Raw genomic sequence first — 72089 nt, 5'->3', positions numbered from 1 at the left:
TGACTAAGAGGTAGTTTGCAATAGGACCATGCTTTGGGCTAAGCATGTAGATGGATCAATGATTTTGGGGTAGTTTTCACTAAGGTTTCAAATGAAGTACCAAAATGTCTCCATGACGAGAGTGTGGTAGAAGAGTTGTAGCTGTTAACTTGAGGGTTTTTGATCCCTAAAGAACCAAATGAAAGCATTGCAAGAAAAAATGCATAGAGGAATGAATCTTGCCATAGGAGATGATGAAAATGAGGATGAAAAAGAAGAAGAAGTAAATGTTGACCAAGAAGTAGTAGCTAAAGTTCTTAACCCAAAGGAGGAAAGGTTTTTTAAAGCCATTTTCAAGATTGACAAAATACCTAAGTTTGATGGTTTTCCTCTTTGATCTTGAAAATGACCTTATAAAGTCTTTGAATATGAATATGAAGGTGAACATATTGAAGATACAGATAGGGTCAAGTATGCAAAGGCCAAACTAAAGGGTCACACAAAGATTTGGTGGCATGAGATCCAATTGGAGTGAAATACAAGAGGGAAGGAAAAATCCACCAAATGGGATCAAATCATAGCTAAAATGAAGTGATAGTTCATTCACATAGATTACGAGGTTGATCTATTGAAGAAAATCTAAGGGTCGAAGGAGGCAAGAAGACCTTTTTAGGAGTATACCAAAGAGTTCTACCGAGTTCTCATTAGAACCAAACATGTAGAAGTTGATAAGGAGAAAGTAGCTTATCATCTTAATTAGTTAAGGCCAAGAATTTAGGAGAAACTGAGTATGGTTCAAATGACCATTATTGAGGAGGCATACCAATTTTCCCTAAGATTTGAGGAGAAGCTGAAAAAAAATATGATAACAAGAATAATGGAAAAGGTTGGGGTAGAAGATCTAGTAGACAATCTTATAGATGTAAGGAAACTTGCAACAAATAATATAAGCATTTCCACATAACCCATAATATATCTAAAATAAACATGAAATTAAAATCCACATGCAAGAGAATAGACAACATACCCACAAAAATGTGACATAAGATATACCCTAGGAAACCCTTATTGAGGGAAAAACCTAGCCTCCAAAAGCATCAATCAACATGTATTATTTAGCAAAAATACCATTACAATACAACCATGGAATCCTTCAAAGCCATATCCACTACTGAGCAAACTATGTTAACAAGCATGAATCCACACATCCCATGGCATGCTTCCAACCTTCACAAATGCTCCCTTGGCTAACCTGTCAAGTCTTGTCCTGCTTGACTCTTTCCTTTTGCCCTTCTCCTTGTCACACCAACTACCCTTTTGGTTGCTTATATAGTAGCAAGTCTCACAAAACCACCAAGTGGTATTACATAAACCATGTGCTATCTAATCCATTAACCCCAAATTTAATATTGAGAATTTAATTCTTTTCCCCAATATTAAATAATTACATGAAATATTATCACAATGTTACAATACAACTCATCAAAAATATTTCATGAGAATCTTTACATGTATCATGTCCACCTAGGTGGAACATTACATAATAAAATAAAATAATAAAATATAAGAAATATTATGCAATGTGTGCAACACCCATTATCTCAACAATCTCCCACTTCTTGTATACATTGCATAGGGTCAATCTATAGCCACATAAATGAATAAGGGGATAACCCTCCTAGTACATCCACCATCATGGATCAAATTACATGAAGTGCTCCATCCTAATTCTCGCAAAAAAATCAGAGTATCTAGTATCTCAAACATGAATGATCTCACCTCCTAGTATGCCACTACTACTAAACATACATAGAAGCCACCCAACCTATCACATTAGAAGATCATAAAATCTTGTACCAACTGAAATGCCAAGCACAAAAAACTTGATCCAAAGGTAATCACATGTATACGTAGTTGCCAAAATATCCACAGTTGAAATACCACCCACATCAAGTACCAAACTCATCCAACTATCCATACCTCCAAAGGTATACCAAGTGAATCTCATATCACTAACGTATCCAACCTGTAACCTGAAATCACAAACCTCAAAAGAAATACTTGACACATATATAATAAGAAGCTCACACTACAAAAGATAATGTCACATCTCTAACCAATCCACTCTCAACATCTAAAAGAAGTAAATCCATGTAGTATCAAGGACATCCACAACACATACACCAATAGGGTATGTGCAAGATCATGGTGTACCAAACTATGGCCTTAAGTGGCAGTGAAAAATCAGCAAATTAGGTTTATGTCAACTTTACACATAATTTTGAAGTGGTTATGGACTTTATATCAAAAAGTTGTAAGAAAATAATTTGTAGAAAACTCAATGTAGTTTCTAAACTACTAGGACTTATCAGGAGAAAAAAATAATTGATTGGTGAAAAGTTTGAATTTTAATGCAGTACTAAGAAAATTTCAGGGCGAAAATAAAAAGTAGGTGTATGTCTGACCACCTTAATCAAAATCAAATCATAATATTTTTTTAATATAATTATAGATATGAAAACTAGACTCATGCCCGTATGTGACGCATATTTTTTGATATTTTTATTCCAAATAAATAATTAAATATGAATTTTCTACCAAAACTTTTTCGGATTAAAAAAAGTCTCGTGTCTGACCACCCTAACTAATAGAAAATTTGATCAAATTTTTGTTTTTTTGTTTTTTTCTTATACTAGGCGAAGTATAGAATGTGACGTAACTTTTAGATTTAAAAAATGTTATACCGTTTGAAAGTTATAGCTATTTTTCATTCAGTATGTCAATCAACACTTTACAATAATCTTCATTGATAATTAACTAATAAATACTTATCGAACTCAGAATTTGACAGAAATTATATTGATGGAATCTAGAGAGCGATATTAAAAAACCCATTTCGTTTCATTCAATTTCGATCAAAATAACATTGTCAGATGGCTACCCGAAGTCTGAGTATCACTAAAACTCTCTATAAACACGTCTTTGGGGTTGACCGGGCAGGCTTGGTAAATACCAAGCCTGATCGGATATCTGATTCAAAATCGGATATCCGATTTGACATCGGATATCCGATATGGCTCGGTAGCCAAATTTCAAAAATCTTCAAATTTTGGAGGGAAATTCGATTTAAACATTCTAGTTTTTTATTTTAAAATTATTTCACTTATATTAATATGTAAAGGCATATTTTAATATATTATATATATATATATAATAACGTAATGTAAACATACAAGATATAATCTAGTAATATATAATAATATCTTATGTTAATCTTATTACAATCTAGAAATATAATATATATTATTATTATTTTTACTAAATATAATAACGTAATTTATATATATATAAAATACATATTATATATTATTATATTAAAATGTATAATAATATAATATTTATATAACAACGTAATATTTTTATTAAATATAATATATATTATAAATATTATTATATTAATATGTATTTTATTAATATATTTATATAATAACGTAATATTTTCATTAAATATAATAATGTAATATGTATATATATATATATATATATATATAATTATATTATTATATTGATATGTATATTATTAATATGTATATTATTAATATATAAAAGTCAAAGGGGGTCATAGGGTGACCTATAACCCTCTTTGACCCATTAAACGACAATATATGTCTCTAGGGGTCCTAGGACCCCTAGGGACATATGTCGTCCTTTAATGGGTGAAAGGGGGTCCCTTTGACCCATTAAATGACGACATATGTCCCTAAGACCTCCGGGGACATAGCCGAATCGTTCATATCGGTCACCTATGACCCCCTTTGACCCATTAAACGATGACATATGTCTCTAGGGGTCCTAGCACCCCTACAGACATATTCGAATGGGTATTATGGGTCAAAGGGGGTGATAGGGTGACCTATGACCCTCTTTGACCCATTAAACGATGACATATATCCCTAGGGGTCCTAGGACCCCTAGGGACATAGTCGAATCGTTCATATGGGTCAAAGGGGGTCATAGGGTGACCTATGACCCCCTTTGACCCATTAAATGATGACATATGTCCCTAGGGGTCCTAGGACCCCCAGGGACATAGTCGAATCATTATTATGGGTCAAAGGGGGTCATAGGGTGACCTATGACCCCCTTTGACCCATTAAACGACGACATATGTCCCTAGGGGTCCTAGGACCTCTAGGGACATATTTGAATGGGTAATATAGGTCAAAGGGGGTCATAGGGTGACCTATGACCCTCTTTGACCCATTAAACGATGACATATGTCCCTAGGGGTCCTAAGACCCCTAGGGACATATTCCAATCGTTCATATGGGTCAAAGGGGGTCATAGGGTAACCTATGACCCTCTTTGACCCATTAAATGATGATATATGTGTCTAGGGGTCCTAGGATCCCTAGGGACATATTCAAATGGGCAATATGGGTCAAAGGGGGTCATAGGGTGACCTATGACCCTCTCTGACTCATTAAATGATGACATATTTCTCTAGGGGTCCTTGGACCCCTAGGGACATATTCGAATTATTCATATGGGTCAAAGGGGGTCACAAGGACCCATTAAATGACGACATATGTCCCTAGGGGTCCTAGGACTCCTAGGGATATATTCGAATGGCTAATATGGGTCAAATGGGGTCATAGGGTAACTTATGACCCTCTTTGACCCATTAAACGACGACATATGTCCCTAGGGGTCCTCAGACCCCTAGGGACATATTTGAATCATTCATATGGGTCAAAGAGGGTCATAGGGTGACCATTGACCCTCTTTGACTCATTAAACGACGACATATGTCCCTGGGGGTCTTCGGACCCCTAGGGAAATATTCGAATCGTTCATATGGGTCAAAGGGGGTCATAGGGTGACCTATGACCCTCTTTGACCCATTAAACAACGACATATGTCCCTAGGGGTCCTCGGACATCTAGGGACATATTCGAATTGTACATATGGGTCAAAGGGGGTCATAGGGTGACCTATGACCCTTTTTGACCCATTAAATGACGAGATATGTCTCTAGGGGTCCTAGGACCCCTAGGGACATATTCGAATGGGTATTATGGGTCAAAGGGGGTCATAGGGTGACCTATGACCCTCTTTCACCCATTAAACGATCACATATGTCCCTAGGGGTCCTTGAACCCCAAGAGACATATTCGAATGGGTAATATGGGTCAAAGGGGGTCATAGGGTGACCTATGACCCTCTTTGACCCATTAAATGTCTACATATGTCCCTAGGGGTCCTAGGACCCTAGGGACATATTCGAATTGTTCATATGGGTCAAAGGGGGTCATAGGGTAACCTATGACCCCCTTTGACCTATTAAACGATGACATATGTCCCTAGGTGTCCTAGGACCCCTAGGGACATTCTAATGGTTAATATGGGTCAAATGGGGTCATAGGGTAACCTATGTCCCTCTTTGACCCATTAAACGATGACATATGTCTCTAAATGTCCTAAGACCCCTAGGGACATATTCGAATCGTTCATATGGGTCAAAGGGGGTCATAGGGTGACCTATGACCCTCTTGACCCATTAAATGACGATATATGTCTCTAAGGGTCGTAGGACCCCTAAAGACATATTCGAATGGGTAATATGGGTCAAAGGGGGTCATAGGGTGACCTATGACCCTCTTTGACCCATTAAATGACGACATATGTCCCTAGAGGTCCTCGGACCCCAAGGGACATATTCGAATGGGTAATATGGGTCAAAGGGGGTGACAGGGTGACTTATGACCCTCTTTGACCCATTAATCGACGACATATGTCCTTAGGGGTCATAGGACCCTAGGGACATATTTGAATCGTTCATATGGGTCAAAGGGGGTCATAGGGTGACCTATGACTCCCTTTGACTCATTAAATGATGACATATGTCCCTAGGGTTCCTAGGACCCCTAGGGACATATTTGAATCGTTCTTATGAGTCAAAGGGGGTCGTAGGGTGACCTATGACCCCCTTTGACCCATTAAACAATGACATATGTTCTTAGGGGTCCTAGGACCCCTAGGGACATATTCGAATGGGTAATATGGGTCAAATGGGGTCATAGGGTAACCTATGACCCTCTTTGACCCATTAAATAATGACATATGTCTCTAGGGGTCCTAGGACCCCTTGGGACATATTCAAATCATCCATATGGTCACCCTATGATCCTCTTGACCCATTCAACGACGATATATGTCTCTAGGGGTCCTAGGACCCCTAGCGACATATTTGAATGGGTAATATGGGTCAAAGGGGGTCATAGGGTGACCTATGATCGTCTTTGACCCAATAAACGATGACATATGTCCCTAGGGGTCCTAGGACTCCTAGGGACATATTCGAATGGGTAATATGGTTCAAAGGGGGTCATAGCTTGACCTATGACCCTTTTTGACCCATTAAATGAAGACATATGTCCCTAGGGGTCCTAGGACCCTAGGGAGATATTCGAATGGTTCATATGGGTCAAAGGGGGTCATAGGGTGACCTATGACCCCCTTTGACCCATTAAACGATGACATATGTCCCTAGGGGTCTTAGGACCCCTAGGGAAATATTTGAATCATTCATATGAGTTAAAGGGGGTCATATGGTGACCTATGACCCCCTTTGACCCATTAAACGACGACATATGTCCCTAGGGGTCCTAGGACCCTAGGGACATATTCGAATGGTTTATATGGATGAAAGGGGGTCATAAGGTGACCTATGACCCCCTTTGACCCAATAAACGACAACATATGTCCCTAGGGGTCCTAGGACCCCTAGGGACATATTTGAATCGTTCATATGAGTCAAAGGGGGTCATAGGGTGACCTATGACCCCCTTTGACCCATTAAACGACGACATATGTCCCTAGGGGTCCTAGGACCCCTAGGGACATATTCGAATGGGTAATATGGGTCAAATGGGGTCATAGGGTAACTTATGACCCTCTTTGACCGATTAAATGATGACATATGTCTCTAGGGGTCCTAGGAGCCCTAGGGACATATTCGAATCATTCATATGGGTCAAAGTGGGTCATAGGGTGACCTATGACCCTCTTGACCCATTAAACGATGATATATGTCTCTATGGGTCCTCGGACCCCTAGGGACATATTCGAATGGGTAATATTGGTCAAAGGGGGTCATAGGGTGACGTATGACCCTCTTTGACCCATTAAACGACGACATATGTCCCTGAGGGTCCTAGGACCTCTATGGACATATTCGAATGGGTAATATGGGTCAAATGGGGTCATAGGGTAACCTATGACCCTCTTTGACCCATTAAATGATGACATATGTCTCTAGGGGTCCTAGGACCCCTAGGGACATATTCGAATCATTCATATGGGTTAAAGGGGGTCATAGGGTGACCTATGACCATCTTGACGCATTAAACGACAATATATGTCTCTAGGGCTCTTAAGATCCCTAGGGACATATTCGAATGGGTAATATGGGTCAAAGGGGGTCATAGGGTGACCTATGACCCTCTTTGACCCATTAAATGACGACATATGTCCCTAGGGTTCCTCGGACCCCAAGGGACATATTCGAATGGGTAATATGGGTCAAATGGGGTCATACTGTGACCTATGACCCTCTTTGACCCATTAAATGACGACATATGTCCCTAGGGGTCCTAGGACCCTAGGGACATTTTCCAATCGTTCATATGGGTCAAAGGGGGTCATAGGGTGTCCTATGACCCCTTTTGACCCATTAAACGACAACATATGTCCCTAGGGGTCCTAGGATCCCTAAGGACATATTTGAATCGTTCATATGAGTCAAAGGGGGTCATAGGGTGACCTATGACTCCCTTTGATGCATTAAACGATGACATATGTCCCTAGGGGTCCTAGGACCCCTAGGGACATACTCGAATGGGTAATATGGGTCAAATGGGGTCATAGGGTAACCTATGACCCTCTTTGACCCTTTAAATGATAACATATGTCTCTAGGGGTCCTAGGACCCCTAGAGACATATTTGAATAGTACATATGGGTCAAAGGGGGTCATAGGGTGACCTGTGACCCTCTTTGACCCATTAAACGATGATATATGTCTCTAGGGGTCTTAGGACCCCTAGGGACATATTCGAATGGGTAATATGGGTCAAAGGGGGTCATAGGGTGACCTATGACCCTCTCTGACCCATTAAACGACGAGATATGCCGCTAGGGGTCCTAAGACCCCTAGGGACATATTCGAATGGGCAATATGGGTCAAAGGGGGTCATAGGGTGACCTCTGACCCCGTTTGACCCATTAAATGACGACATATGTCTCTAGGGGTCCTAGGACCCCTTGGGACATATTCGAATGGGTATTATGGGTCAAAGGGGTCCATAGGGTGACCTATGACCCTCTTTGACCCATTAAACGATGACATATGTTCCTAGCGGTCCTCGAATCCCAAAGGACATATTCGAATGGGTAATATGGGTCAAATGGGGTCATATGGTGACCTATGTCCCTCTTTGATCCATTAAACGACGACATATGTCCCTAGGGGTCCTAGGATCTCTAGGGACATATTCGAATGGGTAATATGGGTCAAAGGGGGTCATAGGGTGACATATATATTACAGTTTATATATTTTTATATTATATTTTATATTTATTATATTAATTTACTATATATTATAATATAAAATATTATTATTATACTATATTATTATAATTTATAATATATTATACTTTTTTATTATATATTATATTATAAGATATTACTTTTTATTATTATATTATATTATATATATATATTATATTACATTACTATATATTATAATATATGAAATATTATATTATATTATTATAATATAATATGTTATCATAATATTATTATTATAGTATAATATTATACGATTATAATATAATAATAATATTATTATTATATTATAGTATAATAATTATAATAATAATAATATTAAATAATAATATTATTATTATAATATAATAGCATGATATATTATTTAATATTATTATTATTATTTTATATCAATAATAATAATATTAAATAATATATCATACTATTATATGATTTTAATTATTAGTCGGATATTGGATTTAAAATCGAATATCCGATATGATATCAGATATCTGATAAGCCTCGGCTTAACCTTCTAGGTTTGGCTTTTAGATAGGTAAAAAAAAGTCAGAGCGGATTTTGAAGCGCTTTTAGGCGTCTTCAAACTCTTTTTTTTTCACATTGCCACTTTTTGGCACACCATGATCCTGCACATACCCAATAACCCAATAGTATAGACCAAGTGATAAATGGAACCTGTAAGTATAGACCGCTTACAATACTGCACAACTTGTAGACCCAACAAGTCATTATACATATATCTAAAATAAAACATTGATAACCATACCATCATGAGACCAATCTATAATATGAACTGAGTATACAATGACATCAAATCTTAAATCTCCAAAATATACAATGTCATAAATTCACAATGTTACCATAGTCAATATGTATCATAAACTATTTATATCAATATATCATCAAATAAACCATGCCAAACCTATACCAAATTTGAACAAATGTGTAGAGCTCTTTAAGAGCTTTTCATTGACTACTCGAAGTCCAAAATTTGACTCTGTATGCCCAAGTTATGCCCTAATCTGTGCTCTAGATAAACAACATCTAACTTTTAGGATCTTAAAACCTAACAAAATGTCAAAACCATAGAACCAAACCTACACCAAGTTGTACTGCTCGAAATTAGCTTTCCAACATCTATAAGAAGTCTAAAATCTAATAACCTAAGAGAAAGTTATGGACATTTTACTAAGATAGTCTTTTTTTACCATTTTGACTATGATTATTTTTTTGTGATGAAAATTTTGACGGCCATCATGGGCTAAAACTAAAAAACTCTTTCATTTCCTCTAAACATGGCCAAACTAGAGTAAATTATATATCAACATTTATGGAAACATCAACCAAGATCTAATGGAGAGATCTGATTTTACCTAGGAGGTCATTTCTACATGCTACCCTCTAAAACCCTCATTTAAATGAAACATCCAAAAATTCCTTTTTTCCAACAATTTCACATGCCCAAACTCTACTAACACCCTATCATAACAACAAATCCAAAAACTCTAAGATCTACAATAAATCACTCATATGTCTTGCCCTTTCTTTTATCCTCTCATGCATTCCCATGGATTCAATCTAAGGTTACAATAATAAAACCATAGCTTTGATACCACTTGTAAGGAAACTTGCAACAAATAATATAACCGTTTCCACATAACTCATAATAGATTTGAAATAAACATAAAATTAAAATCCACATGCAAGAGAATAGAAAAAATACCCACAAAAAATGTGACACAAGATATACCCTGGGAAACCCTCATTGAGGAAAAAACCCAGCCTCAGAAAGCATCCATCAACATGTATTATTTAGCAAAAATACCATGGCAATACAACCATGGAAGCCTTCAAAGCCATAGCCACCATCGAGAAAACTATGTGAACAAGCATGAATCCACACATCCCATGGCATGCTTTCAACCTTCACAAATGCTCCCTTGGCTAACCTGTCAAGCCTTGTCCCACTTGGCTCTTTCCTCTTGCCCTTCTCCTTGTCACACCAACAACCACCCTTGTAGCTACTTATATAGTAGCAAGTCTCACAAAACCGCCAAGTGGTATTACATAAACCATGTGCTACCTAACCCACTGACCCCACATTTAATATTGGGCATTTAAATATTTTCCCCAATATTAAATAATTACATGAAATATTATCACAATGTTACAATGCAACTCATCAAGAATATTCTATGGAATCCTTACATGCTACACATCCACCTAGGTGGAACATTACATAATAAAATAAAATAATAAAATATAAGCAATATTATGCAATGTGTGCAATGCCCATTATCTCAAAAATAGAGGTAGAAATGATTATCAAAAGAACAAGGATGATGCCAATAGTAGCATTCAAAACCAAAGGGGAAACAATTCCAATAATTTACATGAATAGAACAATAGTGATCAAAGAGGGAGAGGAAGAGGGAAAGGATTTGGAAGAGGATATTTTTGTGAAAAATGTTTGCACTATTGAAAAAAAGGGAAGAGAGATTTTGAATACTCCTAATTATAGGGAAGGACTAATAGAAAACTTAAGGCTAGGACAGAGATGTTCATGTTGATGATGATTGTAGATCATCACATTTTAAAGATGTTGAAAGATGAGAATTCACAGTTAAAAGAAGAGTCCTTTTTAATGGTGACAATGAACCTAATCAAAGAAGGAGTTTGATTCACACAAGGCACAAATGTCAATATAAGTATTGTGATGTGATCATTAATGATGGAAGTACTAAAAATATGGTGTCAAAATATATGGGACCACAAAGTTGAAGCTGAAGAGGTAGAAACACTCACATCCATAAGATATTGCCTAGGTGCAAGATGACCACAAAGTCATGGTAAGTGAGCAATGCTCAACACAAAGTTCAAGATTTGAAGCTACCAAGATGAGGTACTATATGATATCATCCCTATGGACATATGTTATATGTTTTTGGGTGGGTCATGGATGTTTCACATGATGGGTGTACAAATAAATACACTTTAACAAAGGATGGAATGAAACATAAGTTGAAGCCATTGAAGAATAAAAATGATAGGGTGTGTAGTGTCACTAGAATTTGATTTGTTAATGGAAAGGAGTTTGTAGAGGGTATGAAGTGTGATCACATGTGTTTTGTGATAATACCAAAAGATGACAAAGAAGAAGTAGAAGAGGCACTTGCAAAAGTTTCTAATTTTGTTGGAAGAATTTGTAGACATTGTATCTGATAATGTGCCTGATGGATTACCACTAGTAAGGAAGATCAATCACTAGATGAATTTCATTCTAGGAGCCAGTTTGCAAATAAGGAAGCACACAAAATGACACCAGTAGAAAGTGAGGAGTTGAACATACAAGTTCATGAGTTGTTTCAAAAGGGGTTGATTTGAGAGAAGTCTATGTGTTGTACCAACAATATTATCATCTAAGAAGAATGGAGAATGAAGAATGTGCAAAAAATATTGTGCTATCAAAAATACCACAATCATGTACAAATTTCAAATTTCCAAGGATGGGTGATATTATGGACTATTTCTGTGGAGCTATTATTTGTATTTCACAAAGATAGATATGAGGAGTGGATACCATCATATTCACATTAGAGAAGGTGATGTGTCAAAAACTTCTTTCAAGACAAGGGAAGGATTGTACAAGTGGTTAGTCATTCCTTTTTGGGCTAACCAGTGCACTAAGCAATTTCATTTGGATCATTAATAAGGTACTAAAAGAGTTTTTGGGTAAGTTTTTCATTGTTTACCTAGATGATATTTTGACCTTTAGTAAAATTTTGGAGGAGCATTTGATGCATATTTGAAAGGTGCTTGATAAGTTTAGGAAAGAATAGTTGATAAACTTGAAGAAGTACAATTTTGTAAAGGAGGAGTTGGTGTAGTTAGAATTGTAGTTTTAGAAGAATTTCTTAAAATGGAACTAGATAAAGTGAAGTTTGTCCTTAAATAGCCTACTCCAAAGAGTGCTCCAGAGGTAAGATCTTTTCATGGACTAACTAGTTTTTATAGAAAGTTCATCAGAGGTTTTAGCAGTATTTGTGGACCCTTCACTGAAACAATGAGAGGGGATAGGAAATAATTTAAGTAGTCTATAGGAGAAGATAAGAGTTTTAATCTATTGAAACAAAAAGTTACAGAGAATCTTGTCCTAGCACTTCCATATTTTAACAAGGTGTTTCAAGTAGATTGTGATGGTAGAGTGGTACTATAATAGGAGTTGTTTTAAGTGAAGAAGGTAGATCTGATGCTTATTTTAGTGAGAATTTGAATGATGCCAAAAGAAAATATTTTTTTTATGATAAAGAATTTTATGCTATAGTTCAAGAATTGAGGAAGTGGAGATACTATATTTTTCTTAAGGATTTTTTTTTGTATACTAATTTTTAAGCTTTGCAATATTTGAATAGTCAAGGAAAATTAAACAAAAGGAATTTGAAGTTGGTTGAGTTTTTATAGTGTTATACATTATTTTGAAATAGAGGAGTGGGAAGTCTAAAAGAGTTGAAGATGCTCTTAGTAGAAGACAATGTTTACAGATATAATTATAGATTGAGGTGGTTGGGTTCAAGGAACTTAGTAATTTGTATCTAGAGGATCTTGATTTTGAAGCATGGAAGGCTTGTACAAAACATATTACTCTTGATAGGACAAAGTGGTTGGATTTCATAATCTGAGATGATATCTTGTTCAAAGGAAGCAAATTGTGCACCCCTAGAAGTTCAATGTGACAAAATATCATCAAGAAGAAGCATAGTGGAGAACTAGATGGACACTTTGGAAAAGATAAAACTGTTCCTTTGGTTGCTGAGAATTATTATTGGCCATAGTTGTAGCAATATGTGAAGAACTTTGTACAGGTTTGTAGAGTATGTCAGATGACAAAAGGAGTGAAGTAGAATATGGGATTGTATCAACCATTACTTGTACTAGAGAAGTTGTAATAGGATCTCAGCATGGATTTTGTTATTTGATTACCAAGGACTTAGTGAGGGTATGATTCTATTTTGCAGTAGTTGATGGGCTTTCAAAGATTGCACATTTCATCCCTTGCATGAAGAATAGTGATATTGTTCATGTGATAGAGTTGTTTTTTAGACAAGTGATGAGACTACATGGTCTACCAAAGAGTATAGTTTTAGATCAAGATACCAAGCTCATTAGGTATTTCTAGCATACATTGTGGAATAAATTGAAGATAGATTTGAAGTTCAATTCATGATATCATCCATAGTCTGATGGGCCAACAAAAGTGGTGAATAGGTGTTTGGGCAATTCACTAAGATGCTTGGTTGGTGATAAGTGAAAAGGCTAGCATTTTATTTTACCATAGGTGTAATTTGCATATAACAATCATGTCAACAAGAGTACTAGTAAATCACCATTCCAGATAGTGTATGGGAGTAGTCCCATAAATGCTTCTAAATTAAGGCAATTGGATAAAGGAGAAATCAGTAGTACTGAAGCAGAAGAATTTGTTGAACACTTGAAGAATATCCACAAGGAGGTGAGGAAGCACATTATTAAGATGAATACATAGTATAAAGCTAAGGAAGTTGCGAGAAAGAGGTATAAGGAATTTTAGATTGGAGATGAAGTAATGGTTCGTTTGAGAAAGGATCATTTTCCATTGGGTACATATAATAAGTTGAAAATGAAGAAGTTTTGACTATGCAAGATAGTGAAAAGGTATGATTATAGAAATGCCTATGAAGTGGATTTTGCTACTAAAGTGAATATTTCACCAATATTTAAAAATTTAGATTTGATAGAGTATTATGAAGGAGGTGATGGAGATGAACTTGTAGAAGCACAACGGAGTATTCCAGCAGCTAGTTCAACTAGAAAGGAGATTGAGGAGATAATGGATAGTTACATTGGTAAAAGTATAGGGAAAATCCTTATGAAGAGTACTTGATCAAATGGAAAGGGAGGCCAATAGAAGATCCATCATGTTTAGCAAGGGAGGAGGTTAACCATCTTGATTTTCCTTTGAACACTTGAGATGAGATGTGGTCACTTCTCAAATTAGCCTGGGTGTTTGATGCTAGAAAATCTTGGATGCAAGAGAAATCTTGTATCACCCAAAAATATTTCATTTTAGTTGTGTGAATAAGAGTTGTCTTAATGTACATTTTCTATCTTTAGAGGCTTGCTACTTAGTAAGCCAGTCATACAATCTTAAAATGTCCTAATTTCAGAGATGGAGGTTCATCTTAGTCATATCAGCTTGCAAATTTAGGATTAGTGCCATATCATAAGTATTGGTGGATTTATTGTGTATTTTTGGTATAAATATTTTGGTACAAAAACTCTAGGTGCTTGCGCAGATCCAAGCCTATAGATCAGAAGCTAGGGATTGTGAAAAGTGGTTATAATAGGCAATCAAAGAAACAATTAGAAATTTATAGCCTTTCAAAGTTGGGCCAACCAAAACTTTCAAAATAAATGTAGGGTCTATTGGCCCTAGGTATTAAGTTTGAGTGTCTAGAACTTTCCTGAGTGGCATAAAATTGCCTATTTAATAAATGCCCATACAATTTCTAATACAAATCTAGATGATCATTTATAGCTTTGTCTTGTATATAAGTGTAATGCAGGCACCCATATGGGTTAGCATATTGTTCCTATGTTGTTTGCTAGTTGTAGAATTTTGTGATGGTTTTGTCTATGGGTGTGCTATATTTTTGAGGTATTGTTATTTTTTGGTATTTAAATGTTTAAATTAGAATGTAAAACTTTTAGGGTTTCAAATCGCTCGTAAAAAATTGTTTTAAGCCTTAATAAAGCATGGGGACTTCTTCTCTACTACAATCTTAATTGATATCATGTGATGGGTTCTCCTTTCACTTGGTCCAATAGGAGGCATGAAAAGGACCTTATAAAAGGTAGGTTAATTTAATTCCTTCTATCCTCAAATTGGAGTAATTTATCTAACTTAATTCTAATTGCTCAATCCAATTTTGGCTTTGATCATAATGTTCTTGTTTGGAATTGTAAGAAATTGGCTTAGTTCAGAATTCACCCAAGAACTAAAGAACTCAACACAAGCACACAACAGACCAATAGAGAGAGAGAGAGTATGCTTAGAATGATGATATTCATTCAATATGCCAACTTGAGAGTGCACTAGGAGTGCCTATATATATAAAGGACTTAGGAGAGCTTCTAAAATGCATAGAAGTCAGCATTATGATAAGTCATACAACTAGGCACATGTCCATCAGATATGGGTTACCCTCCATTAAGCACAAAATTAAGTGTGATGATGTAAGGATAAGCCTACGATGGTGTATCACACAAATTAGTGGTTTAGAGAACATGTGCTAAATGAGGAGTGCAGATAACTATGTTGTCAACATGACAACTCAGTGAATGATGTAAACTCATGTGTTGTAGACACCATGTGCATAATTAGAGTTTCATACATCAATGAGAGTACACAAACTCCTAAGTATCTCACCTAAATAAATAATTAAATAATGCATTAACCTAAGTAAACTTAAGTAAAGTGTAAATAGCAAAATACTTATTTACACCAACACCCCCCTTAAGTGCAACTTAGGGAAATGTCCTTAAGCTTATGAAATCTAGGATGAAATGCATGATGGGTCCCAGCTACTAGGCCATGTTAGGTACCCATGTACATAATGATAAGCAATCTCTCATAAAGTGGAGAAAGAGGGAAAACCTCATGGGAAAAACCCTCTCCCAAAAAGAGAGATGAATAGGGATGCATGGATGGATGGAGTAATCAAGACCCCACCATTATGACATACATCTAGTATATACATAAGAGAATGATTAGAAGAAGAAGAGAGACAAGATAGACTCCTTCCCACCCGAAAGAAGAATGTCATATAGTGACTACTCTGATGAAGAAGCTAATCCAAGACTACAGAATGGTGTTCCTCCCCTTAGGAAGAAACAATGCCAATGGTACAAATGAGATGCTTTCATTGTGTGTGGAAAGAATCCTATTGATAGGTGATGTATCTAAAACCTGCTCAACTGACTGAAGAACCTATCTCAAAGAATTGTTTGTCTACTCAACTGATGAAGAACCCTTTTGTAACTATTGATCATAAGTATCCACAATCACTTCAACTTGTGAGGATCAATCATGTAGAGAATGAACAAGAGAGTCGGATGGAGCACTTGTGAGAACTGAAGAAGGCAATTTTGCATCAAGAAGAAGAGGTAGATCATCAATACTGTCCTCCAAATCTATCACTAAACCTATATCTAGAAGACTAGATGTACCTCATTGTGTTGGACCTATCACTATGGCTATATATGCATTCAGACTAAACTGATAAAGTGACCTCTCGCTGCAACTATTGATAGAACCCCATGTGTATAAATCTATTGAAGCACTATCACTGGTGTCACTATCAGTTTCCATACTATATGATTTGCAAAGAGGATTAGAGGAAAAGTTGCGTGAACTTTTCTCAAAGTATACATCCTTCTCCACAAATATCTTATGTGTCTTAGGATCTAGAAGTCTATATTCCTTCACACCATCTTCATAACCAATGAAAGTACAAGGCCAAGATTATTGTGCCTTGCATCCCTTGAAAGATATATTTTTCCATGTAGGAAAACTGAGAACTCTAAAGTGTGTCACAATAGGTTTTCTGCCACACCATGCCTCAAAAGGAGTTTTGCCATCTAAGGTTGGATGAGGATAATGATTAAGAATGTGAGTGGCACTACTAATTGCTTTGACTTCTAATGATGGATCTAGAGAGTTGGCTTTAATCATGCAACTTTCCATAGACTTAAGAATTTGGATCCTCAAAGTTGCAACATTTGTCTTATGTGGATTGAATAGTGTTCAAGTTTGAAGATCAATGCCCTTGATTCTACAAAAGTCCATAAGTCTTCTATTCACATACATGCTTCCATTATCCATTCGGAGTACTTTGATGACCTTTTTGGATTTCCATTCTACATGAGTCTTGAAGGTTAGAAATGTGTCCAACACTTCATTCTTACAATGAAAAAAGTAGACCCAAGTGTACCTTGAAAAGTCATCAACAAAGGTAAGTATGTATCGACCCTGACTGAATGCAAAGGGACCTATTAATACCATATGAACCATTTGTAGAACACTTGGTGCTCTTGAAGACTTCCCTCTCTATAACTTTCCCTCTGGATGCATATCCACTAAATTTATTGAACATTCACCCTTAGAAAAGTTGATTCAAGGTAGAACTTTGACCATTCTATTTGTGCAAAGTTTCTGAAGGTAGTGGTAGTCAAGATGCCTATACCACTCATGCCATAATTGCATGATGGAATTGGATTGAGATAACAAGGCCTTTCAAGGAGACTTGGGCACAAAATGGGAGAAAGAGTACAACCTCTTGTTATGATTCAATTTCCCCACTGCAACCAATGAGTTCTCTTTTAGATTGTGCACCTTTACTAAGTCTAGAAGGAACTCAACTCTATGTCCATCTCCAAGATGAGTGATTTGGTAGATTGAGAGGAGATTTGAATTTAGGTTTGGAACATAGAGAAAATTTTGAAACTCTTCGTTTTCCATCTCCATGTTTCTTTTTCCTTCAACTTCCATTTTGCTATCATTTCTAATGAAGATGTGCAGTACCTTGGACTACTTCATTGAAGAAAAATCCTCCTTTGAAGAACCCATGTGATAAGAGGCCCTTGAGTCAAATATCCATTCCTTTGAAGAGTTTGAATTAGCCATGAGTGCTTGCCCTTTGCCCTTTGAATATAAAGAAGACCCTTTCCCCTTGTAAGCATTAGGCAATCGAACATTATGGTTCTTCATGATATTGGTCAATTCATCAATCTTTTTGAGATAAAACTCATGCTCTTCATGACCCAATTTCTTGCAATAAGCGTACTTCTTCTTCTCCTTATTGTTTTCCTCCTTCTTGCTGGAATTTGAGGAGTTGCCTTGTTGATTGGATTGTGGTGTTGTCTTTTCTACATCCTCTGATTTATTTTTCCATTTTTTCTTACCCTTTCCTTTATTTGAAGATTATGCAGTTGAATTTTGAGAACCCTCATTATTGGCCACCAATGCTTTTGACTAAGGTGATTTGAGAATCCCCATTGATTTCAACTTCTTTTCTTCATCATCCAATAGTTTAGCATATTCATAAAAAGTGTCTTTCTTGTAGGAAGACCCTAAGGTAATCTTTGAGGTATTAAAAGAAGATACAAATGTGGAATACTTTGATGGAAGCTTGTTATGTATAAGATAGATCAGTCTATCATCTTTGATAGAACTCCCACAATCAGTAAGCATTGTCCTTAGTTCATTCACCTTAATGATGAAATCTTGTATTGAGTCATATGACTTATGATCTAAGGAGACAAGCTCATCTTCAATTTTGAACACATCCTCATTAGACACTTTACAATAAATTTTTTCAAGGGTATCCCAAGCTTCCTTGGATGTGGAGCACTTCTTGATTTGATACATGATCTATCATCTACCCCCAAACATATATCACCTAGTACTTTCCTATCCATTGCTACCCAAGCTGAAATATCACTTGCTGATACATTATCACCTACTGGTTTAGGAAGAGTACCATCTACATATTTTGAAACTCCATTATGCATTAAGTGATACCACATTTTGATGGACCATGAAGCATATTTATAAGGAGTCAATTTAAGAAACTTAAAGTTTCCCATAATGTAGAAAATGAAAGAAAAGTGCAGAAAAGAGAGAACACAACATCAAGAACACCCCCCCTTTTCACTAAATCAAGAAAACCCCCTTGAAATAGATGCTTTGGGAACTTTATCAGTAGTGTGATTACAATGGGCCACTTACCAATTTTGACCTTCATGGACTTATGATTTTGCTTGTTACAACCTCTTAATGGAGTACAAATCTAGAACTTTACAATGTGCGGCAATTCTGAAGCATGACAAAGCAAAGAAAGGTCCTATTGTTGAAAGTGAAACTTTTTTCGACACAACCAAACAATCTGATATCAGATCTGGAAGTAGTAGATGAAAAATAATACACTTTAAAAAAAAATAGAACTTGTTTTTTACTATAGATGTTCTTGTACGAAGCATTTGAAGTTGCAAAATGTAGGATTATGCAGTTATAGTCACCAAAAAATGCAAATTCTGACAAATCCTTGCACTAAAACTAGAAAATAGCTACACCACTAGAAACTTTAGGAAATTCTACCCAATTTTCAAAAAAATTGCACCTGATTTGGAGTCTACATGTCCGAGTTATGGCCTCCCGAATTTAGACTACAAAAACCAAAATAAATCTGGAGAGGGGTTGCACTAGCAAATGATGGGGTTAAATTTGATGGTCATACGATCATCGAAGCAATTAGAATTTGACCTAAAATGATGTCCAAAAGGTCATCAAATTTAGGCTCCTAAAAGTAATGACATTAGCAAAAACTTAGCTAGTGGTGATGTCAGCATGACATTTCGATGATGTTAGCAGCTTGGGTGGTAGTACAAAACTGTACAGATCATATAGAAATGTTGATGTGTCTACCTGCATGTCCTTTGATAGTGGATGACTATGCTAGGTATGGGTCTAATGTCAAATTGTTGACTAGGATCTACCATGTTTGAATACTGTACTACTGACGTGGGCTTACGTGGAATGTTGCATAGGCTAATGATGTGTTTCCACCATGGCGCGAAGAGACTATGTTTGCATGTCCCTTTGTACTGAGGGTGTCTAATGCAACTTGATAGTCTATATGGTAGGATTAAAGGAGGCCACTTGGCCTGTAGATCATTTGCATGGAGCCAAAATTTAATCTGTAGTATTTTTGTATTACTGATTTCCAATGCCAGAATGTGCTGTTGCCGTGCTAAGTTTTAGAACTATGTTTGCCAAAGTTCTTTTGCCACCAGGTGACAAAAACATTTTATGTGCACTAAAGTTTATTTTTCAGCAGTTGGAATGTAGGGATTTATCCCACATTTGGTGGGTGTTGGGACTTGGGAGTATTTATAAGCACTAATCCACAATGCCAAAAGGAAATGGCTGTGGATCTGGTTGGATGAACTTTCCACCATGAGAAATGGTGGCTATGCCTTTGTGTTATCTGGTTGTCGAGGCTATGCCAAATTTTTAATTCGGTTGATGGATTAGATTAGCATAGATTTGCAGAGGTAAGGCTTGAATTTTTTTTTGTATGTTGTGCGCTCAGTTTGATGATTTAGACCACAGAAAAATATTCCATACAAAAATAATAATTCTAAAATTCCACCACACCAAAATTGTAGAGTTGAGCCGAGGTGTCACTACCTGGCTCTGCTTGGCCAATCGAATAGCAAATTGGGTCCTCTGGGTTTCGATTTGCAAATTTTTTTTTCCTCCCAATCAACTTTCACCCAACATAGGAAAATTTATAATCGATCTTCAAAGAATCAACACTCTGGATGCAATGGAGAGGTTAGATTTGGCTCTAAACACTCCCAATTTTTGTGGATCCTCTAGATTCATATCGAGGTGCAGAAGCATGAATGGCCTCAAATAGCTATGTGTAGAGAATCTCCCTCAAAGCTCTGATACCATGTACAAATTTGGCTTAGGCTAGTATTCACCCAAGAACTAAGGAACTCAACAGAAGTACATAGTAGATTAATAGACATAATTGTAGACATAATGTGCATAATTAGAGTTGCTTACATCAATGAGAGTACAAAAACTCCTAAGTGTCTCACCTAAATAAATAATAAAATAATGCAAAATAATTAAATAATGAATTAACCTAAGTAAACTTAAGTAAAGTGTAAATAGTAAAATACTTATTTACACCAATAGGGATGAAGGGGAAATAAAGGGGATCTTTCGTTTAAAATATAGGATTATGTGGAGTATACATCCTAATTTTTATGGCCTTGTGGACCAGTGCTAGAGGCTACATTGTATTGGGTCTTTGTGTTTTAAAAATTAAGAAGTTGAATGTTATTGGAGACAAGGTGAAAGAGGAACAAAGTTTCTTTTGAAAATATTATTTTGATAGTAAAACAAGTATAGTGACTTGAATAATATACAAGATAAAGTAGAGGGGGTACAATTCAAGATGTTAAAATTTAATGGGGAAATGAATGTGAATTAATAAACTTAGGAGGAGATATTTTAGAAAAAGTAATTTCAAGTCCAACGACGTAATGAAGAAGACAAAAATACAATTATTTTTCACCTACTTTAAAAAATTTAAGGAAGAAAAAAATAAGAAAAACTAAATAGCCTAATGGAACCTATATTCTCTTAAATTGGAAGCACTTCAATTTATAATATTTCAGCTCCTCTTTAGTGTGTTTTCATTTCATGATTGCACTTTCAACACACACATTCTCTCTTTCTTGTTCTTTCTCCTCAGTGAAATTGAGGTAGGATCTAATAAGCCCTTTATTTCTCTTCCTCTCACATATTGGCTTAGGTGGGATATAATTTCTATGATACTCCTTTTTATAGGCATCACATCCCAAATATAGTCTCAGATATTCATTATTTGAGATAAATTACACCTGAAACCTTCGTAATCCTTGAAGCTAGAAGACTAGGACCCAAGAATATGATCTCTTTGGGAAGTGGTCAACCTATTCTAGTGCATTTTGACCTAGGTCAACCTATTTTAGGAGGGTCCTATGATTTTGAACTTGAACCTATTTTACTCTCCTCTTAAAATCTTGCTCATTGCAGTCATCTCCTATAAGATAATTTTGGGAAATATTAGAAATTTATTATAGAAAGACATCAAAGTCCTCATTTTCACATGAAAGAAGCAAGAGGAACCCCAATTTGGCATTGGGTAATTGGAAACTAAAATCAAAGGCCTATTTTCTTTCCTTTATTAAAAAGTGAGGTTATCATTTGACATCAAGTATTCAAACACTATATATCATCATGGAGATTCAAGGGGCTCATGGATATAGTTAGATTAAATTATCCTTGGTGGCTTGGTATAATTTCTATAACATATTACAATCTTATTCTTTTTACCTTTATACATTTTACATACAATTATACACATGCATATGTACAAGATAGGGTTTCACTCATAGAGTATATTCTTAGCACTTTTACATTTTGGATCTACAAATTAGGATTCACTATTGATCACATCACAAGATATATTGTTAGTTAGTTTCGAAATACTTAGTCATATTAAAATGATAGTTATAACTGAGTTACTAGTATGTAGTGGAAATTGAGCTCACAAAGGATCCAAGAAAATACATTAGCCTTCCAAAAAGTTAAAGTGTCAACCAAGTTTTAGTGGCAACCAAGTTGATAGTTCACACTGAGCTATAATGTAACCGAGATGGTTGGATCTATTGAGCTCCAATGTTAACCAAGTTAGTAGAGCAGTCTTATTCCAAGGTAATAATAAAGATGGAAGATCAATGCAAGCTGAGTTAGAAGTGTCTACCAAGTGATCAATGTGAACTAAAAACCTAGTATCTCTTTAGTGTTAGAGCTAGCCAAGGAGATAGTGGTCACTGAGTGTTTCTAGTATCGTCTAAGTATGACATTGACTTGAGTTACAACATTGAGCTTACTTGGTGATTGATTTTGGAACTATTCTTGTTGTAGCCAACCTATAAGGAATTTATTTGGATGGATATAAGTATAAAGTATTTTTTTTATTAAAAGTGTGTAAGTATGTGTATTCATTGTATCATCATTCAAGCATTAGAAAATATGGAAGGGTAGATTTTTTAGAAGGCTATAAGCATCACAAGGAAAGGAAGAGACTCATCTATCACAATCAAGTGATCAATTTACTTCAAAGGATCTTTATTAGCAATAAAATTTTCATTTCAAATATCAATCCATTGATTCATCCTAATAGGTGCATCAGTCCCAAATCCTTTAATAGGGTGGACCTAATAGTCCTTTGTAGAAACTCTTAATAGAGCACACACTTAATTGTATTGTATAAATTCTGTCAAAAGGTGGACCTAACAATCCTTATTACTCCTAATAGGGTAAAATCACTAGAAGTGATCATTTGTAAGCCAATGCATGCCAAATTCATTACTACAGTAGTGAAACATTGTGGGTACCATCCCCACCTAGTTTCATCTTCTACTTGGAGGGTTTTTGGGTTACCAAATATGTGTTGTTACTTTACTGCTTTAATATTTCATGTATGTAAGTGGATTAGCAATATAAAAAAGTGGTTTAAGTGACTGAAGTTGAAGTGGTTCCTGACTGAAACCCCCACCTCTTAGTCACCTAGCTTGTATTACATTTCCAAGAATTGGTATCAGAACTGAGTTCTCATATCAAAAAGTTTAACAACTTGAGAGAAAATATCAAAGGCAATGGAGCTATAAAAGCTAGAGAAGGTCATTGAGAATGAAAAATTGTATCTACATGTGGCCATGGATCAAATCAAGAAATTGAAGGATCAACTCTCTCAATCCCTAAAAAGAAGAAAATAATTGGCAGAATAGATGAATGACAATTTCTACACAGGAAAAAGAATTGAAGTTATTTACAAAGATAAATGTTCAGATGAAGTAGATGAAAGTATATAATATCTACTTGGAAGGGACCTTATTCTATATGAATAAGTTATAAAATTGAAAAGAGAACAAGAGATTCACTCAGTCAGAATATATGTGAAGTCATGGAACAAAAGAATCAAGCTGAAAATGAAAAAAATATGGTAGAAGAAGATAGAAGATTACTCAACACTAGGATAGAATAAAAAGACAATGAAATCCACCAGCTCTCAATACATTAGGTAGATTTGGTAAATCAATTGAAAAATTCAAATCAAGAAGTCATCAATCTGAGGACAAAAAATGTAAAACTCATGAATGATCTTAGAGAAGAAAAAGAAACTAATGAAAGATTGATAAATTTAAAACCAAGCATGGATCATTTAGTTGAGATATCCTATAAAATATAGAAAGGGAGAGCAAGATTTGTCTATAGTGAACAAAGAGAGTCATCACAAGAAGGAGTTCAAAATAAAAGAAGACCTACATGCAATCATTATAGAAAGATAGGGTATACTTCAAATAAATGTTGGAGAAATGGAGAGTCAAAGTTTAATGGAAAATTTTATAGTTGTAGTTCAAGCATGTTCATAGACTAAAAAATTTATGGCAAGTGGAAGTAGAGGGGGAAGTGTGGCTTTTCAAAATTTGAAACCTATTTTGGGTGGTATTCCTCTAGTTGGCTTGGATCAAAATCATGGTCTAGGTCACATATCGTAGGGAAGGGATTGAGAATGTTAGGGAGTTTTAGAGGTTAGAGGATCAACAAAGAATGGAGAAAGGGACCCACATGCTCCTAGAAAGGCTCTAGACAAGTCACCTTGGGTCCCCAACGTAGGCCTTTCTGGGGTATAGATCACAAGATGGTCTTCACTATTTGGAGTTAAACCAACTTGTAAGTCTTCTTTTCCAACTGTTAAAGTGCTCCTTGGGGTGGAAAAAGGAACTTGTGTAATTTCTATTCCAAATGAGCTTATTGACCACAACATTACTTCTATGACTTCTACCCTAGTGGGCAAGTTCATTAGAAAAGGCCAAATATAAACATTGTTGGATCTTTCACAGAGAAGAAATGGAACCTTAAAGGTCAAGTCATATTCACTGCAATGGCCAAAGGTTTTTTTTCATTCAAAATTTTTGCAATGAGGACCTTTCAAACATATTATGTGAAGGGCCTTGGGCAATAGGATGCTTGAATTTGGTCCTCCAAAAAAGGAAATTGAAGCTAGAGTTAAATGATTCTTTTTTTGTGCAAGCTCTAGTTTGGGTTAGACTTCCAGAGCTTTTACTATAGTTCTAGAATGAATATGTGTTTGTGGGAGTGGCTAGTTCATTTGGTGAGATTCTCCTTATAGACCCAATAATAGCTTCTAGAAGAAGGCTAGCGTATGCTCATATCTATATTGGAGTTGGGGAGGGGATGGATATGTCGGAGGTACTAAGCTTCCATTCTAAACTGGAAATACATGTTTAGAAGCTAGACTATGAGAGTGTGCCTTTTGCTTGCTTTTATTGTTCAAAAAAAAACCATATGGCCAATCAATGTTGTAAGGATAAAGAGGAAAAGAACAAGAAAAAATCATCTTCTAAATCTAGAAAGGAAAGGAAAAGGTTCAAAAGTAGAAGAACATCAAGGGTCCTAAGACCAATTGCCTTGAGAATCAAGAGGTGATTGTGGAAATCCCTATAAAGGAAGTGAAGATCTTTGATCAAGATGGTTCCCAGATAGATCTGGCTGATTCTTAGACCAAAGTGGAGGAGATCCCTGTAAAAGATGCGAAGGTCTTAGATCTGGATGATTCCTAGATCAAAGAGATGGAGGGAGGACCGACTAGTGGAAAAAAAGGGCTTAATAGGGAGAATATTATACCAACCTCTAAAGAGGAGAAGGGTTATTGTGATTCTTCCCTTCAAGTAATTTGTCAAACTTCTTCCCCAGTGGGGATGGGGGAAGAGAAAAGATCAAGAGATGAAGAGGAGATAGTGCTAGAAAGTCAATTGCCTCAGGGTATCAAGGGGGTTCCCTCATGACCTCTAGGGGGTTATTCAGTATCCATTAATTTGGGAACTACGATTCTATATTTGGTAAAAAATTCTTCCCTTGGAAAGATTTCAAGAATGGAGGAATGGCTTGATATTTTCTTAGATGAAAAAAAGTGGATTTGGACCAAGGTTAAGAAGAGGAAAAGTAGAGACCCTTCCCCAATGTCACCAAAAGCAACCAAGAACTGAGTTAAAGTTGATGTGGGGGTCAAACCAAAGACACTAGGTAGAAAGAGTTTAAGCCAAACCATTCAAGAGGAGGCTAGAAGGAATTTGGCTAATGGGAGCTAAAGAACCATCAAGGAGTGCTCTATTAAAAAGAAATGAAGATAATATCATAGAATATAAGGGGGCTAAATGGAGCCCATAAATAGGAGGTAGTAAGGAACATTATTAGAGATCATATATTTTATTTTATGTTGATCCAAGAAACTAAAATGAAGAAGGATCTATTCGGTAAGATTTCCTTTAGTAACAGCATAGATGGAGAGGCCATGAATTTTGAGGAAGCATCTAGAGGTCTGCTCACACTCTATAGTAATAACCATTTCCTAGTTACCACCATTTATAATGAAGGTAATTAATTGTTATGTAATTTTCTATATATTAATAACAAATATTCTTGGTTTCTTTTAAATGTTATGCCCTTAATTCTAAGTAGGAGAGGAAGGATTACTGGACCAAGCTTTGTTCTATGATTTAGAATTGCAACCTTGACAAAGGAAGAATAATGGGAGATTTCAATACTCCCCTTTTTGATGAGGAAAAACCTTTGGGTTTGGCCCCAAACTTGGATAACAAGTTGGATCTCTCAAATTTCATAAACAGTGTGGCTCTCTTGGACGTTGGTCTTTCTGGTGGGGTTTTCACTTGGTCCAATTGGAAAATAGGGAGTGATTATATTTAGGTCTAGCTTGATAGAGCTCTCATATCACTAGATTGGTTGAACTCTTTCTCTTGCAAGCTCTCCCTTCTTCACAGAGTTGGGTTTGATTCCCCTATTTCCCTTTTGATAGCCCCTCTTGCAACTAGGTGGAATTTTCCTTTTCATTTTGAAAAGATGTGGATATCCCACCTACTTGTTATCTAGGATCTCCTCTTGGTGAAACATTGAGGTGGAAGGGACTACAATGTTCAAGGTTGCCAAGAAACTACTAAATGTAAAACATAATATCAAAGTTTGGAACAACAAGGATTTTGGTCATATTTTCCATGCCAAGGAAGAGATGTTTGATCAGGTTCATACTATTTAGAATATAATACAATAGGAAGGATATAATGATTATACCAAGAACATAAAAATATCAATTCTCTCTGATCTTCATAACATTAGTAGAGAAGGTAACCTCTAGAAACAAAGATCTAGAATTAACTAGCTTAAAGAGGGTGCTTGAAATACCAAGTTTTTCCACCTTTCCACTATTAAGCATAGAGAAAGCAATAGGATTACAAGTATCAAGAAGGGCCAATCTCTTTTGGCCAATGATAGTGATATTTTTGCTAAGGCTATCTATTTTTTCTCTTTGCTTCTTTCCTAGGATCCTATGTTATTTGTGGAGGACAAGAAGGAAATTGTTTCATCTCTTCCCCTTTTCATACAACCTCACCATAATTCTATGTTGAGGGTGATACTAAATTATCATGAAGTAAAACAAGCTTTATTTCTCCCCTAGTTGACAAAGCACTAGGGCCAAATGGTTTTCCTACTTTCTTTTTCCAAGTTTATTGGGAGATGGTTAAGGTGGGTATTGTTAAGGTGGTGTAGGAAGTTTTGGGTGCCTAGAATCTTTTGAAAGAGCTCAACTCTACCTTTCTAGTTCTTATTCCCAAAATCCCTAGGGTAGATACTATGGCAAAATTCAGGCCCATTAGTCTCTATAATTCATTCTACAAGATCATTTCAAAAGTTTTGATGACTAGAATCCTCAAAGTTCTTCCTTTGACCATTTCTCCATAGTAGATGGGCTTTGACCCTGGTAGATAGATTCTAGATTCTATTACGATAGTTCATTAAGTCATTCATTCATTAGAGGTGGGAAGAGGGACCGCCTTCTCCTCAAATTGGATCTCTCCAAAGCTCATGACTGGGTGGATTGGACATTCCTTGATTTTGTTCTCCAAGCTTTTGGCTTTGATCATAAGGTATGTAAGCTCATCTGCTAACTTGTTTCTACCTCTTCACTTGCTATAATGATTAATGAGGCTCCATATGATTTCTTCAAACTATTGAGAGGCTTAAGGTAAGGAGATCCCTTGTCTCCCATCCTTTTTATTATCATGGCTAAGTGTATAGGGAGATTGATTTAGAGAAAAAGATAGGAAGGGATCTTGAGAGAAATAAATCTCTCTTCAAGTCATGTTTCTTTCACTCACAAACAATTTGTGGATGGTATTATTATGGGAGGAGAATCTTCAATTTAGGAGGCTAAATTGATGAAGAGATTACTAGATTTCTATACCAAGGGAACATGCCAGCTAATTAATTGGGAAAAAAGCTCAATTTTCTTTATCAACACCCCCATTGATAGACAAAGGAAGATTACTGGTATTCTTTGTTGTGGGTTGGGAAAATTGCCTTCAAGATATCTTGGACTTCCATTGGGTACTAAGTCATTAGACTCCTTTTGGAATGAGATTATTGACAGGTTTAGTAAGAAGTTGGCAGGTTGGAAAGGTACCATCCTCAATCAAATTGGAAAATGTCTTCTGGTGAAGTCCACTCTTTAGAATATTCCAATGTATGCCTTGAGTCTCTTTAGGATCCCAGTAAAACATGTTGAGAAAATGGAAAAGATCTAGAGAGATTTTTTGTGGTCCAACCTAGAGAAACATAAAAGATACCCTCTAGTGGCTTAGGATAATGTATGTCTCCCTAAGTGATATGGAGGTCTGGCAATCATAAAACTTAGGCACCTTAATAATGCACTTCTAAAAAAGTAGGTATGGCATATATTTAACAGTACTAGGGAATGGAGGAACATTTTGGTGGAGAAGTATATTAGGAGGCCATCTCTAAGGTATTTTCTAAATGACTCTGATGTCCCAAATGGTTAAGTTATTTGGAATGGGATCTTAAAGGCAAGAAATCTAGCTAACTCTAAGGCCAAATGGAAAGTGGGAAATGGAGAGAACATCCTCTTCTAGCATGATAATTGGCTGATTCAGGGTCCTCTCATTAATAACCCTACATATGTTAATTGGGCCAATACCTGTATAATTTTTTTAGAATGAAAGTAAGAGACTATAGAATGGACCAGGGATGGAGAGACTTGCCTTTGATTTTGAATGATCTTAAGATGATAATGGTGATGCTAAATTCTTTGATTTTGAATAATAATAAGGATGAACTAATATGGGAGGGTAATCCTAGTGGATCATTCTCAATGGCCTCGGCATACAACTCCCTTTGGAGCATAAAGGAAAAACCTCTTTGGGCTAAGACTTGGTTGCTTGGCCTTACCCCTAGAATTAACATTTTATTTTTTTTGATGCTTCAAGATAAAATTCTCACTCTAGATAATTCAGAATAAAGAGGTCAGTATATCCCTAATATATGTATTCTTTGCAAGCATCACTTGGAGATGGTTAATCACATTTTCATCCATTGCCCTTATTCCATGGAGGTCTCAGAATATCTCAGCAAGAACTATGGGGTAAGCTAGTGCAAGCCAAGAAATATTTTGGACTTATTTTGTCAGTGGGATAGCATGTATAAGGTACAAAATTGTATAGTATTAGCTTATGCACTTTGGCCCACTTCTACTAGGGAGCTTGGAAGGAGAGAAATAATCAAATTTTTAGAGATAGGGAGGCTTTTTCTTATGTGCTTGCAAATAAAATCAATAGCACTATGAGTGAAAATTTTGTTATAAGGAAGGGTGGAGGTCTTGATGAAGGAAGTAAGGGTAAGGAAAGGGAGAAGGACATGAGATTAAAAAGATAAGAGGTGAAGTGAAAACTCCCTCTCAAAGGATGGCATAAAGCCAATTTTGATGGAGCAACTAAAGGTAACCCTGGTCCTTTGGGATGTGGGGGCATCATTAGAAATAGCCATGGTGTGGGTGTTGCAACTCTTTCTTATCCCTTTGGAACCCAGAAAAACCACTATGTGGAAGCCAATGCTACTCTCCACATTGGTAAACTAGCATTAGAAGTGGGAGTCAAAAACCTTTGGCTAGAGGGGGACTCGTACAATATCATCAGATGCATAAAAGGATTTTTCCAACCTACTTGGACCATTGCAAACATAGTGGAAGAAATCCATATAACACTTGGACAATTTGAGAGTGTTCATGTTAGCCACGAGTACAGGGAGCCTAACTCAGTGGCTGATTGGTTTTCCAATGAGGTAGTCATGGAAGAAACAATGATGATATGAAATACCAGAGGGAATATTTTTTCAATCTCAAAAGGCCTAATCGATCAAGAAGGATCTAGGGATGTACAAGTGAAATAGCTAGTTAATTATGGGAAGTAATGATAATATGTGTGAAAGCCAATGCATTTATGGAAAATATGGGAGGAGTTGGTGGATAATGAATTTAGTGTCTAATCAACATGCTTTATGAGTTTCTTATTTTCTTTACAATTTCAATGGAATTGAAAGAAAAGGCAATTTTTGATAAAACAAACACATGATAGAGGAAGCAGAGGAGAGGATTGTGTTTATGCAAAAGGGTATCACTTAGTGTTCGAGGATGGTGGGAGAAAAAAGAAGAAGAGAACTAGTGGGAGAGGTAGACAAATGGAAACAAAGAACCAAGGTCTGGGAGAAACTTGAAAAGGGCAGAATTGTAAACTACATCGCCAAGTTTCATGGGTATGATTCAACGATTACCAATCTCATGGTAGAGTCTTGGAAGGATGGTAGGGTTAAGATTGATGGGGTTTCACATCATGTAAATGTGGAGGTCATTGCCCATGTCATAGAAATACATGATGAGGGTTTAAAGTTTGGAAGAGACAAAAAGAATTCTACGAATGCAGTAAAGGATTTTTCCAAGAACATGGATGAGAAAAAGGAGCTAGTGAAGAGTGAGACTTACTATGAGATGGACTCGATCAAGAAGCTTTGGAGGTATGTGTTGAGGGTCATCATCAAATTTATTTCTGTAGACATGAGGTTTGATAGGGTTAGAACCCATCATTTTTTTTTCTCAATCATTTCCTTATGGGGCTAAGATCTCTTTTCCTTTCTACCTATATTCTTTCATGAACAAGAATATTTAAGGGTATAAGAAAAAACTTAGTGCCAAACTTTCCATACATAAGGGTTTACTCCTTTTTGTCTATGAATATTTTAAAGCTCAATCTAGGAGAAAATCTTTTGCTCATGTTGTGGTTTCTTCAGAGGAGATGAGGAGCTCCAATTTGTCCCCAGACATAGAAGAAATCTAGAGTTTAAGTTTGGAGGAGGTGGAAGAATATCATTTATTGGGGAAGAAAACCAAGGGAAGAGACAAGGATCCTCCTACTCCAAGTTAAGTTCCCTATAGGAAAAGCCCTAGCGATCATGTGCCAAAAATAGCTAGTCAGGGAGAAGAAGAGTATAATAAGGAAGGATAATATATGGACATGGAGGATGAGAAAAAGGGGGAGGATGTAGATATTAGAGAGGAGTTGGCTACTAACCCCAAAAAATAAGTTGAAGAGGAATAAAGAAGAGGACATGCCTTTGCAGGGGAAAAATGGTACATGTTTGGAGATCTTTGTGTCCCCTCACCTTCCCATTCCCCCATAAGAGTAGGAAAAGGAGAAAATGGAGGAGGGAAGTAGTGAGGTTGTTATAAAAGATAGGCATGTGGCTTGGAGAAATTTTAATGCCAGAACCTCAAAAATGGGAATTGTGAGTGAAGTTATGAATCCTCAAATCCTTGAAGAAAAAGAGGGCAAGATCCAACTAGAGGAATTAATAAAATTGATGTTGGTGGCCATCATAGAAAATGCAAGGGAGGTGGGTATGAATTTTCTCAATAATACAAAAAACAACATGATTGATAACTTTCAATCTATTAAATGGCTTTTTCATGAGTTGGAGGAGGTAAAAGATAGAATGGGATAGACAGAAAGCTAGGGAAGAGGAATGAGAAAGAGATCCTGGCAGACTAGGGGGATCAAATAAGGTTGGTTGAAGAAAGGATGCAAAATTTGGAGAATTGCAACCATAACATGGCTAATTAGATGCTCACTATTTTGAATTCTCTCAATGAAAACATTGTCAGTCTTGGTGGTAAGCTAAAAGCTAGTAGTTTTGTCATGGAGAAGGATGAGAAGGACAACATTGAAAATAGGATGGAAGAGGACACCATAATAGACATAATTCAAAGCCACTTGGATCATACCCATGAAAAAAACCAAGAGCTCATGCCAGAGGAGAATCAAAGAGCCTATGAAGCGACAAAGACTATCCAAGACCTTGAAAGGAAGGTGGGAGTAAGTGAAGAATTTTCAAGTTTTTTCCATGGTTTCTTAGTCCTTTTTACTTTTTGCCTATTTTTTGTTTTTGCCTTTTTGTTGGTTATTGTTTTTTTGATGGGCTTGTTTTGTTAATTTGCAACCCTTTGTTATGTAAGAACTTTTGGGTTTCAGGATCCCTATATAACCTATTTTTCTTAATAAAAAACAAGCATTGGCATAGAGAAAGTAAATGTATAGTGAAGACCAAATTTAAAGGAAAATGTTTCTCATGGAACAAATAGGGTCATAAATACTTTATAATGTAGAACCAAGAATTGGAATTCTACTAAACAACTTGTCAAAGCTATCTTTGGTTGGGATTACAACACTTGGTGTAGATGTTATTTATGTGAAGAGCTTGGGCACATTGAAGCACATTTCATGGAGACTCACCTTAGAAAAATAGATCATACCAAATGATTCTATATATGCAAAGAACTTGCTCATCTAGCAAAGATTTGCATCAATAGAGGAAAAGATGAAGATTAAAAGAAAGAAAAGGCTGATACAATCAGAAGTCAAATGAAGCAGCAATGGGTAAGGAAGTCTCCAGAGAATTTAAATGAAATTACGAAGGTCATTGACACCAAGGATAATAAATTGCATGATTCAAACATTTCTGCATAAGTATGCAAGGAGACCACTAGAGCTATGATCAAATTCATATTCTATGTTAGTTTGAGTCATCTAAGTAAGATAGTCTAGACCAGCATATTAGATGCAATTATATAGATGAAAGACTTAGACTAGAGAAAGTTTTTAGTTCTAACTAAGTCATTCCTTAGGTCTAACCAACCTATTAGACCTAATTGAGTTACCTCTTACACCTAACTGTGGATGGGAAGACTTGAACAAGTCACTGACTCAAAATGAGCTTGGAAAGTCTATACCAACTAAGCTTCAAAACTAAACAAATTATCATTTAGCTACCCATGTATAGAGAATTAAATTAATCCCTAATTTGATGAAAGGTAAAGACTGAAGCTTTGTTTTCACTTCAATTTCATAATTCTCTTTGATCCCAACATTCCTTAAGCCCCCCAAAGAAATTTTAGTACAAATTCTTGAAGGATATTTTTAGGGGAAGTCATCATCATGAAATTCTCCTTCAACTAAGCAATATGGTAGCATCTTCCAATTCAAAGGTCAAGGTTCATAAATGTTTGTAAATAATTTAGATTGCATTCCTCCAAAGTTCTAGCTATATATGACAATCATAGAGGAAAAGGATCCTTAAGGTGCTCACTCTTCCACTCCTCCAAAGGTACTACTCATGCATGATATCATATTATTTTATCATTTTTCTATCCAAGAGCTAGGAAATCTCAAGCTAGATTAGGCCTATGAAACTTTATGTGAAAATAATGTGTTGAAGCTAGATCACAAGCATCTGGAGGTCAAGGGCTTGACCTACATCATCACATGCCTAGGAAATTTTGGATCAAGTGGATTAGGCTTATACTAAATTGAGTTCATGATATGTCATTATGGTTTGAACAGACATACCTTGTCACTAAGAAGATGACTTGCAGGATAATAGGGTATCCTATGATAGAGAAAGCCAAGACTACTAAAACTCTAGTTCAGGAAGAACTAAGAAAGTTGATAGTGACTGAATGGGAGGGTAGAGGTATGAAGATGAATAATTTGACAAACATGGAAAACAAGTTTCAAATCCATATCATTGCTCATAAAATCTACAACTCAAGTTGTGTCAAAAATGTGCCATGCAAGTTAGTGGACCTGGCATACAAGATTGTCAAGAAGAACCTATCATTCAACCTTACCAAGATTTAATACTCCAGGCCAAGAAACAACATGGAGAGAATTTAGGTCTCAAAGAACAATACATGTATGTTCAGATCATTCTTAGTATGTTTGTTCTTTTATGTTCAGAAATTGTTTCTTTCCAAAGGAAATATTGTTTGGAAGAAAGACACCCTTTTTCTAGATATACGTAAATGAATTCATAAATGAAATGAGTGAGAAATTTGATGGAATCATGGAGGCTTACTTTGAAAATTTCAAAGTAAGGATGAAAACTAGGCTTAGGATCCATGAGTAGCTTGTTAAAGATTATGAGCAGGATATATGCTTCCTTGTGAATGTGATAGAGTCTCCATATAAGAGGTTAGACCTAGGATATCATGGGTTAGACTTCTAGCATATGAGGTGAATATTGATGAAACAAAGGATATTATTTAGGCTCTCATCAGTGAGCCATTAGACCCCAAGGCCACTAAATTTGGAACTTATGAAGAAACAAAGATAAGAATCTATCTTAAGATATAGATCCCTTCAATTCTGAAGAAAGGGAAGAAGAGGCTAGAAAACATTGGAAATAAAATCGTCAAATAAAACACACGTCTCTTATAATCACTAAAGGAAAGGGTGATGATGTAGAAGAGGAAGAAGCTGAGGAAAGTGAAGAAAAATAAGAGGAAGAGGAACCTCCCAAGAAGAAGGTGAAGACTCCATCCAAGTCTCCACCAAGTAGATCTACAAGATCTACTCTTGTGATTTCTACCTCTAAGCCATGAAATCCAAGAAAGAAACTAAAACTTAAAGACGAAGATGATAAATACAATTCCCTAATTATATCTTTGAAGAAGGCACTATCCACCTTTGAAAAACAATTGGAATATATAAGGGAAGGAAGGGGTACAACAAGATTTAAATACTTCAACTATCATTCCAGAAGCAAAGAGGGACAAAAACAAATTGAGGAAGCATAAGTTGTGAAAATGGCAAAGTGGAAATATGACCCTTTTGAGCTTAAATGGCATGCTCCTAAAAATCTACTAAAGGTTGTTTCACATCATTGGGACAATTTAGCTAAAATTGAGAAGGATATTATAGAGAAAACTTTAATAAGTCTCATACCTATTCTCTCTAACAAAGAAATCAAGGAGGCAATGTTTGTACATGAAAATAAACATACTCCTAGATTTAAGACTTTTCAAATTTTGTCAAGTAATATAGAAGATGTGCAGTCCACAACAAAGACATTGAAGAACATATTTCACATCAAGGACAAAGGAGTTCTTCCAAAGATTTAGATGTGAATTCTAATTCTGAGAAGATTGCAATAAAAGTTGTGGCATCACTTCCCTCCACTCCACCCAAGGTGAAAATTATGCAGGAACCAATTGAGTTGAAAGTAGTTAAACCTAGTAGTGAAGTGAAGATTGTGACACCTTCACCTAGTTCTATCACAAAGGAAACTAAGAAATTAGCCCCATCAATTTCAACCAAGGAAAATAATCCCTTAGTCTTGACCAAGCATTAGGCTCTCTTAGTTTCAACTGAGCAACACCAACCAAAACAACAAAAGGACTCGGTCGACAAAGGAATAGCTATTATTCCTTCTTCAACAACCAAAAACAAGGGGAAAAAAATATAGTTGATGGCATTGATCTTGATAAGGAGATTGTAATCCTAAATTGGGACCAGTCAAATCTATCAATTGAGGAAATGGACATTTTAGGATAGCTATGAAAGAAAATTGAAAATAAAATGGAGAGCTGAGAGATGAAATAGGTAGAAGCCAAGTCCTGGAAGACATCAAAGAAATGTTCATAGATTATCTATCTATAGAGGTAAATGAAAAGGTCCCCATCATTGATCATTTAAATGATATTATGCACAAGTTCAATGAGGATACTAAGGGATAGGACAAACTTTTCATGAAAGCTGAGAGAAAGTTCGAGAATAAAGTGGTAGAAAATATAGCAAAAAAGATAGCAATTGATCAAGTAGACCTATGTACTTGAATTTCTATATAAGAAGTTGCAATAAATAATGTTGTGTCTTTATTTATAAATTTGGGTGATTCTACTAACTTTACTAAGGAAATAAAAGAGAAACTAGCTAGAGTTTGCATGGACTCAAAAGATAGTGTGAATCACTTAGCACTTCATCCAAGCTCCAGTTCCAATCATTTTGCAAAATCTAGATTTTTGATAGATATTTACTAGAACTACTAAGGGAAGAGGTCAAAATGAGGGAAACATTTTCCTATATACAAGGTATGATATGTATCGACATGTGCATTATGTAGAAGAGGATGGGTCATGTAAGGACATTAGTCAAGTACACAAATCTTTCAGTTGTAGATGACATGTATGAGTTATTAGTAGAGCTTCAAATTGATTTAAATATCTTGAAGGTGCCAAAAGATAATTGGAACAAGACATTTTTTGTGATCTTAAAGCTACATCATGATTTTATTTCTCATTTTGGTATAACCTTGTAATTTTTTTGCATTCGTAAGAAATAAAAGGGGGAAAGAAGATCTACGTAAGGGAAAGTATACAAAAAGTAGAATGTACATATTTATATATGAAAATAAAAATATGTAGAACAAGAAAGATATGTAAAAAGAAGAAAAAAAAACAATTTTCAAAAACCAAAAATAGAGTTTTTCGTTCAAACTGAGTTGTAGTGTCTTCAATACAAACTAAGCTACTTGATCATGCATATTCCAAGCATGAGTTTGATTGAAGAAGTATTTTAGATCTTGTGCATGATAATTATTTTTGTCACTAATGCCAAAGGGGGAGCTTTTTTATCACATGACAAGATATATTGTCAGTTAGTGTCAAAATACTTATAAAAGAAAGATAGTTGCAACTGAGTTACTAGTATGTAGCATTAACTTAGCTCACAAAGGATCCAAGAAAACAAGTTAACCTTGTAGAAAATTATAGTATCAACCATGTTATAGTGGAAATTAACTTGATAGTTCACCGCAAGCTATAATGTTAACCAAGTTGACTATATCTATCAAGATCCAATGAGAACCAAGTCAGCAGAGTAGTCTTGTTCCAATATCATAATCAAAATAGTAGATCGATGCAAGTTGTGTCAAAAGTGTTTACCAAGTGATCAATGTGAATTGAACACCCAATATCTACCAAGTTCTAGAGCTAGACAAGGAGATAGTGGTGACCAAGAATTTCTAGTATCACTTGAGTATGACATTGACTTGAGTTACAACACTGAACTAACTTACTAATTGATTTTGGAACTATTCATGTTGTAGCTGACCTATAAGGAATTTATTTGGACAGATATAAGTACAAGGTATTTTTTTTATTCAAAGTGTGTAAGTATGTGTATTCATTGTATTGAATCATTCAAGCATTAGCAAATATAGAATGGAAGATTGTCTAGAATGCTACAAGAATCACAAGGAAATGAAGAGACTCATCTATCATAGTCAGCTAATCAATTTACTTCAAAGGATCTTTATCAACAATCAAAGTTTTCATTTTAGAGATCAATCCTCTAATTCATCCTAACAAGTGCATCAGTCTCAAATCCTTTAATAGAGTGGACCTAATAGTCCTTCTCCTAACAGAGTACATATTTAACTATATTGTATAAATGCTTTCACAAGGTGGACCTAAAATTCCTTATTACTCCTAATAGGGTAAGAACACTAGAAGTGATTATTTGTAAGCCTTAACATGGCAATTTTATTACTATAGTAGTGAAGCATTGTGGGTGTCATCCCCACCCTAGTTTTATCTTCTACATAGATTGTTTCTGGGTTACCAAATATTGTGTTATGGTGTTGTTAATTTCAAGTTCTTTAATGTTTCATGCATGTAAGTAGATTAGACAATATAAAAATTTGATTTAAGTGATTGAAGTTAAAGTGGTTCCTAATACACATCCCCCTCTTTCAGTCACTGAGCTTAGATTGCATTTCCAACATACATGTGTATACTAAATAAGCACAAAACATCTTTCCTAATAACTATTTGTGGAGGTGAAAATCATGAAAGTGGGGATTGACTAAGGAAAATCCCTCTATATAACCACCCACACATAATAGATCTGTAACAAGATTGTAGGATATTGAATTGGCAGCTTCAAATCTGGGAGGTACTCCTCGAGACCTTTTTTAAGAATTTGTCTTGACCTCTGTAAAATGCCCCAAGATGATGGTGAAATCATAGAACTTTTTCTGAAACAATCAAGACTAAGTTTACCTATTCTCCGCTCCTTGACAAAATATCAATTTCTAGTTTTTTCACTTCATCTAGGTATACACAGTTGGATATTCTATAATAGGTTTAGATCTACTATTTTCTAAGAAAATATCCACTCTTTTGAGTTCATTTTATGGTGAATCCTTCATCCTTTATTTCTCCCTTCACTATTTACTTATTTCTATATCTATATGGGGTTGTTTTTGCATATTTTAACAAAACTTGATATTTTTAGAATTCTAATTTTGAATTTTATCAAGTTTCCACAATCCATTTTTATAGTTGATTTGTTTCTGGCTTCGATTGTGTGTGTAATTTTTAGCATCAATATTTATGATCACACTCTATGATCCATCATCAAGATGAGAGAAATGCAAGAATAGATAGGTAAAACTATAGACACATCCTCTCTCAAGAAGAAAAAAAAGAAAAAAAAAGGTAAGCACACAAATCGAGAAGCAAGAGGAAAAGGTCAAAACTAAAAAATAAAGGAACATAAAGAAACCTTGAGTTGAAAAAAGATCAAGAAAACCCACCAAACCAAACAAATGTAAAAATAATATTTAACTTTGAGCAAGAATAAAGCATGTGAGTGCAATTATATATATATATATATATATATATATATATATATATATATATATATATATATATATATATATATATATATATATATATATGGAAAGACAATAACACAAAAGGTTTAAATTTAAAAAGCCACACTAGATTTATAATCTAAAACAAGTTTTAAAACACCTATATGATAAGCTATAATATCTCTATGATAAATAAAAACTAAAAGAAAAGACAAAAGATTTCACAAAATCAAAATTTTCCATTTTTAAATTTTCTTTTACAAGTTCTAGGAATATAATTACGCCGAGAGGCATTCTATATAATCATAGCACAAATACCCAACACGAGAATATGCCAAAAAAGATTCTTCGTCAATAAAAAAAAATTGGGAGCAGTTACAAACTTCCAAATTAAATATTTAAAAAGAATTCTCAAAATAATAGCTGGCCAAAATAATAGGAAGCCAAATGGAGGCCAAAATAATAGGCCCAAAATAATAGGGCCCAAAAAAGTAGGACCCGAAAAAGTAGGGCCCAAAAAACTAGGGGAGAAATAATTTGAAAATGATTTTATTTTTTGTTAAATATAATTTTGCATGCATATTCATGCTTAGTTTTTGTGGGGAGTGGGGGAATTTGAAATAAATTCATGGAATGTGAAGAGACGTCTATTGGGGGATATGAGGAGCCTCTCAAAAGTTATAAAACGAAGGCTCCTCATTTCATTTTCATTTTATGTTTTTGCAGGAAGGAAGAGGTGGACTTTATTGGAGGATTAGATTGGAGTTTTTGAATAGGAGTAGATTGAAGTTTTGGAGTAACATTTTTACAGGTGAGATTTCTATTTTTTATTTACATTTTCATTTAGATTTAGATGTAGATGTAAATTGAAATTCAAAATTCGTTATAATATTCTACTTTGATTTAGATTTCAATTTTAATTAATGTTAGAAATCGAAAAAGAAATCTGTAAATAAGCAATACCAGGAAAGAATCTAAGTGAGTAAATGCATGAAAAAATATTACCATAAAATAGGAGAGAGAAAGCTTCAAGCTCCAACACCATGAGACAAGATATTTGGAAAGGGGAAAGCAAAGAAAACCCCTTGTGACATTATGAATGAGGCATGAAAAGCCTAAGAAGAAAGAGAGAGAGAGAGCAAGAGAGCAATGGCTCATACAATATTTGAGAAGAGGAAGAAACCTCATTGTTAAATGAGAGAAGAGGGTCATCTCTTAAATAGAGATGAGAGAGAGGAGTTAGAATGTAACTCCCATGTCTATGAATGCCACCATTCATAAGTGTGTGAGGCCAAGTGTGAGATTCCTCTTAAGGAGGAATAATCTAAAATTAGAAATTACAATAAATATTTGTCCTCACATATTCCACTAGATGACAAAATAAGATGTAGTGGAAAAAGGACAAAAAATATATATATTAGGATACCTTGGCTTATACCCTAATATATTATAACAATAAAGAAAGGAGATCTAACCTTGGTTTATAAACACACCAAGGAAATATTACAACTTCTAACACCCCCCTTTAATCTTTACTTGGGGTAATTACATCAAAGGGTATTAAACCCATATTTTTACAAAAAATTGGCAACTTAATATTCAATATGAAGTAATTTGATTGCCTTCAAGCCATATGGTACATTTGTAGATCCAAGAGAAGTACATGAGTCCTTTGAATGTGATCAAGTGGAAGCATAGACACATCTTCGAGAAGGTTCCTTGATGGATCACCTGGAAAAAAAATAGAGAACAAAAAACAAGACAAATATCCACAAGTAGAATGCCATCATATATGCAAATTCAAAATCCTTTTGAATAAGGATAATAAAACTCTCATAGAGAAACAATGAGTAAAACATGTTACCACAAAACAATGGAGATAACCTAATATCAAGACAAAGTATATGCTCAAAATGATAATAATATGGGTCAAAATGACCAATCTTTATGCAATAAATCTCTCATGAAAGAAATATACTAATGCAAAAATGACCACAGACAAGGCCAACTAATGAAATCTGCATCAACATTGTGTCAATCACATGGATATAGACAGTCCATTAATGAGTCATCCCACTGCAAGTTAATGGGGGCGTCCCTCCATAACATGCATGACTCAGGATCTAAGCAATAATGTATGCAGATCATTATCACATTAATATATGAAAATAACATAAAGGAGAGACATTCTGATCAAAGTAGAATTATCATGATTTGTTAGGATACTCAAAAGAATGGATTATGAGGATAGAACAACATATTGCCTTCAAATTGGATCAAATTATCAGAATTTGGAGGGGAAAACTCTAATAATAACATCCTGTTCATTGAGGAACAAAAATGGAACAACATGGAGGGAAACTCCATAAAAATATTATCCTATCAAAATGGAATAGATAGGATCCAATGGAGGGAAAATCCATATAAAATGAGTGCATACCAATATAGGATGGAGGGATACTCCATGGGCCAGATAAGGAAACTATGTATCAGTTATACTGAGGGGACCTACATAGTTAACTTTGACAAAATATTAAGCTCCCTATGCAACTCTAAAAAAAATATCATATAAATCATGTAGATCAATGGTATAAAACCATAAAGTGCCAACATGGGCATAGAATGATGCTATAAAAGCATAAAATTGCAACCATGTGCAGATAGATCATTAATTCAAATCATTAAGTAATGAAGGCAATAGTGTAAGATACTCATAAATTTGAATAATTGAGATAAATAAGAAGTATAATAAGTATAAATTATTAGATATCAGTAAAAATCTCCATCCAAGGTGAACACAAATGAGAAGGTATAAAGGATGGGCTCACCATCAAAGACAATAATCCTCCTAGATTAATGCAAAAGAAAGGAAATATAAATGAGGATATTTTTAAAAAAACATAAAAACTTTTAACTTTTTATGTAAAAATAATAATAAAACTTTAATTAGTTTGAATACTAAGAAAATATCCTTAAACTTCTCCTTTTTTACTTAAAATCACCTAAAGGAGTAAGAGAGATTTAAAATAAAATATTGCACTTGTGTGACAATGAATGATTACATTCCAAAAATAGGTTGACAAGAGGCAATAATAAAAGTAAATGATGCTTCTGTCAAGAGCTAAAAAAAGAAAAGGAATCTTGCATGAAAAAAAAACAAGCAAACATTACAATTGAATTTAAATATAGAGAGACGGGAAATATAATGCCACAACTCCATCCTGCAGAAGATCGAAAAATTTAGCACATGATAAATGATAAAAATTCAACAAAACACACATAACACAAGAACCAACGACAAATTAATATGCCATGCTCAGCTTCCAAAAAATATCTCACTTAGCCTAGCAAACAAATTTGTTTAAAAATTAACAAATTATGACAAATGATACATGGAAAATAAAAATAAAAATTCTGCTAACTGTAACATCCAAAAATATCTATACAACATTTGAATTCCACAGAAAACAAACCATAAAAATGAAACCAAAGGAGGAAATGCTAGACATTCTACTAAAACGCTACCGGTAAAATGCAAAATTAATATACCAGGCTCAGATACATAAACCTGATACAAAATGCATTCAGCTAATCGTAAAATGCAAGATCTATATATTAATAGACGATTCTACTAAATATCAAAAATTGGCCAAAAAAGAAAAAAAAAAACCATGAAATGCAAATGATTCTTCGATAGAACAAAATAAAAAAACAACATGCTACTCTCAGCTTTTGCAAAATATCAACGACGAGGTAGAGCAAAGGCCACAAAATGCAATGGATCCTGCAAGAGATCAAACAACTAGGTTGATAAATGCAAAATGAACTAGCTAATCTCTAATCGGACCAAATTAAAAAACTTAAGGCAAGAACACAGTAGAAGAGTGCAAAACTGAGGAGCTACCTTCCGATCTTGTAAAATAAAAAAATATTTTGCAAAATTGACACTTCAAAGAGCCGATCCGAGCAGAAGAGATTCGAACTCGGACTGAAAGCTAGAATGCATTTTTCGAAGGTGTTTTCAGGGTGCAGGGTGAGGCAGATGCAGAAGGCATTTCATAATGCCAAAGTAAGATTTCTGTGCTTGTTTGTGATAGTAATGGTGCTGAGGGGCACAATTGGAGTGGGGAAGTTCGGGATGCCAAGCCAAGATCTTGCTGAGATCCGTAAGCATCTCATTGTGGGTCGCCACCGGGAGCCACATCGAGTGCTAACAGAGGCCGCCATTAATGAAGGAGGAGGGAAACCTGAGGGCGGTGGTGTTGAGAGAATCTGATCGAAGATCATCTCTTGCTCAAGTCGATTAAAGCAGGAGATGAGAAGCAAGGTTGAAAAGCTTCGCTTGGAGAACATGGCAATCTAAGAAGCCATGAGAATTTTTTTAAAAAAAAATCTACAACGACAAATGCCATCCTCATAAAAAAAAGAAGGGAGGATAGGCAAGACAGATATCAAAAGAGCACAGAGTTTCTAATAAGGAAAATCCTTTGGTGGCAAGCCTTCCAAAGGGGGTTAGATGAGAACTAATAGAAAATAAGAATTAATCTGCACAAATTAGAGCAAACAGAAGTTAATCGGGTTTGGCGGTAAACTAGCGAAATCCAAAAAAAAATTAATTTCTTCCATCTTAAGAATATTAAAGAAGAAATTAGTCAAATCTCTCTCAAGAGTCTCCTTCAAATCGTACCTTCATGCAAACACTCAAAACAAAGATTAAACTACTCTGATACCATGTTAGAAATGGAAAAAGAAATCTGTAAATAAGCAATACCAGGAAAGAACCTAAGTGAGTAAATGCATGAAAAGATATTACCATAAAATAGGAGAGAGAAAGCTTCAAGCTCCAACATCATGAGACAAGATATTTGGAAAGGGGAAAGTAAAGGAAACCCCTTGTGACATTATGAATGAGGCATGAAAAGCCTAAGAAGAAAAAGAGAGAGAGCAAGAGAGCAATGGCTCATACAATATTTGAGAAGAGGAAGAAACCTCATTGTTAAATGAGAGAAGAGGGTCATCTCTTAAATAGAGATGAGAGAGAGGAGTTAGAATGTAACTCCCATGTCTATGAATGCCACCATTCATAAGTGTGTGAGGCCAAGTGTGAGATTCCTCTTAAGGAGGAATAATCTAAAATTAGAAATTACAATAAATATTTTTCCTCACATATTCCACTAGATGACAAAATAAGATGTAGTGGAAAAAGGACAAAAAAGAAATATATTAGGATACCTTGGCTTATATCCTAATATATTATAACAATAAAGAAAGGAGATCTAACCTTGGTTTATAAACACACCAAGGAAAGATTACAACTTCTAACAATTAATTTCATTTAGATTTAGAATTGTATTCATAACTATTTAGGCTTGCATTTAATAGTTTAGTCTTGCATGTTTGATTTAGATTTCGATTTTTATTCAAAATCTATTTAATTTATATATTTTATAATACTTTTCATTTATATATTTTAAAAGTGCATGTTTCAAATTAGTTTTATATTTGCATGTTTCATATTAGTTTTAGAATTGCATATTTCAAAATAGTTTTGATTTGCATGTTTTAGATTTGAATGTTTCATAATAGTTTTACATTTGCATGTTTCTAAGTATTTATATTTTCATGTCTCAAAGTATATTTTTATCATTAATCTGGATGAGAATGCCACCATATCAATACAATTTGTATTTTGTTAAAGTTAATGATTTATTTAAAGTAGATGAATCATATATTTAGTATATATTTTATCATTATTGAATTATAAAACTAAAAAAAATTCTTGATATAATTGCTAGCCAAAATAATATTAAGCCAAATGGATGCCGAAATAATAGGGCCCAACAAGAGGGGCAAAAATAGAGGACCCAAAAAATAGGACCTAAAAAAATAAGGCCAAAAAAATAGAACGCAAGAAAATAGGGCTGAAATAACTTAATTAAAATTTTAAATATAAAACATTTCCTTTTGGTTAAATATATTTTTGCATGCACATTCATGCTTATTTTTTGTGAGGAGTGGGGGAATTTGAAACAAATTCATGGAATGTCAAAAGACATCTATTGGGGGATATGAGGGTTCTCTCATAAATTATAAAACAAATGCTCCTCATTTCATTTTCATTTTGTGTTTTTACAGGGAGGAAGAGATGGAGATTATTGGAGCAAATTAGAGTTTTTGAATAGGAGTAGAATAAAGTTCCATATTGTTTAGCCTTGTGTGTTTAATTTATATTTAGGATTCAAAAACTATTTGATTTAGATATTTGATAATACATTTCTTTTGCAGATTTTTTAATGTGCATGTTTTAATTTAGTTTTACAGTTCCATGTTTTACATTAGTTTTAGATTTGAATATTTCAAAATATTTTTGGTTTCCATGTTTTAGATTTGTATGTTTCATAATAGTTCTATATTTGCAGGTTTCAAAATATCTATATTTTTAATGTTTCATAATTAAATTTAATCGTTGATGTGGACAAAAAGGTCACCTTATCAATAAAATTTGAACTTTATTAAATTTAATGATTAATTTAAAATAAACTAATCATATATTTAGTTTATATTTTTTCATTATTTAATTAGATTATATATGTGTTTTATTTAAATATTTTCATAGTATATAGATTTTTATTAATATTTATGTTTGTAATATTTGAAAAATGGAAGACAATGCCACCATATTTGAAACATTACAATCTAACTATTTCATTTGAAATAGTTTTGATTTTTATTAATGTTATTTTGAACATTATTCATTTGAAAGAGTTTATGTTAACTATTAATACTTTTTCATTCTGATTATTTCCATATGTTGATTTTTGTTTATAAGTTTGCAGGTTACTATTTGAGTTATGGATACCTCGAATAGAGAATCTAACATTATTGGATACTAGAGCCTGACTACTCCAATGATCTCAAATGATTTCTTCGAGATTGAGTTTGACAAATGCCTACAAATAATTAAAGAGGCACACAAAACTATAATTAAACTTGTAGAGAAGCAATATTTCCAATTGACTATGTTGAGGAAATGGAAGAAATGCATATGGAAGATGCATAAAAAATTCTATGTCACGCATCTATAAAAGTGGATGGGTTTCCCTCAATGATGAATGAAGTATTTCACAATCATTGTTCAAATAAAGGTCACAAAAGAATCCTAATCATTGAAGAATGTGACATGAATTTACACCATCACAGATTTTTTTTTTTTATATAGTTCATTCTTGTCTCTGGTTTCAAAATTTTACTTCTAATTAGATGTATTGGTAGTTTTATTTCCTCATTGTTCAATGTAACTTTCATTCTAATCATTCTAACTTTACATTATTTGTAGATTTGCATATTTCAAAATACTTTTGGTTTCCATGTTTTAGATTTGCATGTTTCATAATAGTTTTATATTTGCATGTTTCAAAATATTTATATTTTTAATGTTTCATAATTAAATCTAACCATTGATGTGGACAACAAGGTCACCTTATCAATAAAATTTGTAATTTATTAAAGTTAATGATTAATTTAAAATAAACTAATCATATATTTAGTTTATATTTTGTCATTATTTAATTAGATTATATATGTGTTTTATTTAAATATTTTTCATAGTATATATAGATTTTATTAATATTTATGTTTGTAATATTTGATAAGTGGAAGACAATGCCACCATATTTGAAACATTACAATCTAACCATTTCATTTGAAATAATTTTTATTTTTATTTATGTTATTTTGAACATTATTAATTTGAAAGAATTTATGTTAACTATTAATACTTCTTCATTCTGATTATTTCCATATGTTGATTTTTGTTTATAAGTTTGCAGGTTAATATTTGAGTTATGGATACCTCGAATAGAGAATCTAACATTATTGGCTACTAGAGCCTGACTAATTCAATGATCTCAAATGATTTCTTCGAGATCAAGTTTGAAAAATGCCTACAAATAATTAAAGAGGCACAAACAACTATAATTAAAGTTGTAAAGAAGCAATATTTCCAATTGACTATGTTGAGGAAATGGAAGAAATTCATATGGAAGATGCATAAAAATTTCTGTGTGACACATCTACAAAAGTGGATGGGTTTCCCTAAATGATGAATGAAGTATTTCACAATCATTGTTCAAATAAAGGTTACAAAAGAATCCTAATAATTGAAGAATGTGACATGTATTTACACCATCACAGATATATTTTTTTGTATATAGTTCATTCTCGTCTCTAGTTTCAAATTTTTACTTCTAATTAGTTGTATTGGCAGTTTTATTTCGCCATTGTTCAATGTAACTTTCATGGAGAAGAGAATAAGACACAATAAATTTATTGTTGTATGAAAAATTTCTTCAATGGATGTGGCTACTAAATATGTTAATTAAGAAATAAAATCATAAGTCTAAATAGATTCCTTAATAAAAGGGATTTTTATTGGTTACAATTCTTAATCATTGCAATAAAAATTACATTAGCATTATTAAAAATTCAACAATATATAATGTTCTCACATCATCATGGAGAAATAATTTTCATAAAATTGACTCTTATATATTCTTTCACACTTTTAACATCATCTAAATTGTTGTGTTGGGACTTATAACTTCCCTTTCATGAATTAATTTTTCCACTATTCGAGTCATTTGTATAACATATATCCCAAATTTGACCATAGTTGTACTCTAGATATTCCAACACTATACCTAAATCTCATACTTCCCTTAATCATGTCCCTTATTTTAGTGTAACATTCAACCACTTATTAACCCTAACCATAACATCAAGTGTCATATAAATGAAATTATAAACCTTGGATCCTAACTTTAACTCTTACTCTATATATAATTGTACTAATCATTTAGTAAATTATATACCTTAGCCTACCCCTATATGTACAAGTAACTAGAAATAATATTATATTTTTTATAAGTGAGAATATGTATATACACACACCCAGAGAGAGAGAGAGAGAGAGAGAGAGAGAGAGAGAGAGAGAGAGAGAGATTAGGGGTGTATCTAGAGAGCATAAAGGGAGAGGGATATTAGGAGGAGTATCTAGAAAGTAGGGTGGGAGAGATAAGTGGGTGTATCTAGAGATTAGAGAAATAGATTAGGGGGCATTACTAGAGAGTATAAAGAGAGAGGGTATATTTAGATAGTGGGGGGAAGATATTAATGGGTGTAGTTAGAGAGAGAGAGGGAAAGAGAGGGGAGAGAGAGAGGGGGGGGATTACATTATTAAAAAGGCTAATAACTTGTATCACAATAGCACTAATCATGGACACTATAATAGAACTAACCCACACTAAAATTTAACTTGTCAGTTATCCTAACACCAAGGTAAAGTGTAATAATAGCACTAACATCAGCTATAATATGATTAGTAACCAAAAAATTATCTTAACCACAATAATAACACAAACCCTAACTCTAACTCTAACTCTAACTAGATAATTCTAATTTTAACCCTAAACCTAACCCTAACCCTAACTCTAACTCTAACTCTAACTCTAACTTTAATTCTCCCCCTAACCCTAACCTTAACCCTTTATAATCCTAAATCTAATGCTAATTCTAACCCTAACCCTAATTCTAGCCTTAACACTAAGCCTTACTATAACTCTAATCCTAACTCTAATTCTAACTCTAATGCTAATTCTAACTCTAACCCTAACTCTAACTTCAACTCTATCTCTAACCCTAACCCTAACCCTACACCTAATTCTAACCCTAACTTTAACTCTAACTCTAACCCTAACTATAATTATAACTCTAACTCTAATTGTAACCCTAACTCAAACCCTAACTCTAACCCTAATCCTACCCATAATCCTAATCCTAACATTATATATAATGCTAATCCTAACCCTAAGACTATATGTAACTCTAACTCTAATCCTAACTCTAATTCTAATCATAAACCCAATCCTAATTCTAACCCTAACTCTAACACTAAACTTAAATCTAACCCTAAATATAACCCTAACTCCAGCCCTAACCCTAAATCTAACCCTAACCCGAACTCTATCTCCAACTTTAACTCTAACTTGATCCCTAACTCTAACTCTAATTCTAACCCTAACCCTAACCCTAACCCTGGCCTCAATTTTAGCCCCAATTCTAACCCTAACACTAACACTAACACTAAAACTAACACTAATTATAACCCTAACCCTAACCCTAACTCTAACCATAACCCTTATGCTAACCATAATCCTAGCCCTAATTCTAACCCTACCTCTAACTCTAACTCTTGTTCTAATTCTAATTCTAACTCTAACTCTAGCTCAAATCCTACCTCTAAATCTAACCCTAACCCTAACCCTAATTCTAACCCTAACTTTATTTGTAACCCTAATTCTAGCCCTAACCCTAACTCTTACCCTTTCCTTAACTCTAGCTCTAACTCAATCTATAACCTTAATTATATTTGTAACCCTAATTCTAACCCTAACCCTAATTCTAACTCTAACTCTTATTTTAACTCTAATTCTACCCCTAATCCTAACCCTAACCTATATAATCCTAACTCTAACCCTAATTCTAACCCTAACCCCAATTCTCACTTTAACCCTAACTATAACTCTAACTCTAATTCTTATCCTAACCCTAACCCTAACCCTAAACCTAATTCTAACCCTAACTCTAACTTTAATGCTAATTCTAATCCTAACCCTAATTCTAACCCTAATTCTTACCCTAAATCTAACTCTAACTCTAACTCTAACCCTAACTCAAACTCTAACTTTATCTCGAATTCTAATCCTAACCCTAATTCTAACCCTAACTCTAACTCTGACTCTTTTTGTAACCCTAACCCTAATATTAACCCTAACCCTAACTTTGACTATAAACCTACCCCTAATCCTAACCCTAACACTATATATAACTCTAACACTGACCCTAATTCTAATCCTAATCCCAACCCTAACTCTTATCCTAACCCTAATCTAACCCTAAACACAAATCTATCTCTAACTTTAATTGTAACTCTAACTTGAACCCTAACTCTAACTCTAATTCTAATGATAACCCTAACCCTAACCCTAACCCTAATTATATCCCCAATTCTAACCCTAACTCAAACTCTAATTCTAACACTAACTCGTATACTAACACTAACACTAAGACTAACACTAATTTTAACTCTAACTCTAATTGTAACCCTAACCTTAATAGTAACCCTAACCATAACCCTAACACTAACCCTAACCCTAACCCTAATCCTAACCCTAACCATAACCCTAACACTAACACTAACCCTAACTCTAACACTAATTCTAATCCTAACCTTAATTCTAACCGTAAATAAACCTTGAATCTAACTCTAACTCTAACTCGAACCCTTATTCTAACTCTATCTCTAACCCTAACCCTAACTCTTATTCTAACCCTAATAGTAACCCTATCTATATTTGTAACCCTAATCCTAACTGTCACCCTATTTCTTACCCTTACTCTAATCCTAACTATATTTGTAACCCTAATTCTAACCCTAACCCTAATCCTAACTCTAACTTTAATTTTAAACCTAACCCTAACCCTAATGCTAACCCTGACTGTAACTCTAACCCCAACCCTAACTCTAGCTCTAATTGTAAATCTAACCCTAACAAGAACCCTAACTCTAATTCATACCCTATCCCTTACCCAAATTTTCATCCTAATGCTAACCCTAACTCTAACTCTAACCCTAACCCTAACGTTAACACTAACCCTAACCTTAATTCTAAGCTTAACCCTGACTAACCCTAACCTTAACACTAACCTTAATCATAAACATTAATTTGTCCCTAACTCTAACCCTAAATCAAACTCTACCGTAATTGGACTCTAACCATAACCCTAACCCTACTTTAATCCTTGCTCAAAACTTAACCCTAACCGTAACTCTAGAACCTTAACCCTTACTCAAGCCCTAATCTTAACCCTAACCCTAACCCTGGCCCTACTATAACCCTAACCCTAACCATAACCATAAGTCTAACCCTAACCTTAACGATGAGCATAACTCTAACCCTAGACTTAACCATAAACATAACTCTCTATCCCTAACTCTAACACTAAATCTAACTCTACCATAATTAGATGCTAACTCTAACCCTAACTTTAATCCTAACTAAAACCTTAACCCTAATCCTAAATTTAACCTTAACCCTACTCAAACCCTAACCCTATCCCTATAATAACCCTAACTCGAGCCCTATAATAACCCTAACCATAACCATAACTCTAACCCTAACCTTAACCATGAGCATAACTCTAACCCTTAACTCTAATCCTAAATCTAACTCTACCATAATTGGACTCTAACCCTAACCCTAACCCTAACCTTAACCTTACTCTTGACTCAAACCCTAACCTTGACTCTAACATTAACCCTGACTCAAACCCTAACCCTAGCCTTACTATAACACTAACCCTAACCATAACCATAACTCTAACCCTAACCTTAACCATGACCATAACTCTAACCCCAACCTTAACCATAAACATAACTCTAATCTAAACCTTAACCATAACTCTAATAATAACCATAACCATAACCATAACTCTAACCCCAACCTTAACCATAAACATAACTCTAATCTAAACCTTAACCATAACTCTAATAATAACCATAACCATAATCATAACTCTAACCCTAACCTTAACTTTAAACATAACTCTAATTTGAACCTTAACCATAACTCTAACAAAAACCATAACCGTAACTCTAACCCTAACCTTAACCATAACTCAAACCCTATCCCTAACTACATCTCTAACCCTAATGCTAACCCTAACAATTATTCTATCCCTAAGGTTAACATTAATTGTAATGGTAACTTTGTCCCTGACCATATATCTATGTTTGACTATAACACTTTAGATTACAATATGCCAAAAATAAAATTACTTTTTTAAAACCATAATCCTACCCCTAACTCTAACCCTAAATATAACTCTAACTGTAAATCTAACTCTACCATAATTAGACTCTAATCCTAACCCTAATCCTTAGTTTAACCTTCACTAAAATTGTAACCTAACCCTAACTCTAACGTTAACCCTAACTCAAAACTCTAACCCTAACCTTAACCCTTAGTTTGATCTAGATGAAAACCATAGCCCTCACCATAACCCTATCTTTAACCTTGACTCAAACCCTTACCCCAACGTTAACCCTGATGTAACTCTATATACTACCCTAACTCTAAATATAAACCTAACCTTAACCATCACCCTAAAACTAACCCTTTCTCTACCCCTTTCTCTAACTCTAACCACAAATCTAATTTTAACCCTAACCCTAATTATAACCCTAATTTCAACTCTTAACTCTAGCCCTCATTCGAGCTCCAATTCTAACTCTACCTCTAACTCAAACCCTAACTCTAATTCTAATCCTAACCCTAACTATATTTGTAACCTAAACCCTTATTCTTACCCTTGCCCTTATCTTAACCCTAACTATATTTGTAACCCAAATTCTAACCCTAATCCTAACATTAACTCTAACTCTAATTCTAAACCTAACCCTAACTATAACCCTAACAAGATCCATAATCCTAAAAATAACCCTAGCCCTAACCCTAATGCTAACCCTGACTCTAATTGTAACTCTATTCTTGACCGTAACTCTAACCCTATCCATAACTCAAACCCTAACAATAGCCCCAACCCTAACACTAACCCTAATTTAAATCTTAATGCCAACCCTAACTATAACTCTACTCTTTAATATAACATTTTATGTAACAATGTGCTTAAAATAAAATTGAAATAACGTGATACAAATAAACACCATATATAGAATTAAAAAATAAAATGTTCAAGAATAATTTTATAGTAAGTTTACACTACTACAATTTTATAGTAAGTTTATAGAACTGTATTTAAAAAGAAATAAATAATTCGGCACTAACCTTAAAAAAATAGAAAAAAAATTAAAAATACTTTTCCTATTGCGTCCCGATTGCCACTAGCTTATATATACCTCTATATATATAATGCTGAGAGTAATCATTCTCGAGGCGCCTATTTTCATTTTCTTAAATCCCAACTGTGATTAAAATAACCTTGGGATTAAATGAAAATAGGCACCTCAAGAATGATTACTCTCGGCATAATATATATAGAGGTATATATAAGCTAGTTTATTTTTAAGATTCCAAAAAAATATAAGATAATTTTCCAACTATTGTTCAAAATTAGAAGCAAAATTTGAAATTAGTGAAAAAAAAACTTTCTTAGGAACTCAAAAGAATACTAAAAGAAAATATTAGAGGCCAAATAAGATTTCTAGCTCCTAAAAAAAGTGAGAAAATCATCTATAGTAATAAAAATAATTTCTCATAATAATAATAATTGTCAAATTTTAGAAAATGGACCTCCGAGTCAAAATTTATGAATCTTGGAAATCTAAAATAATATCTCTATAATTCTAATTTTTCTTCATTATTCCTCCAACTGCCCTTGTACTAAAATGAAAGAAAAGACTACTTTAAGTACAAATCTAAAAGTTGCCATTTTTAACAAAAGATTTCACAAAATCAAATTTTTCCATTTTTGATATTTTTTACAAGTCCTAGGAATTTTTATTTTTTTGAAGATTCCTAAAAAAATATAAGATAATTTTCCAACTATTGTTTAAAATTAGAAACAAAATTTGAAATTAGTGAAAAAAACCTTTGTTAAGAACTCAAAAGAATACTAAAAGAAAATATTAGAAGCCAAATAATATTTCTAGCTCCTAAAAAAAGTGAAAAACCCATCTAGGGTAATAAAAATAATTTCTCATAATAATAATAACTATCAAATTTTAGAAAATGGACCTCCGAGTCAAAATTTATGAATCTTGGAAATCTCAATATTATTTCCCACTGTTATAAAAAACTAAAACTCCCATAAGTTGGTGTCTTTGTACAACTCTTTATGTTGGTGTCTTTAAACAACATCACTTCCCACTCTAATATCCATCTGTTATTTATTAGTAATCACCATCTGACTACACCAAATAGAAAAAGGTCAACTCTTGTCGAATGCAAGTCTTTTGCTTCCTTATCTTCCAATTCGTTGGCAAATTATTGTTCATCTTTGCAACATTTTTTGGTTCCTTCTTCCTCATTTGTTCCGTAACCCATCTCATCTTCAAGATCCTCTCGACCTTTATACTCAAAAAATCCATTCTTACATTTATATAAATCTGCAACATCATCATTTATATCTTGATCATATAGTATAGAAAAATACTATGCAATACCATAATTCTCATAATACCCTTCGATATGTACACATCGTTAACAAAGAAATTTGCAACATCTTTATTAGAAATATTTTTATCAACAACCAATTCCTCTTCCAAAGTTTTAATAGAAGGCTCAACTAATTGAAATGAAGATGGATACTTATCCACAACTATGATTACCTTGTATTCTTCAATGCTCAATGTCAAAATTGTCAAGTAAGTATACTTACCATTTCATTATCTACATCTTTTACTATTTTTTTGTTCTTTTGTTGTTCCTTTCTTCTAATTTAATATTTCAAACAAGACATGCAACCTTCTTCTTGACTACTAGCTACCACTTTTGCATCTCTTACAGCTTGATCCAATCTTTGTACCTATTTGAAAAAATATATTCTAAATATACCTTGGCAATATCCTTCTCTACTTTTAGGTATTTTCTTTTCTCTTCTATCCCTTTTTCCCTTATTTCTCTTGTTTCTTTTTTTTATGAATCCCCACTTTGCAAGCACGTCTTCAACAATTGCATCTTCCTTAAAGAAAGTCCCTTTAAATCGATTTGCACTTTTCCTTTTCCTTACCCAAGTCTCTTTTCTTCCCTGCCTAGTCTTTTGGCAACTAGGGTCACTTTTAAAAAGAAAGAATACAAAAATACCAAACTCTTTTGCCTAGACCATTTGAGCTCTAATTCCAAATGATATCTAGTTTTTTTTAATAATTAACAAAAATATAAGGGAAAAAATAAAACATATTATTCATTCCAATAACCTATTTCTAAAATGAAAGAAAACAAATTAATTTAACTACACATAAAAATTTACCATTTTTGACATTTTCACTAATTTTTTTTCCATTTTTTATCATTTAAAAAATTGTCATATAAATTTAAATTTTCCTATGAAGATTCTTAAAACTAAAATAAGATAAATTGCCAACTAACCTACTAACTTGAAAACATGGTTTCAAAGTTATTTAAATAATAGATTTCTAAAAATCTTGAAAAAAATTAAAAGCTGATTTTAGAATCCCAAACAAAAAATTTAGGTCTTAAAAAAATGTCAAAATGAACACCTAAGACAACACAAGTAACTTGTCATAAAAAAATAGACTATCAAATTCTATAAGAAAATGCACCTTTGGGTGAAATATTATGACCCCTAAAAGTCCCAACATCATGTAGCCATCAAGATGCCCAACATGAAGGATGGGGCGAAGGGTTGTGTTCTTGTATTTTTTACACTGGTCTAGTTAATTTTGATTCAAATTGCCTCTCATAGTGTCATTGTAGAGAGAAGAGACAAAGGAAAACATCTATCATAATTAGAATGGTTCATAAATATCAACTTACATAAAAGGCCACCTAAAATAATGATAAATATTCATCATTTATTGTAACTAGGAAAGTATGCAAGTTACGAGATGTGGCCATATCTAACTCAATCATAAAATGAGTATGTTTAAGTACATCTCTAAGTTTCAATAGATTTAGTAAACCTTCCCATAACTTTTTTGTCTATGATACCATTTACCTCATGGAAGGTATACTAGTAGATAACATCATCTAATTTGGCCATTAGGCCAATACATCACATAGTTATATCTCTGGTTCCAAACTTAGGATTGTTGATATCTCTAACTGTTTTTGTCTATTAGTGTTAAACACTTAGTCATTTACTAGAAAAAGTAAGATAGTCATCACTGCGACCAAGTTACTCTATATAGGCTGAGTCATATAAAGAATTATAAATAAACATGTTTATACTGAGCTCTATAGGACAAGAAAGTCTATGGTCACAAGTATTACTAGTATAAGCTAAGCCTAATGATTGTCAAGAAGTTTGAGCATATTGAATCTAAGCTACACAATGGGTGTCGAGCATAGTAGAGACTAAGCATCAACAATGTGTACAGAGCTGAGTATCAGAGACAATAAATGTCGAGTAATGAAAAATTGACATTTCAGTCTAAAATATTTTTGATTAGATAAATAGGTTTTACAAGGATCCTGAAACCTAATAGCTAAAACATATAAGGCTAATAATAAGCGTGAAAGCCCAGCCAAAAAAGTATAAGATCAGAGGCTAATAATAAGAATAAAGCCTAGCCAAAAATTAGAGTTCTAAGAAAAGACCAGGAAAAAAGACAAGTACAACCATGGCCTAAAGCTAGACCAAAAGCCAAAAGACAAAGAAAACAAAAGAATAGGTGAGAGTTATTCCTCGCTCTTTTGCTCCAGCTCTTGCATAACCTAAGAAGCCTTGAAGGCCAGTTAGTTCTCCTCCACTTCCAACTGTTGCACCCTTTGGTCCCCCTAGTCCTGATTAGGAATGGTGTTGTCGTTTGTGGAGTCGTCCTCCCTTCTGGCTTCATTTAAGTCAGGAATGTTGCAAAATTTGAGGTAAACCATTTCAGGGTGACATTGACAAGATATTTAATACTTGTAGAGGTTGTTACAGAGTTTATTACACATTTTATGATGTGGATTAGATATCCCTATGTGTTGAGATGAACCAATCATATGAAGAGGAAAAATAAGGAAGCATCTAGAAAACTCTTTATGAAATTTTTAAATAGAGAATTTCAAAATCTAGTTTGTAGTATGGTGATATGATGAGAAGGAGTTAACAAGCTATTTGTGTGATCATCGAGAATATCAAGTATGAATGTGCGAACATTGCAGAGGAGGAAAAAGAGTTTTGTTATTTTTGAACAAAGAAAGTGACCTTATTAAAGCAATGAAGGATAGTAAAGCTATACCAGATCAGATTGAAGAGAGGAGATCCAAAACTATCTTATTAGAGAAAATTGATGGTTAGGTACCAAATCATTTTTAACAGATTGAGTCAAGGATAATCTCTTAATAGAGTAGTCTTAACAGATCTTTATAAATCTATTAACCAAGTCCATACTCTACTATAAGTGTAAACTCCTCTCATAGGGTAAGACCTAATAGTCTTAACAACCTTTAACATGGAAGACACCTCACATAGTAGATCATTGGATGTGATTAACATTGTAAACCTAAAAAGTTAACTTTATTATTGTAGTAGTGAAGATTTTTGGTGTAATCCCCAACCAATTTTACCTTCACCTTGGAGGGTTTTTGGGTAACCAAATATTTATGTTATGTGCTTACATTTCATGCATGTGATTGATATATTAGATCTACATGTTATTATAGTTTTTCTTTATAAGTTATGTGATAAATGCACTAGATATGAGATGAAAAATGTGGTGAATGCACTAAAGAATGTCAAAGAGCTTTAACTGTTATAGATCTTGACTCACCAACACCCCCCCCAACCTGCCCATCCTTCACCCACCTTCTTAGTATCTGTGTATCCCAATTAAGACTTTCAACAATTGGTATCAAATTGAAGGTTCTCTTGAAAAATTCTAATAGCTTGTGAGATCAGATCATGGAAATGGAGGCATATAAGTTGGGAAATGTTATTGACAATTAGGTGATTGACATCTAGCTCTTACTACACCAACTTGAGGTAAAAAGACAAGAACCAAGGAAAGCCCTAAAAAAGAGAAAGGAGTTGTCTATTAAAATAAAATAGTTGAATGAATAAGTTTACATCAACTTTTACAATCACATTATTGATCTATCAACAAGATGAGAGATAAATCATATAGTACAGAAAGATAGACTTTCGAAGTTTTGTAGTAAATGATTTATTTGTTTCAAAAAAAAATACAAGGCCTTCAATAATAAGTAGACTAGTAATGTTGTAATCTTTTATATACATCTATATATGTGTGTATATATACACACACATGTATATACATACACACATATATACATACACATATAGATACATACATACATACATACATATACACATACATACATACATACATACATATATGTATGTATGTATGTGTGTGTGTATGTATGTATGTATGTATGTATGTATGTGTATTTATATGTATATGTATATGTATGCATATAAATGTATATATATCTATCTATGTATAGGTAGGTAGGTGTGTGTGTGTGTGTGTGTGTGTGTGTGTGTGTGTTTTATAATCTAGACACCTAAGAAATAAGATTAAAGCACCAAATAATATTGAAAGGGACCTAATATAAAATGAATTAGATTATAATAAGGATAATATATTATAATGAAAATAATTATGTCACTTATAATATGATAGTATGCTATTATAAATAAATTGATTAGAACGACTTGAAAATAAACATGATGAAAATCCCCCATGAGTTAGTCGAGTTGGATTGAGGTTTGTAGGTAATCCACATGGTTTCGGGTTCAACTTGTTACCCAACATTACCCCACCACAGACACTTGGCGGAGGTGTTGGTTATGTCATGGCCAAAAGGATTAGTATCTCCCTAGGCTTGCCTTATAAAGGGAACTCGTTGGACTTGGGGGAGGTGTTGGTTATCTTGTTGCCAAAGGGATCCAAGCTTACCTTGTAAAGTAAACACGCTGGCCTTAGGTTGTGGGGATACCCTCCGAGACCCAAAAAAAATGATGAGAATACTTGACTAATATAAAGTATTTATAATACTCTATTTTAATATTTATATCTTAAATATAACTTAGGAATTTAAATTAGTAAGACATGTTATAGGGGGTTTAAAGTGTTGGAATGACTTCTATATTTCTACCACTCTTTAAAATGACACGTTAGGGGGGAAAAACAAGTGCCACATAGTGGCTTGTATTTGTTGTAAGTTGTAATCAATAGAAATAGGATATACATAATAAAAATTTGATTTCAAGAATTAATTTAAATAAAATGATTATATAATATTAAAATAAAGAATTGAAACAATTAAATTAATATAGAAGTAATATATAATAGTATTCAAAATACTTATGTATTTTGATATATAAATAAAATAAAGTATGAAAATTTGATGAATTAGTGTGGAATATAGTTTGTAGAAAAATAATATTTATAGTGTAAATAGGTTAAAACACTTAATATAAAATAATAAATTAAGACTAATCTTAGAACTATAAGAGAGATCATTAATCTATAAGAATTAAAGTTTAGATATATTAATATATTGAGCCTCCTAGAATATTGCCCATAATACAGATAGTGTTTCCTGGATATCCACTCCTATAATAGCCAAAATATACCAGCCAATCAAATTACATTAAAATAATTTTAATGAACTTAAGAATTAAAAAACTCACATATATACTTTAGAAGAAATGAAAAGTGTTAATATGAAATAAAATTACTTGCATCTAATTGATTGAAATCAAAAATATTAATCACTAATTAAGTATAACTGATTGCAATGGTATAGCCTCAGCAAATATAATAAGTTTGAATACAGTAAGTCAATTTTTATAATTTAACATGGGTTGTCTAGGATCCAATCCTTAGTATGTAATGTTTACAATCTAAGATGGAATCAAATCTATCTTCGTGAATGTCTTCTATATGTCATGTCAATATCTTCACCATTTGTACTCTACAAGGTAAGTACATCACTTTGACCAATATACTTATTATAATAAATTTTATTTACTAAAGAAATAGGTCACATATATTAATTTGAAATAATAGATTAAAATTTTACATATTCTAGATAGAATAAAATAAAATTATAACACATAAAATTATAACACTTAAGACTATATACAAAAGAACAAAATATGTTGTTAATTCTTATTAATTTATATATGGCCTACCATCAGTGTAAGAATAAAATATAATTATCATAAATCAAATCTAACAATTTAGTTATTTCTACAAATTATAAAGTTCATTGTCTCAATGTGACTTGGACTTTATACAAAAGAACAAAATATGTTATTATAATTTTATTAATTTATATATTTCATACCATCATACAATTAATTGAATTACAACCTTTAACTTGATTTATTTAAAAAAAATTATATTCCACATTTGTGTTTAAAATAATATATTAAAAATTTACAATTAAAAATTATAAGATAATAATATTATAGTTATGAAATTAAATCTTATCATATAAATATTCCTGTATATTATAGAGTTTATTGAGTAAGAAAATTTAATAGGAAAAAGAAACAAAGTATTATTTTAAGCACTTTATTAAATTCAAATATTTGAGTTCTACTTTTTATATTTCACTTTTTAGTTATTAAATTCAAATATTTGAGTTCTATTTTTTATATTTCACTTTTTAGAGAGATGGTTTTGGAAGTTTTTTTTTTCTTTGAAATTGAGATGTATATTTTTTATTTATTTGTTGTGGTCATTTTTCTTAAAAAATTGTCAATATTTTTCATTTCAATCAATTAAGTACAAGCTTTTTTTTTTAAACTTTTAGTTTTAAAATTTTCTAATGTTTATATGTGAAATTTATAAGTTTTAAAATCATTAAAATTATTTTACTTTACTTGATTGGTGCATATATTTGAGGTCTTGTAGAAGTGAATTTTTAGGAAGCATTGTCCATAGATATTGATATTTTAGGCACACATATATTAAAATATGAAACATGTTTTTTGCATTGTGAAAGTTTTTATTAACATTTTCTTTTCTGTGATATAAGTTTTTACCTATTGAGTTTTCCTACTGGCAAGGTGGCGTCACTGGAAGGTAAGTTAGTCGATGGCAATGGATAGTTGGATGTCCCCATGTGTGTGATAGAGACAGGTAGCATCTCTCCTCTCTCTCCTGTTAATTTTAATTTGCATTATGTCTTTTTGGTAGATGCTTCATTAAATTGCTCGATGCCTCCCGAACCTCCTTCATCTGCAAAAAATGGTCCTCCAAATGCCAATATTAATGGCACTACTCAACCTGCTAATCCTATCACCTTCAAAGCCAAAAAAATTTCAAAGGTGGTTGTTCATTCTGTTGGGATCGTCGACTCCAAGGCAAGGTTTGTTGTTGTAGGTCTTAACCATAATAAGGCCACCCCAACTGGTGAGGACCCTCTGGCTTCCTTGATACCCTTTTCTTTGGCTCCTAATTCAAAAATGATTACCAAAATTGTTAAGGAAAGAAATAGACTTAAAGACATTGCTATATTTTTTTCTATGGTTGAAATTGATAAGTGCCCTCCTCACAAGTTTTTGGATGATTGGTTCCATAATTTCTAGAACATTAAACTAGGGTTCCATATATTGTTTTGCAAAAAAATCCAAAAAGGCTTATTTGTTATCTTTTTCGCTAATCAAGAGGCCCAAAAACAAGTTTCAAAAAATCAATACTGGTCTGTAGGGTTGACTTCCTTCTGCACTTTGGCTTGGACCCCTAAAGCTTTCCATGAGGAAGTTCTAGCTCTGTTAGCTCCCAGATGAATCCTTGTGAAAAATATACCCCCTTTTCTATGGCAGTTCTCACCACAGTTATTTGAACCTTTGGGTAAAACTATTAGGATGGATGATACAGTCAGACTTGTCCCTCACATGGATGCTAGGGTTCGCATCTTGCTACTCCTTGGTAATGAAATTCCTTCTGAGATCACTATCAATGTGCTAAATGAAAGTTTTTTTTGCCCTATCAAAGTTTTAGATGGCTTGAATGCTTGTTTTCTATGTAGGAAGGAGGACCATCTCAGGAAGGATTGTCCCATTATCAAAAAACCCTTGGCTAAATCCACCAATAATCCTAATCTGGCTTCAAATTTTGCCTTGCTAGTTAACTCCTTTGTTGTTTGATCTTCTGCTGATCTTCCTTCTATGAAAATGTCTAAATCATCTATTATGGTCCAAAATGCTCCTCCTTCCAATTTAATTCATTTTCCTCCCCTAGAGATAGTGTTGGGGCCTGATCTTGATGATGGCTTTATCATGGTTAGGAATAGGAAGAAGAGGAAGGGGAATAATTTTGGTAACCTAAAGCCAAAGAACCCTAATGGTAAACTTGCTACTCCTCTTATCATTTCCCCTTCTTAGTGTGTTAATATGATCGAGTATCCTCCACCTATTACCAATTCTATTAAACCTATTTCAAATACTCAAAAATTGCCACCAAATTTTTTTAAGGAAATTGATGATGATTATTTAGTTGAAGTTATTCCTACTAATGGCTTGTCTTAGAATGTATATACGGAATCGTCAAAATTTGATGAGGATCTTAAACTAGATGACTTTTCCACAAAAAGGCATGGGAGGCCACTTGGGTCAAAAAATAAACCTGTGGGTAAGAAATCTAGAGATAACTCTAGTAGTCACATAATGTTTGTTGATAATGCATGCCTTACTCCTATTATTGGTTGTCAATGAAATTTTTATCATGGAATGTTAGGGGGCTCGAGTCTCTGGATAGAAGACATGATGTTAAGAGTTTGTTATATTCTTTTAACTCTATGGATTTATTTATGATGCAAGAAATTAAAACTACTAGTTTCACCCTCGAAACCAATCTTAATTTTATTTGGCAAGATGCTATTAAATTTTACTCTAACCACATTAGGGGTAAAGGAGGAATTGATGCCCTTGTTAATCCCAAATGGGGGTTAGTCATTACTAATAATGGTGTCTCTCCTTGTCAAAGAATTGTCTGCTTCATCATGAACGTTAATAATAATCTTGTGGGATTTTGTTCTATTTATGCTCCTAATGATACCAAAGATAGAATTTCCCTTTGGAATTGGTTTTCCACTCTTCTTGATATACCGTAGCTTTTTGGAGCAGATTTTAACATGGGTTAATCGCAAAGTGATAAAGTTGGTGGCAATCCTTTTAAATGGAAGGATTATGAAAATGTGCATTGATCTAAATTTATAGATTCTAAAAACTTATTTGATCCTCTTGCTAATAACAAAGATACTAATGTGAGAATATGGCACACCTGGTGCGACTCCTAATAAGGCCAAGCTAGGATATACTCTAGATTAGAATTTTTTTATGGTAATAAGGATTATTTTTCTTTTTTAACTGATAATAAAGGAAACATTGTTTTGGTCACCACTACCATTTTATTTGATTATCATCCTATATTCACTCGTGTTAGTATCAACTCTGTTCTTGTTAGATAGAAGTCCGCCTGTCCTAAATTCTTGTTTAACTCTAAACTTCTTTAGGATGAAGATGCTATTTGTGCCATTCAAATGAGCAAAAACATCAATCATTTTAATCTCTTCCATGATTAACAAGTGGAAGGCTAACCTTCCTGCTTGGAAGTGTTTTCTTCAAACCATAGGCAAAAAATTCACCAAAGATTATAGATTCATTGAAAAGCTTCTCTACTCTAAACTTCAAATCACTAAGTAGAATTTTCAGGCTGACTCCTCTAATCTAGATCTCTTCAACTAGGTGTAAGCTACCAAAGATGCCCTGAGAAAACACCAACAAATTAAAATTCAAGGAGCTAAAATTTGATCTAGGGCCAATTGGCTCCAGCATGGGGACTATGGATCTAATTTCTTCTTTAATCTTCTTAAGTAGAAGCAAATTAAAGAGTCTATTGATAAGCTTGTTATTAATAATCAGGAAATTTTGGACCCTAAAAGCATTACTTTGGCTTTTGTTGATTATTATAGTAAACAATTCTCATCTAAGGATTCTTTGCAAGTTGATGAAGTTAGAATGAAATGTAAATCTCTTCTTCCTAATAAATTGGACTCTGTTGATATCATATGCCTTTTGAAGCCTATATCTAGGGGCTATAAATACCCTCAAGGATGACAAGGCCCTCAATCCTAATGCGCTTCCTATCGAAATTTACAAGTCCACTCTTAGCTTGATTGGTAAAGACATTTTGGATCTTTATAATGAGGCCATATGTGTTGTTTCCCTTAGTTGTGAGATCAATAGGGGTATTATTAAACTCCACCTTAAAGATGGGGATAAGAATCTTATCAAGAACTAGATACGTATTACTCTCTTAATGTTTCCTATAAAATTTTGGTGAAAGTTTTAGCCCTTAGGTTGGTTCACACTCTCCCTAAGTTAGTTAGTGTGACTCAAATGGGTTTTATCAAAGGTAGATACATTTTGGAGAATCTTATCACTACTTGGGAAGCCATGGATTGGGCTAAATGTTCTCATCAAAACTCTTCTTTTCTTCTCCTTGACTTTGAGAAAGCCTATGATAGAGTTGAGTGGAAGTTTATCATTATGATGTTACAATCTTTTGGTTTTCCTCCTTATTTTTACAATGTTGTTGGAATCCTTTTCAAAGATGCTTGTGCTCAAGTTGAGATTAATGGTTCTCTCTCTTACCCTTTCCCTCTCAGTTAGTCCATCAGGCAAGGCTGCCCGTTGGCTCCTTCTCTTTTTGTCATTATTACTAAAACCTTGTACTATATTCTTAGAGATAATACCCTATCCTCAAAAGTTAGAGGTCTTTACCTTTCTAAAAATGATGAGCGTATAAATAGCCACTTTGCTAATGACATTACTTTGTTTTTTAAGCTCACTAATAACAACCTTAATAATCTCCAAACTAAGTTGGATATGTTTTGCACAATTTTGGGTGCTCACATCTCTCAAGCTATATTTATTTTCCTGGGGTGGGATTTTCTTAGCATAACTATCAATGGGGAGGTCCTAATAAAATTGTTAAGTATTTTGGTATACCCTACTCCATTGATTCTTCTCTTAAGGACATGTGGACTTGGGTTAAGGCTAAGATTGAGAATAAACTTAATAAATGGCATAATAGATCTTTATCTCTTGCTAGGAGAATTCAATTTTGTCAAAAGATTCTATCCTCTTATAATATTTACTATTCTTCTGCTTGGATGTTCAACAATTACCAAATTCTTGAAATTCAAAAGGCTATGAAGCATTTTCTCTAGTTTGATGGAAAGGGAAAAAGAAAAACACATGCTATTAAATGGGATTGGTGTCATTTTGATAAGACTCTAGGAGAGCTAGGGCTAAAAGATCTCAAGTTACAAGGTATAGCTCTTTCCACCAAGTGGATCTTTCAATCTCTAAAGGGTGATAGTCCTTGGAAAGTGCTTGTTAGACACAACATTGAGAGAGGTTTTCAAAAGAAAGTTAGATCTTGGAAGAATCTCCCTTTATGTGACCTTATTGTTGGTAAATTCTAGATTGTTCAAGGTTCTGCCATCTTCAAATCTATTTGCCATGCTTGGGACCATGTTCAGAGATTTATCACCAATAAGGATTTTTATAATGATAATCAACTTCAGGGTGCAAGATCCATTTGGTGGAATTTGAATATGAATGACAAACCCCTTTCTCTCTACCAGGGTTGTTTTGCCATGTCTTGGGCTAATTCTGGTATTACTCAATTTGCTAATATTTTTGAACATGATAAACTTGTTCCTTGGGAAGATCTCAAGAGTAAGTTTAATTTACCTCATTCTCATAAGAAGACTTATAATTTAATATTACAAGCCTCTAAAGTCCTTCCTTCTATCTACAATGTTGATTCTCATAGACACCTTAAATGTAAGTGGCCAGATGGAATTGTCTTAGACAAGCTTAAAGCTAAGAATATTTACAAGATCATTAACACAATGAAGATATTAAAGTTCATATTAACAAAGTTTTGTACTATTTTTTTGATAATAAAACTTGGAATAAATTTCTAGACACTATTTGGAAAAGTTGTGTTGAACCAAAAATTCATTGTTTTAAATGGTCATTGTTACTTGATAGACTTTTGATTAAAAGAGATAATCAACATTCTGATATATGTAATATCTATAGGTTGCTTGATTTTGGTAAACTTATATTGTTTGATTTCATTTTGCTAAAGAAATATGGAACCTTTTTGGTATTTTTTTATCCTATTAATGTGAATATCATTGAAATTGTTACTGGTCACATTAAAGGTCTTAGTAAGGATGCTAATTTTTTTTGGAACATATTATCTTCTAACATTCTTTGGAAGATCTGGAAATGTAGGAATAAGGAAAAATATCAAGGTAAGACAAGGGCTCTTACTGAGTTTTATCATAAACTCACATATTTTAAAATCTTCTTGCAGATTCAAACTACCATGATGATTGAAAAGGATAAGCTAAGAAGGTTTCTCAAAGAAGTTCAAGCTACTTTCTTCTTTTACAAGCTTAAGTATGGCTATCTTTTATGAGATCCTTATGCTGTCCCAGATCCAAGAGTGGAAGAATATTGTTTGGATGGAAGGCCCACTTGGTTGGACCACATGGGTGGATACTTATTTTGGTATTCTACACTAGTTCCTCTGTTGTTTATGTTTTGTTCATGTTGTATATGGTTTGTTCTAGTTGTATAGTTGCTACTTTGGTTTTGGAGTGAGGCTATGCCTCTTTTTTGATACTCGGTGAACTAGGTATTTCTCTTTTTGATCTCTCTATAGCTAATAGAAAAAATATGAAACATATTAAAATATTAAATAAATTCTAATAATTAGTATAGTGAAATAAAACTAAGTTATAATAGTAACTTCATAAATTAGAAATTAAGCTAGAAAATATCCTAAATTATAAGTATTTGTATATCAAAAAAAATGTTATCTTTAAAATATTTAAATATATGTACTTTTTAAAATATGATAAATTATTAATGAATTTATTAAATTATGTAAAAGTTTCATGTAAAAAAATATTAATAAAATTTTAAAATATGAATGAAATATAATCAAATAATATTAAATTTAATCATTATAATTTATTTATTTATAAGTATTATATTTTTTATCTATCTATAAATATTTAATATCTACATTAACTTTTCTATTTGATTAAAACTTAATTAAGCTATACCACAAATACAAGCCACATATAATGTACTATTCCATTCACCTCTTTTCAATTAATCAATATTTGTGCACTAATCAATCATAAATGAATAATTTTTCATTATTTTATTATGACTAAAGTTGTTATAAATATTTATTAATTTGAAATATAATATTATTTATTTATTTTAATTAATTGGCTCAATCAATTTGTTCTTATAGGACCCTTTAAATTTACATTGCAATCAATTTATTTTTACATGATAATTTATATTTATCTTTTCTATAATCTTTATTTCAATATAGATATATAGATTAATTAATTAAAAGTGGATCCCCGTCTATTATTGTCCACTAAACATTTATGTATACTTAGTTGTAATACAAAAATATTATATGCTACACAATTAATAATAATAATTTTTTATACATATATTTCTAAATTTTTCATCTACTATATCAATTAATTATTATTATAATATTGGCAAGTACATGCTGTAGACACCTAAAAACTTTTAGAAAATAAAGTATTTTTATTTTTTGAAAAATTTCTGATGACATCATCATTTATTAATTAATTAATTATTTAATTTATTTATTTATTTTTATGCCATTAAATCCCTTTATCTTAATTAAACATATTTAATTAAGGAATCCCTCCCAAAAAATGTTTAAATCTTATTTAAACATTATTTCCTTATTTATTAATTATTTAATTAATAAATTGACCAAAAAACCAAAAAATAAATTAAAAATTTATTTTTTGCCCAAAACTTGGCCAATTTCTTTAAGACCACTAACCTCTTCCAAAATCTTCTAATCCTTCTTTAATTTTGATTAAAGGCTAATCCCATCATTTCCTACCCCTAATCCCAACTCAAAATATTTAATTAAGATTAAATATTAATCCTCATGTTTATTAAAAAAGTTTTAATAAATATCTCCTCAACCCAAACCCTTGAAATAAATAAAACTTTATTTATTTCCAAAAAATCTAATTTATCCTAATCCTAAGAAGATCTAGACTCTTCTAGAAAGTCTTCATCCTCATCCTAGGAAATTCTAGACTATTCTAGAAAGTCTTTATCCTCATCCAAAGTCTAAACTCTTCTAGAAGATGTCTTTAAACCTAATCCTAATCCCCTCCTAACCTTGTCACATTCTCTAAATATGGGTTAAGACTTACTAACCCAAGCCAAAGTTAACAAATATCTCCTCCTTCACCCACCCTCATTAAATGCCATCCACTTGCCTATCCCTAAGCTAATCCTAAACCATCCTAATCCATCCTCTAATCATTTTCACAATCCTAAGCAAGCTTAAAACCCTCCTAATCAAGCCCAAGTCAAAATTTCTCTCATCTCCCTCAAAATATCTCAAACATAAAGCTTTATGAAGCCCACTAGGTCATAAATGACTCTTCCAAGCCCTTTTATTGCTCTTACAAGCCATTATGAGGGTCTTTATGAAGATTTTATCCCTTGAGCCTCCTTTGTTGACTCATCCTTCCCCTTTCCTCCATCCTCTCACCCTGTGACATGTGTCACTCCCTGATTGGCTATAAGGAAGCACAATCCATGTGCTCTCTTCTCATGCAATCTGAGCCCTCCATGAGCTTTTTCTCATCCTTGCATCTAAGCTCTCAGTCCCTCAAGCCTCTTGCCTATAAATTGGATCCTTCCCCTTTGCAAAATAACACAATTCATGAAGTAAAGTCATGATGGCATTTTGAGAAGCCATTTTACATCAAAACCATACACTCACACCCAAATTCCAACTCCATTTGAAGCCCATTGTGAAGCATAAAGCTTGAGCATACATCCTATCTATTTAGACAAAGCCACTCAACAAGAGAGCTTCTCATTGAGAGAGTCCATTAATGGCTCATATTCTCAATTGAGAGCTCATCTTAGTCTATCTTGAAGTTTATGAATTTTTTTTATTTTGTAGAAGCTTTATTTAAATTTGGTTTCTACTAGCATACTAACATTGCTCATATGCATTTTTGGCACGCCCGGTGGGAACTTGCATGGGTCATCTTCATTAGCTTTTTTAGTCAAGTTTTGTATGCCATTTGCTAATTTTGGCTAATTTTACTTATTTTTGTGATTTGTAGGATTGTATAAGTTGGTTTTGTAGGTCCACATTAGCATGAAGAAGACAAAGGAACTCATAGTTTATCTCATAGTATTTGCAGTTTTTTCAAGCTTATAGGTGGACACGCACTTGGAATTCTTCTTCCTCTTCTTGTCTATATTCTTCTTATTCCATCTACTTCTTCTTCTTCTTCTTGTGGGAGATCTTGGCCATTTTTTTAAGGAAGAAAAATCATACACACTTCTTTTTAGTGCTTAAAATGAACCCCCAAATCATACTTAAATCTATTAAAAAACTAAAAATTTGTAAAAAAAAAAAGAAAAAAAAGCCTTTTAACAAGTGAAAATAAACCAATTCAATCATTTGCATCCTTGCAACATCAAGGTTTTAGATGCATTCATGCAAAGTTAGGAACACTTCATTTTTGGGAATTTAAAAAGAACTTCAAGTTTCCATTTCAAAAGGTTCAAAATCAACACTAAGTGCACACTAAAATCTAAATCAAACTCAAAGCATCAATCAAGGATAAAATGAACCTCATTTGCAAATATTTTAAAGTTCTTTTAAAAATCTCATGAAAACTAAGAGTCCTAAATGGTTGCAAAAAATTGTCCTAAAAGCTTTGTTATTTGTTCCAAACAAATGTCTTGTTGCAAAACCTTGAATGTTTCTTAGGTTTTTCATGCATCAAAACAATCTAGGAATATCATTTTTGGGCTTAAAATATGCAAACTAGAACACAAAATCTTGAATGAAAACCAAAGTCCAAAGAGTCATTTTCACTTTTGAGTCCAAAACAATCTTGAATGATCTAAGGTTAAAACAAAGCACTTCAAAGTTCTCAAAACAACACACAAAGCCTCAATCTTGAATGCTCAAAGGAAAAAACTTGAATGTTTAATCACTTGTCTTTGAATGCATGTTGCTAAAATCACTCTTGAGTGCCATGGATTAAAATCAAGTTTTTTTTTTAATGAATGCATGATTAAAACAAAAAATAAAATCTTGAATGTCATAGATCAAATAATCATCTTTTGGAGCATAAAAAGAATCTACAATATTGTAATCTTTGAAGTTATAAAAACAAATAAAAATGCTTTGAGTCAGTTTGTCGTTGGACTCACCCTCTTTAATCACCCATTAATTTAACCATTGGTTGCAATCTTAGTGCCATCTATGGGGATGGGTCCACCTAAGAGGGTGTTAAGTGCTCCACGCAAATCAAACTCCACTCACTTGAGTTTTTAGTGGTTTTTCTAAGTTAGAAAATTCCTTGAATGCACATTAGTCTCGCTAAAACTTCATTTGGGCATAAAAATTGAACAACTCTTGACGTGGAGGGCCTCTGAGCACGTGCTTGGGAATCAAGTTTCACACATCTTTGTTTTGGGCTTAAAACAAACTCACACTCAATCTTGAATGCCTAACAATCAATGAACATTGCATGGTTTGGATGCATTTTCAATGACGCTCACATTTCTTATGTTGACGATCTCTCAACTTTCATTATGTTGATGATGCTGTCAAATTGGAATGAACATTGTATGCCATAATCACAAGTGTCTTCAATCATAGCTTACAAAATTTAAATCATCAATTTGAATAAATGAGTGTCTTTTAAAGCCCAAGATCATGTATGTGGTCTGGTTTTACACTTTTTAGGAGGCCTGCTTGGGGATTTCATCACCCCTTGGGACGATCTCAACTTTAGCATTCCAGTGGAGTATAAAAATCAAGAGGTGAATCCAAAGACACCTCTCTTTGAATCAAGATTTTGTCACTCGGGCTAAGCCTCAAGGAACTTTATAAATATCTCCTCAACCCAAACCCTTGAAATAAATAAAACTTTATTTATTTCCTAAAAATCTAATTTATCCTCATCCTAAGAAGTTCTAGACTCTTCTAGAAAGTCTTCATCTTCATCCTAGGAAATTCTAGACTATTCTAGAAAGTCTTCATCCTCATCCAAAGTCTAGACTCTTCCAGAAGATGTCTTCAAACCTAATCCTAATCCCCTCCTAACCTTGTCACATTCTCTAAACATGTTTTAAGACTTACTAACCCAAGAAAAAGTTAACAAATATCTCCTCCTTCACCCACCCTCATTAAATGCCATCCACTTGCCTATCCCTAAGCTACTCATAAACCATCCTAATCCATCCTCTAATCATTTTCACAATCCTAAGCAAGCTTAAAACTATCCTAATCAAGCCCAAGTTGAAATTGCTCTCATCTCCCTCAAAATATCTCAACCATAAAACTTTATGAAGCCCACTAGGTCATAAATGACTCTTCCAAGCCCTTTTATTGCTCTTACAAGCCAATATGAGGGTCTTTATGAAGATTTTATCCCTTGAGCCTCCTTTGTTGACTCATCCTTCCCCTTTCCTCCATCCTCTCACCCTGTGACATGTGTCACTCCCTGATTGGCTATAAGGAAGCACACTCCATGTGCTCTCTTCTCATGCAATCTGAGCCCTCCATGAGCTTTTTCCTATCCTTGCATCTTAGCCCTCAATCCCTCAAGCCTCTTGCCTATAAATTGGATCCTTCCCCTTTGCAAAATAACACAATCCATGAAGTAAAGTCATAATGGCATTTTGAGAAGCCATTTTACATCAAAACCATACACTCACACCCAAATTCCAACTCCATTTGAAGCCCTTTTTGAAGCATAAATCTTGAGCATACATCCTATCTATTTAGACAAAGCCACTCAACAAGAGAGTGTCTCATTGAGAGAGTCCATTAATGGCTCATATTCTCAATTGAGAGCTCATCTTAGTCTATCTTGAAGTTTATGAATTTTGTTTAGTTTGTAGAAGCTTTATTTAAATTTGGTTTCTATTAGCATACTAACATTGCTCATATACACATGCCACTATGTAGCACAAGTATTGATGCATCTCAATTAAATATATCCTTCAATATATACAG

This window comes from Cupressus sempervirens, chromosome 11 (genome assembly GCF_028749045.1).
Source record: "Cupressus sempervirens isolate cs-2001-9-10 chromosome 11, ASM2874904v1, whole genome shotgun sequence".
NCBI classification, from domain to species: Eukaryota; Viridiplantae; Streptophyta; class Pinopsida; order Cupressales; family Cupressaceae; genus Cupressus; species Cupressus sempervirens.
This window is presented reverse-complemented; position numbering follows the sequence as displayed.